Source organism: Mauremys mutica, chromosome 10 (assembly GCF_020497125.1).
Source record: "Mauremys mutica isolate MM-2020 ecotype Southern chromosome 10, ASM2049712v1, whole genome shotgun sequence".
NCBI classification, from domain to species: domain Eukaryota; kingdom Metazoa; phylum Chordata; order Testudines; family Geoemydidae; genus Mauremys; species Mauremys mutica.
In genome coordinates, this window is record NC_059081.1 from 86,583,039 (window position 1) to 86,653,792 (window position 70,754).

General features: G+C 52.5%; 1 protein-coding gene across 2 annotated transcripts; it reads right to left on the reverse strand.

Moving 5' to 3' along the window:
* Positions 1-5,491: 5,491 nt before the first annotated feature.
* Positions 5,492-55,807, reverse strand: COL6A2 (collagen type VI alpha 2 chain). 2 transcript variants are annotated; one of them, XM_045033032.1, is made up of 28 exons: positions 55,585-55,805; positions 51,174-51,317; positions 46,047-46,645; positions 42,221-42,241; positions 39,816-39,881; positions 39,022-39,075; positions 38,871-38,915; positions 37,715-37,741; positions 36,953-36,979; positions 36,817-36,861; positions 36,179-36,232; positions 35,763-35,825; positions 33,274-33,336; positions 32,094-32,183; positions 30,115-30,177; positions 29,409-29,471; positions 28,335-28,397; positions 27,742-27,804; positions 27,163-27,213; positions 25,972-26,007; positions 25,203-25,265; positions 24,599-24,661; positions 24,301-24,336; positions 23,950-23,995; positions 23,010-23,162; positions 21,397-21,849; positions 21,051-21,089; positions 5,492-7,305 (listed from the first exon to the last, which is right to left on the reverse strand). In XM_045033032.1, exons 2-28 carry the CDS (start codon positions 51,286-51,288, stop codon positions 6,698-6,700), a joined length of 3,069 nt encoding a protein of 1,022 aa, XP_044888967.1. In that variant the 5' UTR covers positions 51,289-51,317; positions 55,585-55,805; the 3' UTR covers positions 5,492-6,697. The 2 variants fall into 2 exon arrangements, with proteins under 2 accessions (XP_044888967.1, XP_044888969.1); XM_045033034.1 differs by lacking the exon at positions 5,492-7,305 and adding an exon at positions 10,717-11,737 and having other exon boundaries at positions 55,585-55,807.
* Positions 55,808-70,754: the final 14,947 nt, after the last annotated feature.

Sequence of the window (70,754 nt, forward strand, 5' to 3'; positions counted from 1 at the left end):
TAACTGCTGTGAATGCAGACAGCTGTGGGAGAGGGCTATTCTCACGGTATCTAATACACGTCAATCCTTGTCCCTTTCAGCATGGAAGTGGATCCAGCAGCAGTTCTGACTCGGATTAAGAAAGCGCCTCCCACTGGCCTGGCTCACATGTGTGGCACAGCAGCAGCAGAAGCCAAATACAATTTAAGAACGTCTATTAGTTCGCTCCAGTTCACTCTTCTGCTGCCCTTTGCTTCTTCTTCTAAATGAACCTCATGTAACCGTGTGGCTAGTGATTCTCTTCTGTTTGGTTTGTTCACTTTCTGACTGGAAGCATTTTAAGCTCATGACCTGGCTCGTTTCCCCTCTGTCATTGAAGAGATTTCCCCTCTTATGTAGCCCCTCTGCCAGGTGATAGCAGCAGTCACCAGGGCCAGCTTGGGGGGTTCCTCTTCACAATGCTCACCAGAACCGGCGTGAGCCCCGAGCCAGACAGCTGGGAAAACTGCACACCGCCCCGGTCACCTCTACAAGGCAGTTCTTCCCCATGCGCAAGCCCGAGTCTGGCACAACAAACAGTGATTTAAGCGGGGTGGGGGCCTCACTGCTGCTGTGTCTGCTCCCCAGTGCTCCCGCCCCTCCCAAGGTCTAAGGCTCAGTGATTTCAAGTCTAGTGGTCACTGAGAAGGGACAAGGACTCTCTGTTGGGTCTATGCAGCTTCATCTTTAATCGCTGGAGGGAGAGGGTCAAATGAAATCTAGGACCCTTAAACAAAGTCCTTCCTCCTCTTGCCCCAGAAACACCTGACTCCACCCTATCTGCCCATGACTTGGGAGTTACTTCACTACCCCTCGCTTAGCGAGGAGGGTGGCCTGTCAATCAGGCTTACTCCTGCCTGGGGGGATTCTGCACCAAAACATTAAAATGTCTGCACGATATCTTAAAGTTCTGCAAATTTTTATTTGTCAAAATAACTTTACATAATCACGCCAGTTTCTATTATTTTGGTAATTTATTTCAAAATACCTGTCTGCAAGTGTGTCTGTAACAATGCAGACACACACAAATATTCCTCAGGAGTAGAGAGTTAAAGAAACCCCAACAGCCCACTTCCTGTTTCTCCGCCCCCTTCCCCACCAGAGTCCAGCCACAGTCACTCTCCCTCCTTCCCAGAGCCCAGCCACAGCCCCCCGCCCCCAAGCCCAGACACTCCCCCCAATACCAGTCAGCTCTGTGTTCTTGGGGAACCAGGATGCAGTATCCAGCCTGACTCATGAAAGACACCCCTCCCCCACAGCCTCTGCTTAAATCAAAACCCATGGGAGGAAAAAACTTGCAGAGAGCAGTGAAGGGTGTTGGGAGACACACCTAGACCCCTCCTGACAAGGGTGACAAGATTAAGACATCCCCATTAGAATACAGAATGGAGAGCAGAGACGACTCCACTAGCCTCATCTGCATGAAAGATGGGACAGGGAGACATCTCAATTTGCATACAGAATGGAGAACAGACAGGGGCGGCTCTAGGTATTTTGCCGCCCCAAGCACGGCAGGCAGGCTGCCTTCTGCGGCTTGCCTGCGGGAGGTCCCTGGTCCCGCGAATTCAGCGGCAGCCTGAGGGAGGTCCGCCGAAGCCACGGGACCGGTGGACCCTCCGCAGGCAAGCCGCCGAAGGCAGCCTGCCTGCCACCCTGGCGGCGACTGGCAGAATGCCCCCCGTGGCTTGCCGCCCCAGGCATGCGCTTGGCGTGCTGGTGCCTGGAGCCGCCCCTGAGAACAGAGAACCGCACTGAACTCTAGGACCAGAAAAGCAGGGAAGCACTGCATCATGGGAATCTCTGCTCCAGATGTTAATGAACCTACACCTGCCCACACCCAGCTCAGCAGTTATCAGACCAATTCTAGTAATGAATCCTTGATTGATATCCAAAATACTGAAGCAACCTAGTTGTGTCATGAGCTCCCTGGAAGAAAACACCACCCATAGCCAAGAGTGATCAGCTCCTATTGTCTAGCCTAAAGAAAACCCTTGAGTCATCAGCTTACCTCTAAACAAATCTAATGTTCTCCCTTGAACACCATTGTATTTTCGCGACAAAAATCCCTACTCACCCTCCAGTCAGTTCTTCTGATGCTTAGATCCAAACTATGCATCTGTAACCCTTCTGCCCCTCTGAGTTGGCAGCAACAAGGGCCGGGTTCAGCATCCAGCGGCTCCGTTTCAACACCACAATGCAAAACCAGCTCGAGCCCCCACCCAGTGACCTGGGACAATTACATATCACCCCCTCCCCTCCCCCCCACCGGCACCTCTAGGAGGCAATACTTCCCCTCTCGCATACACGGAGTCTGAGTGTAGCAAAATTCTTTTAATAAAGGAGGGAAACAATGCGGCATCACGTTGGAGAGACACCACAAACAGGACTATACACAAACCATAAGCAAAAAAAATCCCCACCTCCAAGTACATTCGGCTCTGTCCTTTCCCCCTTAGGGTCTTAAGTCCAATCACCCCAAAGTCCAACAACCCAAAAGTCTCTGTCTCTGGTCAGTGCCATCCCAGAGTTCAAAATCTGCAGAGTTTTACCCCTCCAGCCTGGGTGGAAATGGGGGGGGCACACACAGGGTGTTAAGGGGCACCTTACATGGGCCAGGGCCAACTGCTCCGCCTCTCCGTGGAGTTCTGCTGCAGCCTTCACCACAACCGGCTCCAATACACCAGCTGTGCCGCTCCAGCCATCCCCGCAAACCACTCCACTCACTGCTCCATGGGCTGCTCCAACATGCTGCAAACTGCTCCACTCTGCCAGCTGCTTAGCAAGAGATCTTCAGGTTCCCACACTAGTTAACACAGCACTCAGTGATCTCAGCTCAGTAAGCTTAGCTCTTTTAGTGATTTCAGCTTGTAGTAGGGGAGCCCCGGTGCTGGTGCTCCATTAGCACAACACAAATTCAGCTCAGCAGCCTCTAGATGGATTCCTAATGGAATCAAAATTAGCTCTGCTCTTCAACAGTGGAGAGAGGAGGCCGTGCAATTGGTGTTCCAGGCCCTCAAAGGGGACCCCATACCAGGGGCAGACAAGCACACCAAACCCCAAGCTCTCTCATTTCACTGGGTTTTGGCGTCCATGTCCCTTGTCTAGCAAGTGCTACTTAATTGATGTTGAGACATCTCTGGCATAAAGCAGTCTCATAGTTCCTCATTCACATAATCAGGGTGACATCATTTTATTCCTCCTGCCCCAATAACAAAAAAATTGGGGATCCCAGAGCTGTCAAAATAACCATCCCAGGCTGCCGTGGGCAGGGTGGGTGTGCCAATGCAAATACCTGAAATTCCTTTCCACACTCTCCATAATTCACCACCAGATGTCAGGGTAGAGCTCATCCTGACTCTGCTTACACATCAGTTCCACTGGGACTCCATATTCTCCTGACTGATCGTGCTGGGGGCTTTGCCTGTCTCCTGCCCTCAGGACCCTGAGCTACCACCATCACGTGGGAACCCCAACTAGTTCAAGCTTCAGGGAACGGTGAGATCCCCCTTCTCTTTCTCTCTCTCTCTCTTTTCCTTTCTACCTTAGGTATTAACCTGTAATAATGTAGGTTATATTGGTCTAGCCCTCCTTATGTAGTTATCACTATTATTCAATAAATAACTTTTATGGTTAAGTTGGTTGCTTCTCTCTGTCTTGCTGAACTTTACTCTTTTGTGTTTTTATTTCCCCCCATTCACTCTGCAGCAACGCTTCTTTTACCTAAGCTACAGATCCCTGCAGCACCCACTATACTGTGGGGTTTGCTCACCAGGTAGGTTACTGCCAGTACAATTGTGATGTGAGATTGGGGATGGAGACGTGCTGAATCTGGGACACATAAGGGTAACAGCTTGAAAGTGCTGCTTGACCCAGTCCATGGAGCCCAGGGGCAGATAAGGAGATGTAGCTTGAAAGTGGTGCTTCATCCAGCCCAGTGAGTCCCCAGAGCTCAGCCACGGCCCCCATAGCCCAGACACTCACAACTCCCTTCCCCCTAGCCCAGCCGCGGCCCCCATAGCCCGCTGGCCTAGACACACACCAGAGCCCAGAGATCCACAGGGAGAAACAGCCTGAAGCTGGATTTCCTGTTCACCACCCTCTCCTTCCTTCAGGGCATGCTGGGAACTGCAGCTCCTGGGAACCCTCCAGTTCCCTCCCCATCCCCCCGGCTTTGTCCTGTATTTGTGAGATGGGCTCTGAGGGTCCAATGGCCCCTAGTGGCAGCCAACTTCTCTGCAGCCCATTTCTGTGGGGGGAAAAGGAAATTCTGCTCACCCAACATTGATTTCTGCAAAATTCTGCATGGCGCAGTGGCGCAGAATTCCCATAGAAGTAATCAGGATATGCTACGTTCTGCTGCACGTGACTCATACAATAAGGAGAACAACATTTCATCACCCCACCTCCAAGAATTACATGACATTTAACCCAAAACATCCAAACTTGATCACATTGACAAAGCAGGGCTGTCTGCTGAGCACACTGGAAAAATAGGCGTGTCTATGGAAATGTAGTCTGCTCCTCAGCTCCCCCAGTCTATACATAGGTGGCTGGGCATTCAGGGTCACTATGGAATGAGGTAGCCAATCCCCATGAGGTGCTGGGTGGGCAGAGTCATGGAATGACATAGACAGTCCCTTCAATTCTCTGCAAGTACAATAATCTCCTAGGTTGGTGGAGAGTGTCCCCAGTGAAATCCCTGCCCCTTTTGGCTCTGTCCAGCCAGGACTAACATGCTATAATGGCTAGGGAGGGGTCACTGACATTATCTTCCTTATTGGTCTCGCCACAGCACAAAGGTCCTATGGAACAGAGGCTTCTTAGAAAGTAAGTATGCCCAGTGGTCTGTGATGGGATGTTAGATGGGTTGGGATCTGAGTTGCTACAGAGAATTCTTTCCTGGGTGCTGGCTGGTGAGTCTTGCCCACATGCTCAGGGTTTAACTGATCGCCATATTTGGGGTCAGGAAGGAATTTTCCTCCAGGGCAGATTGGCAGAGGCATGCTGGGAACTGCAGCTCCTGGAAACCCTCCAGTTCCCTCCCCAGCCTTCCTCTGCAGCATGGGGCACAGGTCACTTGCTGGGGGATTCTCTGCAGCTTGAGGTCTTCAAATCACAATTTGAGGACTTCAATAACTCAGACATAGATTAGGGGTTTGTTACAGGAGTGGGTGGGTGAGATTCTGTGGCCTGCATTGTGCAGGAGGTCAGACTAGATGATCATAATGGTCCCTTCTGACCTTAAAGTCTATGAATCTATAACCCTTGCCCCCTAGTGCTGCTGGGACTCACTCAGGAGTTATAGGGCATGGGACTTCAGTTGTGTGACGGTGATTTGCATCAGCATGGGGGATCTGGCCCTTTGACTCCACTTGAGATGCCCCAATTGACACCAGGTGGAACCTGAGTTCATTTCCCAGGTGCACCATGCACACACACACACACACACACACACACACACACCACACAATAGTTTTAGGGTGGGGTAGTTTATTTATTGATTTATTTTGCAGAGCACAAGCTGAGTCCAGGGCTGGATGTCATTCAGGCGACCCCAGTCGCATGTGTGCTCTAAGCTGCAATTTCCTGGTTTCACATGCACACCCTTCGGTGCGCTCCAGCTCAGACTGCCCCGTCAGGAGCCTGGCTGGGTGCTGCCACCCAGCCTGCACGCTGGTCCTCCCCATGAGGTGATAAATGCACAGGCACTCAGGAGAGATGGGTGATGGTAGCAGAAAGAAGCAAGACAAGGAGAGTTGCACAACAGTCTGGATGCAGGAGGCCAGTGAAATGCAAGGCAGATGTAGTGGTGAATGGGTCATATGGGAGCATAAGGAATGGTTCAGAACTTGGGCTAACAGACCAACCCATCATTGCTAAGGAGGGGGACAGGTAACCCCTGGTATGAACAGGTAACAATGCAATGGAAGTGCACTTTGCTGGTCACATCGAGACATACCATGATGTACCAGAGGCAATGTACCCCCGAAGCCCCTCAGCAAGGGCAGGGGGAGAGGTGAGCGGGAAGAGAAGGTGCTCACCCATGGAACACGTCAAAGCCTGGGAATGCCACTAGGACAATGAAGGATCCAATTATTTTTCTTCTACTCTTTTTAACTATGAATAAACCTGAGGTCCAAGCTCAGTGCACAGGCCCACTTAGAAGCCATTGAGCTTGATCCTGTCAGCAACAGCAGTGGGGATGTACTGCCCCCAGCACGATGCAAGCTCCGCCTAGGAATGCTTGGGAAGGTGGGGGGAGAGGGGCTGTGGGGCGGGTGGCTGGACACGTTCTTGGATGCCAGAGATGATTCTTCTTCCTGCTGAATTGGAAAGTTTTGCTGCCCCGCTGTTTAGCACCCATAGGATCACAGCACACACCCTAACGGAGCGTTTAGTTTGCTTAGGGCATGACAAATGACATGGTATGGCTCTGAATACTTCTTTGATCTTGGTTATAATTAGCACCATTAACGTGAGTGACATTGTTGTTCATCATGAAAATAATAAAAAAAAAAATCAGCTTCAAACTTTGGTTAAAAAAGAGACAGTCCAGAGGGCAGTTTGTACCCACCGCTCTGGGCCTGCTTACAGCCATAGAGTGGCAAGAGAACAAAACAAACCAAGGAATATCATGGGTGTGTGTATTGGCGACGGAGAACGTGCGCATTCTCCTGAACTAACATATCCACCTAATGAACCTGTCGAAGAAGCCGGGTTGGGAGAGGCTGACATAGTCCTTCTCCCGGAAGATGGCAGCTCGGTCCCCTAGGCCAATCTTCAGCAGGACATCCATGTTCACATCACTCCCCAGGGCCACCACTGTGGGCATGACGTCCTGCTTCTTCATGGAGTTGATGGCCTCATTGAGATTCTTGCTGCCCGTGATGCCGTCGGTGATGAAGACGAAGGAGAGCTCGGCATTGCGCCGGGCAGCCCTCTGCTGGTTCTGCGGGTTGATGACGATGTTGTTGATGGCATGGATGATGGCCGAGCCGATGTTGGAGGAGGAGTCCAGGTACTTGATATTGGACAGGGCCTCTGAGATGTAGGTCATGTTGTATGTCAGGGGGAAGATCACCTCCTGCTCTCTTTCGCTGCCATACTGCAGGAGGGCGATCCGCGCATTCATGTTGTCGTTGTCACCCCTGGCCAGCGTGAGGCGGTTGGACACCTCCTCCACAAAGTGGTGGGCCCTGCGGAAGTTCACCTCGCCAGTTCGTTCCGAGCCATCCAGCAGGAAGACGATGTCGACAGGGCGCTGTGTGCACTGAGCCACCGCCAGCTCTGTGGGCAGAGGGAAAACAGTCACATCGAGCCTGGGGAAAAGGAGCCAGAGGAGGGCTCCACCATTTCCTCACACTGCCTAGGTTGGATGAGAGTAGTGTGTTTGTGGGGGCAACCCCCGCTGCTTCCCTGGAGCCCCAACCCTCTCCTCTGGGACTCCAATGCAATGGTGCAGTGGGAGGCCACTGGCTCTGCAGCCACCCCAGCCTCTCTGGTGGCAGCCCCTGGCGTGGGGGACAGGCCAGCACACAGGCTGGCAGACAAAGGCCAGGAAGCCCTCTCCTTGCCACGGTCCAGTGGAAGGAGAAGCCCCAATCAGTGTCAGAACAGGCGAAGAGGGGGCTGACTCTCTGCCCTTGCCCGGTCCGCTGCTCCCCGGCAGCTGTCTTGTGAACCCAGTGGTCTGGCCATTCCCTGGGGCACTGCGCTGCCTGGGGGAACAGCTGTTCTGCCGGGGGTGTCTTCGCTGAGCTCCTCTCAGAGCCCCAGCACCCTCAGGCCGGGGCTGTTGGAAGGGGGAGAGTATAACAAAGCCTTGTAGGGTTTCCCTGACCGCTCCCCCCTGCCAAGCCCCTCTGTCCCAGGGCTGAGAGCTGCCACCAGTCAGTTCCAGCAGGGATCCTGCCCCAGAGCAGTGAGACCAGGAGAGCTGCAGGCACCTACCGATCGTAGGCGCAAGGGATGAAGCCATGGGGGAAAAGGCTGTTTAGACTCTGCCTGGCCTGTCCTCAACAAGTGGATTTTCCATTGTGCCAGGCCAGGCCCCTGAGCCCAGCTGCTGGCTGAGCAGGGTGCAGAGCGCTCGGTCCCAGAGGTGGGGCTAGGGCCAGCGTCAGAAAGGGGCTCACCCGTCACTCACCTCAGCCCTGTGCTGTAGCCCGCAGCAGAGAGGTCAGCCTAAGCCTCCTGCCACCCCGTTCAATGGCCGGGCACCCTCAGAGCCGGTTGGAACATGGGCGTGCTCCCTGCCTGGCATGGAGGGGTGCATCTGCGGGCTTCAGGCCCATTCACATCACACCCCCACACCGGCTCCACTCTCAGGGCAGCCGTGGGTGCGGCTGCCCTTTCAGTCAGGGGGATCATGCACCTGCCTGTGTGGGGATGAGCTGCCTCCGAGATCCCTGCTTGGCATGGCCTGATTTCAGGTGAGGGAGGGAAGGGCCCCCCTAGGCAGGAGGCTCCCCCAAGGTGGGGCAGGGGAAGCAGATCTAGACAAGCCCCCCTCAGCGTTAGTAGTCCCTGGCGTCACGCTGCCACCCATCATTTGTCTTCCTAGCTGCCAGCCAGGCTGAGGGTGCAGCCAGAGGTCGGGCCGATGTTCCTCCTCCCCCGTGAAGGATGGGGGCTGCTACCATCCACTACCCCGCTGGGACTGACAGGAGGGCTGCCAATAAGCTCTGCAAATCTGCCACTCCCATACTGGGAAAGGAGCATCCCTGAGGCCTGCAATAGCCAGCCCCAGGCCGGCAGCCTGTGCTCTTCACAGCCTGCTGCAACTGCAGTACGGGTCCATCCCCTGCAGCGTACAGAGCGAGGAGGCTACGGCTGCTCCAGGAGCGAGGCGCTGGGCAGCGTGTGGTGCAGGTCGAAAGGAGACAATGGGTAAAGCAGATCAACTGAACAAGCACCACCAGTGCTTTGCTGCGGATAACCCGGCCTGTGCCATGCACACTGACACACCCCTAACACCTGATTTTACAGACGGGGAATTCTGAGCTCTGACAGAACCACCCACTGCCCAGTTCGCAATTCCATCCATGTCTTTTTATTGTTTCCCTTCAATGAAGAGCCCCCGCAGCCAGGGAATCCCTTTGCCATTTCAGGGTGGGCAATCTCACGGCAACCTCCTACCCTTCCCCCGCTTGCAACTCCCTCCCCACGAGATCATCTGTCCCCTCAATCCCCCCACCTGTCCGCTGTGCCGCGAGACAGAGGGAAAGACGTGGATTCCACGCCAGAGCCTGCCTGGGGGCTGCTAGGGTTCTCCAGGCTCCATCCCCACTCACTGGCTCAGAACTGCGCAGAGATCCTGAGACTGCCCTCGGAGATACTGTTCTCGTGTTCTGGGGACTTAGATTTCTGCTGATTTGTTTTAATCCTTTTCTGGGCGAGCTCTGCCAAGGAAACCAAACAACTAGCCGCAACCTGAGGGGGAGGAGGATAAACTCACCTGGCTAAAACAAACTAAACTGTATTGACTTAGGAGCCGGTTCAGCAAAACACGTCAGGCCTCAGGCAGCCCTGCAGAGCCAGACGGGATTCCTCCTGTGCCAACACTTATGTGTCGTTAGCTCAGGCCAAAGCAGCAACAATGCTCTGAGTTTAGTGCTTCTCAGCTGCACCCCAGCAAGCGAAAGCCACAGGCTATCTTTGCTGTCGCACACCAAAATGGTGGTGGTGTGTGTGAGGGGTTGTTCACTTCACCCCACCGTACCTATGGTGATTACAGCTAGAGACGAACAAATGGAGTCAGCTGCTGGTAGGACCTCGCCCTGCTCCCAACCCTTGCCCAAAGCTCAAGCCAAGCCAAGCCATTCGAAAGCCTGGCCGAGCGTTGTCAGCCCTTTGCTCAATGTTTGCCAGCCCTGGGATTCTCTGAGCTCCCTCCCACTGGGTAGGCTGGCAGCAAAAGCAGAACATTTCTGAGGTTTGCAGACTCCCAGTTCCAGCTCCTGGCCCAGTCTAGCGCTCTGGCAAATGTACCCGCTTCAGGCCCTCGAAAGCAGACAGCATTATAGCCCAAACATCATTGCACGATGGAAGGCTGAGTCCAGTTCTGTGTATTTTCATCTGCATAGTAACTAATGACATGCACAAGACAGCTGAAGTCATCGCAATGAAGCAAACTCAATGTCAGGGGGCTAGCAGAATTCACCCACCAGAACCTAATAAGTACGGAACCCCCGTACTCTTTGGTCTGCTCTTCTGTAGCTATGGGGGAGAGTTTTGGAAGCACAGGCAGCAGCATGGTGCCCAACTCTCTTTCAAAGTCAATGGGAGTTAGGTGCCTTTGAAACTCTCCCCATGTGGTCCCTTGGAGCGGGTTATAATGACCATGGCTCACATGATGGGACTGTAATGTCTCTGAATCGCATACAGAGCTGGTTAGAAACTTCCCAGGCACAGAACTACAGCATATTTACACCTATTGCCTTACACGTGTATGGTACATTATTATACTTCAGAACGGCGCGGGCACTGGGTAACAGCTTTTAGCTCCTTGTTCCGACATGTGCTGTATTTTCCTGCCTAGGACTATGCATGTGGCTTGTAGGACAGCGAGAAGAGCAAGTCCAGTATGACACGACATGCAGGCAGAATGACAATCAGACAAAGACACATGGCACGTGTTGAGACTAGGGCGTTTTCCAGCAAAGGCCAAGGGAGACACAAAGGGGGCCCACCCCGAACTGCTCGCACTGCTGTCTTTTCTTTAATAGCACAGGTTACAGCGCAAGTTGAGTGATTAAACATTGTGATTATAGCAAAGGGGGTAGCGTGCTGGGGCTTCTTGTTTGGGAGCCTGGCCTCTCTCGGGGCTGGCATAACCCCAGGAAAGCCCGGTTAGTTAACACAAAAAGAGAACACAGGCACAGGAGAAAATGAGGACAATCAGAACAAAAGGTACGTAGGAAAAGACACGTTAGCACACATCCCTACACCCATCGCTGAGAAAGGGCTCACTCTGGCCCTCAGGTACACATCAGCAAGCAGCTTCCCTGCTTCCGCCACGGAGCCCAGGGGAGCTATTTGACACGCTAGCCTGTCATTGCGGGCTTGGCATGTTTAGAAGGCCAGAATAAGAGTCTCTCTTCAGGACAGGACAGCTCCTCTGCAAGCACCCAATGTTCCCTTAAAAAGTGCTGCAGAGATAGTGGGTGAAGCAGGAGCATCTCTCCTGGTTTCTGGGAAGATGCACATGCTGCTCTGGCAGCCACGCTGGAGAGAATCACCCCTGCCACTGGCTGGGAGCCACCAAGCTTCTCTCGGCTCCTGCTAAGCTCAATGCGTCCATCATGGGACCCAGTCCTCCGGGGAATTCTCTAGAGGCACTGTTTACAGGGAACATTGCTTTTCCCAAGAGCGCCTGCTCCAGCTCAGCAGCCATTCCTTGTACAGTGTCCCTAGTGCAAAGCTCAGCAGAGCCCCAGCACGGTTTCTGGATCCCCCACAATTTCACTGTGCACTATTTTAAAAGTGTCAATGAACAGGTCAATCCACTCCTGCCGCTCATGTCCAGAGGCAAACTTGGCGTTCTCGGCGGTATAGGCCAAAGTGGCCACCAGCTGGCTGTACATGCCGGGGTCCTGGATTTCCCGCGTAGAGTTTAGGAACTGGGCGATTGACTCTTTGGTGTAGGGGAAATGTATCTTGACCTCCTCTTCCATGGGGCGGAAAATAAGTGGGTTTGCATTCCCAGGGTTCCTGCCATCTGCAAGTGAGCGTCAAAAGAATATTTTCAGCTCGCTAGCACCGCTGCTCAGTTCTCTTACGTACCCTGCACTGTAGGAACGACAGCCAGCACGGGAGGGAGAAGCAAAGACCAAAGCCTGGAAGCTCCGCTGCAGCCCTGTCTCACAAAGTGAAGGGAGAGCTGCTAGTTGCCTCCCATGGGGTTCGGATTGGGCCTTTAGACAGTACTCGCAAGAGGGTTTGCAGTAAATGTATGAAGCGTCTATACAGCTATTGATGCATGTCTCCTCCTTCCTCCTGCACCTCCCGCTATGGGGAGAGCTGCTGAAGAAGGAAACTGTCCGACCTCCCTCTGAGCAAGGGGTCAGCTGGCCAGGTTGTTTCTGGGCAGCTGTCAGAGCATTTCCAGGGCCAACCCATGCAGAACTCAACTGAGTGCACTGGGGCACAGCCACGGGCAGCTAACGAGGCTTCCATGAGAAACCACCCCATGAACACAGGCCACATTCCTGCACTGCACTGAGCCTGCTCCCTGAAACTTCAAGCAGCGCTCGTCTGAGGTGGCCGGTTGCCTGGGTTAGAAGGGGCCCCCCAGACCCACAGAGTTTAACATGGTTTCCACCCCAGCCTTTACCTCAGCTCAGGTGGGCTCTGTGCTCAGCCCCACATGCTGAGCATGGGCCCCAAAGCAATAAATACATTGTTCTCCAGCAAGCGCAGCCCTGTGCAGGGCCACCGGGGGTGGGGGGCAAGTGGGGCAATTTGCCCCAGGCCCTGGGCCCCGCAGGGGCCCCGCGAGCCACTCCGGGTTTTCAGCGGCACTTCGGTGGCGGGCACCACCCAGTGAGTACAAGCGCCACAGCTCTACTGCCACCACTTCATTCTTTGGCAGCAATTTGGCGGCGGGTCCTTCCCTCCGAGAGGGACCTGCTGCCGAAGACCCGGCCCTGCCCCAGACCCCCTGAATCCTCTGGGCGGCCCTGGCTGGCTCCATGGGCTGCCTCCTCTGGCTGATGTACCCTGAGGGCAGTATGTGGCTAGGCTCCTACAGGGCTGGCGCCGCCATGCCGAGGGGCTGTGCGCAGGCCGGCCTACCACTTTGGAGACCTGAGTGTAGAGACATGTTTGTGGAAGATTATAATTTTGAGACACTCCCTCATAGGGGACAGTAGGATGAATACAGGAATTTAGAGAGGTGCCCTGGAAGTGGGGGCGGAGAACCCAAGTGTAGGTGTGCCCAGACCTCTCCAGTTTGTTTGATTGAAAGTTTTATGCCTCTCTCATTCCCTGGCTGGTTGTTTAATGAACCCTAGGATCAGTACAGGGCGTGAGAAGTGCCCTCACTGCCAGGTTAACTCCTGTGTTTGAAACGGAAAGCAGAGGCAAGGGGAGCAGGTGGAGGAGCAAACAGTGAAGAACCAAGGCCTGTGTATGTATTTTATGAGCACAACAATAGCTCGACTAGCTTAAGAAGGGGATAAGAAGCCAGAAATGGATCTGTTGCAACCTCCATCTAGTCTGTCATTGTCCAGCAAAGTTGCAGAGAACTGGAAAAAATTCAGACAGAGATTCAGGCAGTTGAGAAAAGTGATAAAGTGAAATCATCAATCTTTCTGCATGTTGCTGGAGAGGAAGCGTTGGATAGTTATAACGACTTTAAGTTTGGAGACGGTGGAAGTATGAGGTTAAGTAAAATACTGACTACATTTGAGGAACGATGCAAGACAAAAAGGAATGAGACCTCTGAGAGAGACATTTTTACATGCATGCCAAAACACCCAAACGAAACCAAACCAAACCAACGAAAAAGCCCATGAGGACACTAATAGCCATATGTCACAGAATTAAGGAAACTTTGTTATCTCTGACCAGAGACTCTGTCCGCTCACCACATTGTCTTTAATGCCCCCAATGATTCTAAGAGAGAGACTTCTCTGTGAAGGAGACTTAACTTTGGAAAAACCTCTCCAGATATACAGGGCAGCAGAAACTGTGAAAGCACAAGCCAGAGAGCTGAATTCACCAGAAGGGGTTCCCCATGTACTAACCAGAAGGGGTTCCCCCATGTACTAAGTACAAAGGCAGCTAGCCAGAATAGGTCCAATCAAAGAGTGGAACCACTTGCTATGAAAACCACTTCTATCTGAAGGCTGGGTACAGACGGTCACGTGGAAGTTGTGGATCACAGAATGGCCCCAGACAGTTGGGAAACTGTCATAAATGTGGAGAAAATAATCATTTTGAAAAATGCTGCAGATCCCAACTGCACAAAAGTCAAGTGCATTCAGTTAAAGACAAGCTGGCTGAGGAGTTTTTCCACAGGCATGCTGGGATCTAGCAAGCCTGATGAGAGGGACTGGATACTGACTATGACAGTGAATGGAGCAATTGTTCCACTGAAACAGGACCCAGGAGCTCAGGTTAATATTCTGTCCGGACAAGATTATGAGAGACTAAAAATAAGACCAGAACTGGGACCAACAAAAATAAAAGTCACTGGTTTTTCTGGAACAAATATACCAGTGAAGGGGATGTGAACTGATAGCATCAACCATAAAAACAACATGTACAGGCTCCCTTTCATTGTAGTGCCAAAGGAGGAGACACCAACTTTAGGCCTGGCTGCATGTGAGAAACTCAGTCTGTAAAACTACCAGATCAGTAGTTCTCTCTCTACAAGATCACACTGAATTTGATGATGAGGCATTCGTTCGGGAATATTGTGACTTGTTTCAAGGGTTGGATTGCTTGCAAGGTGAACACAGAATCCCAGATAAACATGCAAATCTCTCCAGTTGTCCATCCACGCAGAAAGACGCCATTTGTACTCTGTGATAAACTCAAGGCTGAGCTTGCAAGGATGGAAGCAATGAAAGTAATACAAAAAATTGAGGAGCCAGCAGAATGGGTGAGCTCCCTAGTCATTGTGGAGAAAAAGTAACGGACTGTTCTGCATATGCTTAGATCCCAGAGACCTCAACAAGGCTATAAAAAGAGAACATGTCAAACTACCAACCAGAGAAGAGATTATGGCTCAATTTGCAAATGCTCAATATTTTAGTATATTGGATGCATCCTCGGGATTTTGGCAGCTAAAATTAACTAATAAAGCTCAAAACTATGCACATTAAATACCCCAGTTGGAAGATACAGATTCTTATGCTTACCCTTCGGCTTGGCTTCAGCACCAGAAGTGTACCACAAGACCATACAGATGATCTATGGAAACAATGTCGTTGACACCTCAATGGACGACATCATCTAGGACTCAACTAGGGAGGAACATGATTATAGACTTCAGGATGTCCTAGATGCAACTAGAGCTGCAAACCTCAAACTAAATAAGGAGAAATGTGTTCTAGGGGTTACAGAACTGACTTTTGTTGGGGATATTATTTCCAGTGAAGGTGTAAAAACTGATCAGAGGAAGATTTCAGCCATTGAAATGATGCCACGTCCCCACACAAAGAAAGATGTCCAATGGTTCCTGGGAATGGTTAATTGTCTTGGAAAATTCATACCTAATCTATCTCCCAAAGTAGCAGCTTTGAGAAAACTCCTAGAGAATAAAAATCAGGGTGCAGAACAGGAGGAATCATGGGAAGGTTTAAAAACAAACAAACAAACGATACAAAAGCCGGTGTTGAAGTTCTATGCACCAGGATGACCTATTAAAATTTGAGCAAACGCTTCATAGTCTGGGTTAGGTGCAGTGATTCTATAGAAGCATGAGGAATATTGTTGGCAACCAGCGGCATATCCAGCCAAATCACTGACTGAGGTAGAAACCAGATACACACAGATCCAGAAGGAGCTTTTAGAAATATTGTTTGCCGGTGAGAGATTCAATCAGTATATTTATGGCCAGGCAGCGGAAGTTGAAATGGACCACAAGCCCAGGACAGTGTTATTTAGCAAACTGTTAAATGACTGCACCTTAACGATTCAAAGCATGATGATAAAGCTGCAAAAGTATGATTTGGTTGTGACCTACACTCCCAGTAAATTCATGTTCACTGCAGATGCACTTTCCAGAGCAGTGGCTCCCGCGAAACCAGAGAAGACTTTAGAGATAGAAATGCAAGCCTATGTAGATTTGATTGTGAAGTCAATTCCAATGGCTATCAGGAAACTGCAACAAACAAGAGGGAAAATGGAGAAAGATGAATAATTGGGGATCCTTAAAGACGTGATAATTAAAGCATGGCCTGAAGAAATAAGCGGTTGCTGTCCAAGTATAAGAGACTATTGGAAGTGCAGACATGAACTTTCTGTGATAGATGGGGTGGTTTTCAAGGGCAGTAAGGCTGTAATTCCAGTGAGCTTCTGAAAAGAAATGCCGGAGAAGATCCACGAGTGTCATTTAGGAATTGAGAAGTGCAAACACTGAGCACGAGGGGTGCTGTATTGGCTGCGGATCAACCATGACATTACTAATGTGGTAGGAAGCTGCTTTTCATGCTTGAAGAAGCCAAGCCAACAGGCAGAGCCACTGAGACCTCACCCAGTTCCACAAAGGCCTCATGACTTATTTACCTGGCAATCAAAGGATTATTTAATAGTCACCAATTAGTCTCTATTGCCAGAAATGTGCATGCTGCACAGTACTAATAGTAAATCAGTGATAGCCGGCATGAAGGTATCACGGAGTCCCCGGGTGATGCTCTGGACCTGCTCCCCACAAAGCCAGTCAGAACTTTGGGGAGCCTCCTTTCCCTTGGAGCAGCCTGTCTTCAGGGCAAGAAGCTCATACGGCTTCACCTCCTGGGTCTCTCCTTGGAGCATTCAGCATCCTCTGCCCCTCCGTGCGCTTCCCACAGCGAGTCCGCCCAGGCGGGGTCCTGGGGAAGCCACAGGGTCCTGCCCCACAACTTCGCAGTCAGATGTGAGACTCAGCCAGCCAGTAAAACAGAGGTTTATTAGATGACAGGAACACGGTCTAAAACAGAGCTTGTAGGTACAGAGAATAGGACCTCTCAGCCAGGTCCATTCTGGGGCCCAGCGAGGCAGATAACCCCGTCTGCCCTCACTTCCCATCCCCAGCCAGCTCCAAACTGAAACCCCCTCCAGCCCCTCCTTTCTGGCCTTTGTCTCTTTCCCAAGTCAGGAGGTCACCTGATCTCTTTGTTCACCTTTAGCTATTCCCTTGCAGGGGGGGAAGGACCCAAGCATTTGTTGCCAGGATACAGAGTGTCGGCCATTTATGCACACTGGAGACTTAAGAAATGCATAGGGGAAACTGAGGCACCCACACAGTATTCGGAGGAAACATTAAGAACAGTCCCACTTCGTCACGAAGGGAATCTTCTCCAGACATGGAATTCCAGATGAAGTCTTTAGTGATAATGAGCTGCAGATTTTAGCCAATTTGCCCTAGATTAGGATTTTCATCACAAAACATCGAGTCCGAATTACCCCCAATCAAATGGACTTGTGGAAAAGTCTCTACAAACAGTAAAGGATCTTATGAAAAAGATTTTTGCCAGTGGGGTGATTGGTGTAAAGTGTTATTGGTTTACCGAAGTGCACCTCTGGAGAATGACTTTCCTCCAGCTGAGCTGTTAATGGGAAGAAGGCTAAGATCTAATGTACCAACCACTGATAACTTGCTAAAATCTCATATCAATGAAACCATATGAAAATGAAAGAAAAGCAGAAGTGGAAGCAGAAATCTAATTTTGACAAAAGGGCCAGTGATCTCCCATCTCTTAACCCAGGTGATAGCGTGTGCCTGAGGAATCACACCTCTGATACTTGGAGCCAAAGGAGTTCCATTAACGAACAACTGTGTCCAAGGTCTTATGTAGTCGGATAGCCAGGGGGACACATTTTGGCATAACTGAAGGGATCTATGAGTAATCCCAGAAAGTTCCACCACACTGACAGCTGAGGTGGACTCTGGCATTTCCCATCTGACTGATCCTTTATCATTAACAGAGAAAGGAGAAACTGTCAAGGAACAAGAGAACAACTCAGACTCTAATGAAAGAAAAGACTGATATTGAGAAGATTGGAGAGGGAGTCCTGAAAGACTCAGACATGCTAACCTGCCTGGAGAAGGGGTAGTTGAGAAAAGTGAGTGGTGAAGACTCACTCCAGAGTGGTGTGCTGGTAACCGCTCCTCTCTAGGGAGAGGACACACTGGATTTATGGAAACATACTAGATGGGTTGAGAATTTAATGCATGTGTTACTAGATAGTTGTTAGCTGTTAATAGATATGTATATAAAGAGTTAATTTTTGTTTTCCGTTAAGAGGGACGATATAGAGACATGTTTGTGGAAGATTATAATTTAGAGATGCTCCATCCTAAGGGACAGTATGATAAATACAGGAATTTAGAGAGGTGCCCGGGAGGCTGGGGTGGAGAACCCAGTGTAGCTGTGCCCAGTACATCACCTCAGATGCTCTTTAGTTTGTTTTATTACAAGTTTTATTTCTTTCTCATTCCCTGGCTGGATGTTTAATGAACCCCAAGATTGTTACACTGAGGCCAATTCCCACCCTGCCACAGACCTGCCTGTGTGACCCTGGGCAAAACACGCAGCCTCTCAGTGCCAGCACCCACCTGCCCAGGGTCTGCCAGCCCTGCCCTGCCCTGCCCTGGGGCAGGGGGGAAGCCATTAGAGAGTGGGAGTGGGTTGAGGCCTGCTGCTGACATGTGCTCTGTAAGACCCAGGGGTTGGTATTAGTGAGGCCCTGGGCCAGGCCTGTCTGCATTTGGCTCCAGGCCCTGGCTGGCCACTGACTCGTCCGAGGGGCGGGTGGCACATACACATCTCACATGCCCCAGGTAACATGCGGCTCCTCAGACCTCAGCACAGACACAGCTTTCAGCTACACGGCAGAGAGGTCAGAGGGGAGCAGAGCCCACTGCATCATTGCAGCCACGTACTACCAAGCCCTCAGCTCGCCTACGCTGCCCGTCGCTGGGCTCCTCTAGCACAGCCTGGCTCCTGCCAGCTTTGGCTACGGCCCAGCTTCCCAGGCCAAACCCGGCTGGACATTGCCAGATGTCACACGCAGCCTGGCAGTGAGCCAGCACAGTGCTGGGGGGCACCTGGGTTCCCCCTAAATCGCACTCACTCCCCAGCCCAGTGGGAATTCCACCCACCCAGAGCAAAGCGACGCCACTCGTCACTGCCAGGCCTACGCCTTCTCTGCCACCACTCCCGGGGGAAGTCGTTCTACAGCTGCCATGTTCTGTGGGTGCAGGCTGAGCCCTGCCTGGGCTAAGGCCTGGGGGGGGGGAATTCCGCTTTTAGAGTCCCCTGACTCCCCCCAGGCCTCCCCAGGGGGTTTCTGATCCAGCCCTATGCAGCGAAGGAAAAGGGAAGCGGTTCTAAGCGGTGCCGTACCTGGCATGGGCAATGAGAATGGCCGAGAGCTGCTGTGTGACGAAGGCCACGTTCGCCTGGGCCTGGGGTCTCCTGATGGACGCTTGGCAGAGACTGAGCAGAACCCGAACATGCTGCTGTTCCAAGCGCCAGTGATGCTGCCCTGCACGGTTCCTCTTTACAAATCAATCCTGCGCCCATGGCACTGCTCCCACCCCACTGCCAGTCTGACCTCGCAGCTAAGCACAAGCAGGGCTCTGAGCACAGACGCCTGGCGCAGCCTAAGACAAAGCAGTGGCTGGAAGAGCAGGCTGCTGCATCCTTTGAGATCTGTCCAGATCCAAATCCAAAGCAGCTGGGTACGACTGCATCAGACGTGGGGCTGGAGTGCATCGTCCAGAGCCCCTAATTCAGTGGGAAGGTGCCGCATTCGGGGCTAGCTGTGCAGCTCCGCAGTGCAGGGTTAAACCTGAGTCAGTGAAAGGAGTCAGTGGGGTTTGCACGGTCCCAACTGGATATTCGTGCACAACACACCGATTGACACGCCTGCCAGGTGCTGCTCAAGACAGGCGAGGCTGCAGCAGCCGGAGCCGTCAGCGCTGACGCACAGCAGCAGATCAGCAGGAGGGCAGGGTGCCCAGCTAGCCCCTTCTCTGGCCCGGGACAGCAGCTTGGCACTTTCACCACGAGGTGCAAAATTCCACTCTCGTCCCGGCTCGAGGCTTTGCCAGCTGCCACCTCTCCCTCCCCCTGGCCGTCCTTGGCCAGTCTGCCCCAGAGAGGGAGGCTGGGCAGACTGGAAGAGGGTTCTCTTTAAAGAAGCTTGCACAGTATTTCCCCCAGGGCAGTAGGGAAGGAGAGCTCCCTACACATGGCTTGTCATAGGGCACAGCACGGAGCTCCCTGCAATCCCTCCTCAGTCTTGCCTCCAGATTCACAAGTCAGGGCCCCTAATGTCATGAGACTGGCTGAAAAATCATGTGCTTTTAAAGAGATAAACCACTGGGATTCCTTTGCTTTTCTTCTGCTTCCTCGGCCTGCAGGGGTCCTGCTTTCCAACCTTGCTCTACAGATTGATTTTTAAACAAGTCACTTTCCAGTCCATGTAAGTTGAGATCCCCCAGTCACCTGACTTGTGGAGCTGGAGCTTTCGGAAAACAACATGGCGAGACTCACGACTAAATCGCAAGTATTGGCAACTCTGCGTGACCCGCAGTAACCTGCATGACTTGCCGATCGCCAAACACTGGGACTAGGATTAGGTCGACAGAGAGGGAGTGAGAGGTAATATCTGTTATTGGGCCAACTTCTGTTGGGGAAAGAGAAGCTTCCAAGCTGCCCAGGGCTCACTGGCAGGTCTGCAGACAGACACGTTGCACTTTCTGTGCTAGCAATAGTAGTTGAGGCTGGAGTTTTAACACTTCACAAGCAGAACGTGCTCCAAGTACTGGGATCCGCAGCAAGCAGCATCTGCCTCTCACCCCACAGGGTGGTCCCGCCCCATCACACGGCCTCTTTGCACCCTACTCTCCAGCTCGGTGTTACTAGTTCATTTCAGTACAGCCAGTGCGAGCCAAGTCTCCACGGGAAACCATACAGTTCTGCTGTGCTGCCCGCCCAGTCCCAGGGAATGCCCAGTGCCACAGGGCAGGATTTCTGAAGGGTGGGGAGTTTGGCTCTGGGGGGTCGGCTCGTGAGCAGTTAGTTCCTGGATTTGGATTCCAAGCCCTGCCAGGTCCCGTGGGGGTTTAGAATCCAGGGTTTAGGTTCAGTGCCATCTCCATTGGGATGAGGAGAAGGGAGAGAGGCTGAGCATGGCTGTACTGCACACACGTACCTGCCTGTGGAGAGCCCTCAGCCAGACAGGCAAAGTGCGGGGGGGGATGGAAATTGGGGCACAGCCCCTTTCTCTGCCCCCGCCGGGGTATTGCTGTTCCCCACCCACCTACTACCGTGCGGCGCGCAAGGTACAGAGCCGTTTGGTGTTATTTTTACCTGTTTGGCAGGGCAGTTCCGGGCAGACGATCTGTGGATCTGAAACGAGAACAAAGGAGCAGCTAGTGAGATGGTGCTGCCCCGACTCAGCAGCAGGCCAGGCCTCTTGCTCCGTGGTGGGCGAGGACACACACGGGGGTGGGTGCTGCCCATGGGGATCTGCTCTCCGGTTGGGGAAGAGCCAGCTGTGCTGATCTGCATTAGGGACATGTGCTCTTCACTGTAACTGACCCAACTACATGCATTGTCACCCGGTGGTACCGCACTGTGTGCTGCATACAACTGACCAACTCGCACCCCAGCCCCAGCCTAGCGCAGTGACTGAGCCAGGGTGGCAGGTGCAGACCTGGGCAGAGGACGTCCTCCATCTTGTCAATGAATTCCTCAGCCACCAGCTCTGAGAAGAGCTTCATTTTCTGGACGTGCTGCTGGTCGTTGCATGCAATGGAGTGCAGGGTCTCATCCTGGTCTGGCTGGTTGAACATGTCTCCGATGCCGATGGCGTTGACGATCACGTCTCCCTGGCAGAAGGCCCGGAGGTTGTTGTCATCGTCTCGCGGATCGTGGCGCCCGTCTGTGATCACCACGGCAAACACACGGGCTTTCTCTCGCTTACTCTCCTTGATGAGCTTGTTGTAGGCAAACTGCAGGGCGGAGGGTGTCCAGGTGCCCCCGGCGATCCACTCCAGACGCTTCACCGCCTCCTTGAAGTTGGACAGCGAGTTGATGCGCTCGTCGTTGAGCTGGATGGCCTCGAACGTCCCCTCGTGACTGTACTGCACCACCCCGACCCGGGCACCTGCAGGGAGACAGATGGTCACACCCCACCATCCTCACTCCTGTGGCACCCTCCACCAGCTAATTGGGGTGTGTTCCCTACACAGGGCACACATTGGCATCATACTATACATGCCAAACTGTCTGGGGAGGGCACCATCGCTCAGGACCGCTGCATGGCAGCATCACATGTGACATCATGACACTGCCACGCTGCATCATGCATGCCAATGACTTGCACCAGTGACAAGCACTGAAAGACAGAATCGTTTCACATGGTCAAAGTGCTGACACGGTGTTACAAAATAACACACAATTCCAGTTCTCTCAGGCTCTGAACAATAGAAAACAACCCGTTTTTTTGTATAGAACAATCCCTAATACAATAATAATCTAACCCCTCTATCCCTTATTGCTGTTCTAAAACACAAATCTCTAATACGAAGCTCAGAGCACCCCAAATCATATTGCCTTACAGACTGAAATGCTCCTAAGGAGCTGCGCTCTGTGACAGCTGACCCGTCTCTCCCAGGTTGCTGATCGCAAGTGGGAACACTTCCTTAAATCTTACATGTAAACATTCCCTTTACAATCAACACACACACATTCATCTTCATTAACCTACGCGGGCACACACACTCCCACCGCCCTCCGCGCCGTGCTAGTGTGGCCTGGCAGACTCACTCCACTTGCTGACTCGTTCTCTCTCTCTGCCTCCCTCTGCTGCTGATGTCAATGGGCCACCCAGCAAGCTTCTTGCTTCTCTCCTGTCAGCGCCCAGCCTCCCGACGCCTTTGGCTGCCCACTGCCACGCTGACTTTTCTACTCTCCTGTCAGAACTGTCTAGGCACCTTTGCCAATCTCCCTCCTGCGCGTGCCAACAGTCCCAGCAGTCCCACCAATTTCCATCACCTCAGAGTTAGGAGCTGCTGACCTTTCCCCACCGATTGTACTGTGACCTTTAACCTGCATGTCATGGTGGAGTGACTCCTGCTCATTTAACATGGGAGCCAGGGACACAGAATGGGGTGCCGCCCCTTGAAAAGGGCTGCCCCAAGCACATGCTTGGAACGCTGGTGCCTAGAGCCGGCCCTGCTTAGGGCAGGGGGTTAAGAGGTGGGGGTCCAAGGGCCCCATCTGTCTCTCCCTCAGCCCCCACCATTGCTCACCCGCACCCCTCACCTGTCTCTGACTTGGGGTCCTTGGCGATGGAGCCCAGGCGGCTGACCACGTTGATGACAAAGTTCTTCTCCAGGGAGAAGTTGGTGTAGCCGATGCTTTCGGAGCTGTCTATGACAAACACGATGTCCAGGGCACCACAGCGCTTCTCGCAGTCTGGGGATGGGAGAGAGGAGCGGATCACAGGGGGACAAGGCCAGCAGGGCCTGCCCAGGCCGCAGGGAGGGTCTCCACCACATGCCATCCCACCCGAAGGAAAGTGAAGCCATCCACAGGCAGCTGGGCACCTCTGGGAGGAAACTAAGCTGATGCTCTGTGGCACGTGGCTGGATGCTCATTAGCCTTATCTGAGTTTGCAGAGCTGAGTGATTTATCCAGCCCTTTACCCACCCAGCTCAGCAGGGACTCAGTCCCTGTCCCTGGCAGGGGAAGGCTGTGACTGGCTGCGACCCACCATTCCCTGATGTCTGTCTGTGGCACCTCTGCTGGGCTGTCTCACACCACCTGGGCAGCTTCGCCGCCGCGATGGCGGAGCATGCAGGGCAGCGAGCAGCGGAGGCTCAGGCCCAGCAGGGGCGTGGTTATTTCCCTGGGTCTGAGCAGTGGGTTCTGTGTTCTGCTGGCAATTCCATCGCCCCAACGGGCAGGGCACGCTCAGCACAGACGGTGCCAACGGGCAGCAGCTGTGCGTGCGGACGATACTGTCTGAGCAAACCCATGAGAGTCCTGCTCTGCCCCAACCCTGAGGCCGTCAGTGGCACCCGGGGGAGAGCTGGCCCTCTCCTCGGGGCAAGGGCTTCCACGTACGACTTCCTGCTACCACCACAGGCGCGGAGGGGGATGACTGGGGAGGGACCCCCAAGGGACACGCAACATGCTCCGGGTTCAGAGCCGAGCTGCTCAGCACTGACCGAGCCCCCAAAGAGAAGAGCATTGGACTGACCGCAGCAGCCGCAGGTTTCTCTCACGTAGGTCATCACATCGCATTCCTGCCAGCAAAACACACGGAGCAGAGCGCTGGTGAGTGCCAGCCTGCCTGGAGGGTGGGAGTGCCCTCACCATTCCCGGCCTGCGACACAGCTTCCCTTCCGCATTCCCTCCCTCAGACCCACACCGCTCTCCTGCTGCTCTGTGCTATGGGGTGAGTCTAGCCAGAGCCGCACCCTGGCACCAAGAGCAGGATCTGCCTCAGTCCCACTCAGCATGCTGCAGGGGAACCCTCCCTGGGTGGGCGTCCTCCCCCCGCCCCCCAGCTGTATCCGTGGGAGGTAATTAGGAGCCTGTTTCTACTTACGGTCAGGCCAGGATCTCCGGGTGGGCCCGGGTCCCCCTGTAAGAAGAACACAGCTGTGTCATGCCCTTTCCTGGACTCACCTTTGGGATCTCGTCACAGCTGCCTGCTGGGGCTGGCCTCACGCAGGCGCTGGCAGGCAGGGGAATGGTAACAGCCCCAGAGCGGGCCCACAAGGGAGCAGGTGAGGAGGGGAGGCCCTACCAGGGCTTCCTCAGCCTAGCTGTGCAAGCACGCGTAAGATGGAGGGAGAAAGGGAGCAGCTGGGCGCAACCGATCTGACAGTGCCGCGGTACGGTACCTCGTCGCCCTTTTTCCCTGATTCACCTCTGGGGCCGGGTTGGCCGGGTGGGGGGAGGTCGCCCTGGCAGGAAGAGAAAAGGAATGAGTTTGACAGGCATGACATGGGTGATACTGCTGAAGTAAGAGCCCCCCTCCCCCCTGCCCTGGCCAGCAACACCCCAGCTGAGTCCCCCAAGGGCATTGCCTCTCCTGCTGGACACTAGCTCCTAGCCACAGGAGCGGCTGTGCTGTACTCAGGCAGATCTCACTGCAAATACTGTGTTCCTGGTATGGGGGCCACGTAGGCAACCCGTCCAGCATCCAGCCACATGCAGGATGTGCTCTGGTCTTGCAAGTGGCATGGCCCATAAGCTTCCAGTTTATCCCCCAGCCAGAAATCTGAACCAGACTGTGATCCCAGCTACACTCCCAGTGTAAAGAGACTGGCATTGCCCCGGCTGGGGAGCAGTAGCAATGCCAGGTGGGAGCTCTCTGGACCTTTAACCTGGCTCTCACACCCAGGCGCTCAGAGGCTAGACGTGCAGAACAGCAGGGTCCGTATGTCGGCCCCACGGCAGGAAAGCAGGGCCTGGATATGGGAGCGGCACTGACAGTGTACTTACAACTTCCCCTTTGTCTCCTTTCCTCCCGGGATCGCCTTTCGGTCCCGGGTCACCCCGTCCACCCTGTTCAAAGGAGGGAGAGAGATGTGATGGCAGCCCAGAGCGTGTGCCGGGAAAGCTGCCCTGCCCTTAGACAGGCTGATCGCCTGTCCCAGAAACACAGTCTGCGCACAGGTCGCCTGTCGTCAAGGAGCCCCGGGCGTGGGGAAGAGGAAATGGGATTTCTGCAGCCGTCTGGCTTTCCCAGCCATTCATTTCAGAGCGGGGAGGCTTTATGAAACATCAGGTTACTACTCTGAAAACACGTGCCTGGAAGAGCTCCAGGGCCAGGTGTGTCAACGGGAGAGCTTGGTGATCCTGTGCACGGGACTAACTACTACTGGAAGTTAGACAGGTTTGTGCCAGGGCAATGCTAGGGTTGGAAGACAGTTATTTCTCACCATCCTCCCTGGACTGCGTGTGCTGAGAGAGGGCAGCGCCCTATGTCTGTGGGTACACACATCGCTAAATCCAACCAAATGGACCAGGGTCCTGCACAGCCTCCCCTGGGACCAATGGGGCTGCTTGTAGGACACAGGTCACCAGACCCCCAGGTTAGTGCCCCCTGGGATCAACAGAGCTGCTGGCGGGTCACAGGTCGGCCATGCCCATCAGTGCAGGGTTCCTCTGTCACTCATTGACAGGCCAGGAACTAACTGCTTAGCTCAGTGGTTAATACGATAACCTCATAAATACAGCGCCCCCCACCCCCCACACACACACCCCGTACCTCTGGACCAGGAGGCCCCTTCTCGCCTTTGTCGCCCTGGGAACAGACAGGAGTTAGCTTCAGTTTTGTGCTGGACTGAAATTTACTGCACATGTGCCCAGAGACAACGGTGATGGGCACATTTCAAAATAATACCCCAATATACTTGTGGCCTGGTTTTAGGAGGGGGTTGAGCCCCTGCAACTCCCCTGGACTTCTGTGGGGACTGCAGGGCCCCAGCACCTCTGACAGCCCAGCCAGAAGAGCCCACTGGAGTCAGTGGGAGGCTTTCCACAGTCGCAGGGGCTCTGGCTCTGGCCCTGACGCCCCACAAAACGAGTGGCTGGCTGCTGTAAGCAGAGGGTAAGATTGCCCGGCCGAATTGTGGTGGGAACACATATCACTGCACTGCTCCACACCCCGCACAGCTGGCTCAGGCTGGGATAATCCGCAGGCAGCTATTTAACACACAGACCAGTCAGTCTCCTATTCAATGCAGCGGGGGTGTTCAGAGCAGGCGGCTCTGGTACCAGACCTGCATTCCTCACACCACCTTTATCCATCAGGGAGGCGTGGATACGTAGCACGCAAACCCTGGTTTATCACACTGAATTCGAAGGGGTGTGAGGGAACCTGACCCTCCAACAGGACTATTCTGCTCCTACTTATTCAGGGGAGCAAGAATGCTTCATCCTGACAATGGAACCCTCCTGCCAGCCTCTCACCGCTCCTTCCGTGCCTGCCCCTCTGCTGCAGGGGAACGATTCCCCACTGGTTTCATCTGTGCTATCGCTGGGACAGCAGCTTTTCCCTTTCTCCGGATCTGGCTCCAACAAGGCTTCCTCCCAAAACCTCCCTCCTCTGCTTCTCTCCAACGGCTCAGCCGGGAGAGCTGGGATTTCCCCTGCACAGCCGGCTGTAGCCATAGCAGCTAGTGTGCCGGGCATGAATGTGCTTAGCCACTGGGCCAATAGGGCCCATAGCCAGGGGTCCTGGCCAATTGGGGGCCCCCAGAAAAATGGGCGCTCCTGTGCCCGGCGCTCCTGCCAGACAGCTGGGGAAGCCCCTGCGACCCAACCTCGTTTCCCCAGCAGGAGTGCGGAGGGGAGCCTGGGAGGGACTGCAAGCAGAAGGGGTGGGGAGGGCCCCCCCACTTGCTCTGAACCAGGGCCCCACAAAAGCTTAATTTGCCTCTGCCTGAGCCATACGTACCCCAAGTCCTCTGGGGCCAGGGTAGCTGAAGCCAGGTCTGCCTCGGTCTCCCTTTGGGGGAAGAGAGAACGGTTCAGTGAAGCCGGAACGTTAAAACGCAGCGCGTGCTGAGCTAGCGACGTCAGTGAGGCGGCGAGTTTCTCTTCTCTAGAAGACATACCCGCAATCTCTGCGTTTGGGTCACTGGCTTAGCTAGCTGCTGCTGGGCGCTGGAGCACTCCAGAAGGAGCATCCTGGCTTGTAAGGCAGAGGAATGGGGCTAAGAGAAACCATGGACAGCAATGACTTCAGCACAGGACTCTGCACCAACAGCACCAGCCTTCCAGAAACAGCAGGGCTGCCTGACGGGAGGACAGTTTGGACAGGGAGGCGGCGTGGGCCTGGACACTTCCCCCAGGTGTGACCAGCGTGGCTTTGGCCAGGGGAAGGACTAAGCTGCCACGGCTGGAGGGGGCAGGTGAGAACTCAGACTGGGTCGTAGAGGTGCAGACTGAGGTGGGGGCATTCACTGCCCCCATGGAGTACACAGGTGAAGCCGCTGGTCCTTTCTATTGCACTGGACGTACGTCTAGACTTTACCTTTGGTCCTGGGGGCCCTGAGTTTCCCCTTGGGCCCATGTCGCCTGGGTCCCCACGAGATCCCTGCAAGACAGTGTAGGAGAGAGCAGGATAAGCAGAGGACACTGATCGCACACTGGGCCAGGGGATGGTGCTGTGGACGGCTTGGGGGATACGGGGGGTTAAAGTAACACAGAACAATTCCACATTTCAATTGCTGCTCGCGTCCCCGCAGGGCCCATGCGCCTAACTCTTCTGGCATTAATGGGCTCCAGGGGGAAACCACCCCTGCCACCAAGTGACGCTGGGATTAACCACAAACTAAACCAGGGCACAAAGGGGCAGCTCTGGCCAAGTGACCAGAAAGTCAGGCCTGAGAGAGGCAGTGCAGCCTAGTGGACCGAGCAGAGCAGCAGGAGCCACTGAACGGGCCCTGGATTCTGACCCTGGCTTTGACACCAATTTGCGGGGCAAGTCCCTGTGCCCATCTGTAAAACATGCTGGCCCCACTGCTGGGAGGTGGGAAGGGTGAGCAGACGTTCGTATCATTCTTTGTAAATCCTGGGGGCTGTTATCAAAGTCACTCACTAGTCCGCAATCACCGGGAAACTTACAGGCCTGCCTGGCTCTCCCACGACACCCTGCGGGCCTCGGGGCCCCGGCAGTCCTCGGTCGCCCTTGGGGAACAAAGCAAGGAGACAGGTCACCACACTGTGAGCAGACAGGCACACACCAGCTCTCAGCATCTAATGGGCAGTGCAGAGCGTACGCAGCACCGTCAGGGCAGGTGCCACTGGCAGCAGGGCACTGGATGGGTGGGGGGTCAACCAGGGCACCCGGGCAGTCCTAGGCTCCCATCTGGGCACCTCGGAGTGGGGAACCCTTTGCTGTTAGGATCCCCTCTCCCAGGGGAAGCCTCTTGCTGGTGCAGATTGCCCGAGAGATGCTCTCCTGGCACTGGACTATCTCACGGCAGAGCCATCTGCCTGAGCACTCAGTGCGATGTTCCCTTCCCCGGCCCACACTGCAGGAGCGGGACAAAGTGCTCAGCATTCGAACTCTGCTCCCCGGGCAGGGCTATGCTACCGGGGAAGGCCTAGCTCAGCGTTCCTGCCAGGTGCGGTGCCAGTGGGCCTCTTCCCCACTTCCTCTGCTTCGGGCCACCCCCTGGCTGGCTCTCTGGGGGCTCCTTCCCAGCTGACCCCTCCCGGGCAGCCACAAGCACAGGAGGGGCAGCAGGTGGCCAGGCGTTCTCATGTTTGTGGCATCGTGGAAAGGGAGAGAAGGTTTAAAGAAACCTCTCTCCAGCACCCAGATTACAGGGACGTGGCTGTGGGTATGGGGGAGAGGGAAATGTGGCTTCCCACACCAGACTCTGATCTCCTCAGGGCTGGGAGACCTGCCTGCATGACTGTGCAGGGCATCTGGACGGATTCCAGCCCTCCTGTGTGATGGAGGTCGGCACGAGGGGACACGTAGCAGGCAGGCTCGGCTCTCGCACAGCCATGGGGTTGGCGAGAGGGGCCGGCCGGGGGCTCGGAGGAAGGGCACATGCGCTGCAGTCGGAACTGGGGGGGCGGATATTCCTCACGCTTCGTGGAGACAGCTCAGGGGGCGATCCGGGGCTGGGGAGAGCGACAATGGCCATTCCCTCTGCTGCCTGCCTCGAGCCTGTAATCCGTGCTTACCCTTGCTCCTTTGCTGCCGACTTCTCCAGCCAGGCCCCGGGGGCCTTCGGGGCCGGGGTCTCCCTGTTGGCGGAAAAAGGTCGTAAGATACACTCGCCGTCCGGCGCTGCCCTTGGGCCGTGTCTCAGCTGCCGAGGGCCCCCAGCCTCAGGCGCCACCTCAGGAGAGGCCCACGCCCAGTCCCTTTCTTTGGGGTGGGTGTTGCAAGGGCAAGGTGTCCTCAGCCACCCTCACAGCCTGGAGCGTCCATCACTGCCCTCTCTCCGTCCCCTCAGCCCTGGGTCAGGCCCCCAGACTCCAGGTGGAGCAGGACCCCCTCGCCAGCTGCTCCTGCGTCTGCTAGCGGGGTCGCTAGAATGGTTTGGGCATTCCTCTACCAGAGCCCACCACAGACCCCCTCCACGACTGTGTGGGGGTGGACGGACGGCTCTGTCTCTCAGGGTATGGATCCGAAAGCAGCCCACGCCCACGCCTCCCTCCGGAGCTGCCCCTTTCTCTGAGCTGAGCTTGGCGAGCCCGGCTCAGCCCCTGCACTCAGCACCCTCGCCTCCTGACTGTCCGACTGGCAGGAGCAAGCGTGTCCCAGCCAAGCCCGGCCTGCCTTGGCTGCCCCCCGGGGCCGCAGGAGGGGAGACTGGGGCCATAGGTGGCTTGGTAGCATCTCGCTCTCAGCCCGGCTGCTGTGCACGTCATCCCCTGCACTCACCTTCTCCCCCTTGGTCCCAGTGGATCCTGGGCTGCCTTTTGTCCCGGGGTCCCCGCGACGACCCTGCGCACACAGACACCAAGCAGAGAGACGGGACTCAGTTAACCTGCTGCGGCTTTGTCCCCCCTGCGATTCACTCCTCCTTCCTCTCCCTGGGCAGCGCGTGGCCCCGGGACGGGAGCACAGAGCACTCAAGGCCTCCTTGTGCTGCGCTGCCCCGTGGGGTGAAGCGCTTGGGTGTGTTGCTAAGCAAGAGCCGAACATTTTCTTAGGAGAGTCATCACAACGCAGCTCCCACCGGGATACAAATGGTTAATTCCCTTCTGCTAAACACAGGGCTTTAGTTCAAGCTTGACTTTGTCTAGCGTCAGCTTCCAGCCGTTGGAACTCGTCTACTGACTCCACCAGATCGACTCCGATTTACCTCCCGCCGGGGAGCCGGCCTGGCATCTCCAAAGGGAGCTGTGCCGATTTACCCCCCGCTGGGGAGCCGGCCTGGCGGCCCCAAAGGGAGCTGTGCCGATTTACCCCCCGCTGGGGAGCCGGCCTGGCGTCCCCAAAGGGAGCTGTGCCAATTTACCCCCCCGCCGGGGAGCCGGCCTGGCGTCCCCAAAGGGAGCTGTGCCGATTTACCCCCCCGCCGGGGAGCCGGCCTGGCGTCCCCAAAGGGAGCTGTGCCGATTTACCCCCCCGTCGGGGAGCCGGCCTGGCGGCCCCAAAGGGAGCTGTGCCGATTTACCCCCCGCCGGGGAGCCGGCCTGGCGGCCCCAAAGGGAGCTGTGCCGATTTACCCCCCGCGCCGGGGAGCCGGCCTGGCGTCCCCAAAGGAGCTGTGCCGATTTACCCCCCGCTGGGGAGCCGGCCTGGCGGCCCCAAAGGGAGCTGTGCCGATTTACCCCCCGCTGGGGAGCCGGCCTGGCGTCTCCAAAGGGAGCTGTGCCGATTTACCCCCGACCGGGGAGCCGGCCTGGCGTCTCCAAAGGGAGCTGTGCCAATTTACCCCCCCGCCGGGGAGCCGGCCTGGCGTCTCCAAAGGGAGCTGTGCCAATTTACGCCCCCGCCGGGGAGCCGGCCTGGCGTCCCCAAAGGAGCTGTGCCGATTTACCCCCCGCCGGGGAGCCGGCCTGGCGGCCCCAAAGGAGCTGTGCCGATTTACCCCCCGCCGGGGAGCCGGCCTGGCGTCTCCAAAGGGAGCTGTGCCGATTTACCCCCCACCGGGGAGCCGGCCTGGCGTCTCCAAAGGGAGCTGTGCCGATTTACCCCCCACCGGGGAGCCGGCCTGGCATCTCCAAAGGGAGCTGTGCCGATTTACCCCCCACCGGGGAGCCGGCCTGGCGGCCCCAAAGGGAGCTGTGCCGATTTACCCCCCGCCGGGGAGCCGGCCTGGCGGCCCCAAAGGGAGCTGTGCCGATTTACCCCCGACCGGGGAGCCGGCCCACAGTCTTGCACAGTCCATTTCTGCTCTTAGTATTGTGTCGCCTGCAAGCACAGCTTTCGGGGAGCTGGGGAGGGGGCAGCTGAGGAGAGAGGTGATTTGGGCCTGGGGGTAGCACACTAGCTGGGTGTTTCTGTTAAAATGATCAGAAGGAATTAGTTAACAATGTGGACTTTAACTGGGTTTGCAGAATCAATGCAGGTGAATGCGGCCAGTCCCACCTCCCTCTGACCTATTGTTTCAGGCTGGCTGCAGACTCAGGCAGACCTCTCTCTTCAGGTTTCCAAGGTTTCCTTTGCAATCAAGATGGCTAAAGAAAGTGTCTTCCATCCCAGTTCTCACTGCGACAGACAAGGGCCTGTGGGGGCCCCTAGGCGTGCTGCGAGCGGGGCCGGCAGGGGATGCCAGGCCTTGCCAGCTCACTGCAGGAATGCGGCTTTGCTGCCTTTCCTGTGGGGACAGTCAGGGAGCCTGCCGGGTGCCGGGATCACCCGCTGCCAGGTGTGTACAGCGTGCAGGGATGGGGAGCCCCTCAGGATCTCACCGGCTCTCCTTTGGGTCCAACAGGTCCCGGGCTGCCTTTGCCTCCCTTGGCACCAGGGCTCCCGGGGGCTCCGTTGTTTCCTGTAGATCCCTTTGCAAAGAAAGGAAATAGTCAGCAGGGGTCACCCTGCCTCCCTGCTCCGCCCACACATCCCCCAGCCACCCCCTCCCCACCCAGCCACCCACACGCTGCCCAGCCCTCCCCCTGCCCCCGGCTCCAGCCTCAGCACAGTGCAGTGCAGGGGGCTTGGGCTCCTAGGGGCTTGGCTCCCCCTCCTGCCAGACCCTCCTGTCCCTGACCCTGACCAGGGAGCCCAGGGACTGTGACCGGCCACTGGGGAGGAGCTCCTGGCCCTTTGCCCCCCAGCCCAGGCACCCCTGCAGCAGCTGCGCCCTGTGCAATCTGAGTCATTTACTGGAGGAACACTGAGGCACTGACCTGAGCGAGGGGGCAGGACCTCAGCTACTGCTGTGAGCTGTTAGTCCCTACGGTTTGTGAGGCAAAAGCTCCTGCCACAGCTGCCAGTGCCAACCAGTGGTGAGCAGTGGGGTTACTGCTGGGAAGGCTGCATCGGGGGCTGGGAATGAGGAGGACGGATGCAAAGCAAGGGGTTTTCTGGAGAGGCGGATCCTGCATGGTCGCCTGTGCCAGGAAGCAGAGATTCCAGCCCCCCGGCCCATGCCTGGCCACAGGGGCGCAGCCCCCACCTCCCCCAGCTCTGCCATGCACCTGGCCCCAGGCACTCTTTGAAATCCCACCACTCCCCGCTGTAACTTCCAATTCGTTTGTCTAGGGGTTGTGCAGCACAGTCCAGATTTCCCTTTCCACTACAGCAGCGCTGCTACCATATCTCCCAGTGACTCGACTAGCCACTGCCACTGCTCCTGCTCCAAGCCCCCCGGTGAGTGCAGGAGGTGTCGCCCTCGGGGTCACCTGGGGCACTGGCAGGCACGTGCATGTCCCCTGCAGTGGTACAGCTCACACCTGCCATGGGGCAGACAGCAGCTCCCGGAGTGGCTGGGCCTGGCCCGTGTGTTTGAGCTGCAGCCATGGCAGCAGTGCTGTACGCTGCAGTTGTCCCATGACCACTGGGTCTGTGAGTGTTTTTATCTGTGGCCCCAGAGTATCGCAGATGGGTTCCAGAGGGAGGGGCCTGTTCCCAGCTTGGCGGGGAACCTACCTTGTTTCCCTTTTCTCCTGGAGGTCCTGGAGGTCCATTGCGGCCGGGGCGGCCAAGTTCTCCCTGAAACAGCAAGAGAACAATGGTCACAAGCGACAGCACCGCCCTGTTCCCCAGGGGTCCCGGCCGCGGCTCGGGGCTGATCTGTGCCAGTGGGGGGGGGGGTGAGTAACCTGAACTCCACCCTCCCCGAGAGTGAAGTGGGAAGCGCCATCCACCTGCACTTACCCTGGACTGTGGGGCCATCACACTCCCGGCTCTGGGAGGAGTGCAGCCTCCCCGTGGGCACCAGCTCGGTGTGCTCACATGAGAGCCTCGGTCAGGGCATCTCTTCTGACCAGTTAATCACTTTAAACAATGGTCAGGATAGGGATCAACATTTGGGGAAAGAGATTACATGCTCTCCTGATGAAGAATACGTCCTAAGTACAATTACTGATGCATTGCAATCCTTAAGATTGGGAAAAGTTCCTGACCTACTTAAAGATGAGCAATTGTTAAACTGGTACTGTCCCAAGTGTTTTCAAAAGCTGGAAAAGGAACGGTCCATTTGTTTGGAGTCGTGCCAGCTTTTGTCCTTATTTTAGGTGGCCTGCAGTATAAATGCAACAAACCCAAGCCAAAACCTAGACAGACACCTCGACAGGCACCGCGTGGTGAGGAACATGAATACGTATACATGGTGCCCATTCTAGGTACATACCAAAATCTGCCCAGGTATGAAACTGGCGTTGAAACTGTCCCCACAAATACTAAATCCTATCTATGTGAAGGGGTTCATTGGTGCAAACCACCCCGTCAAAGGGGGAGGTGTAGCCCCAAGGATTAACCTGCTTGCTTGCAGAGATCTGTCTTTTCTTATAAGTTTAATATTTGATGTATTGTAATAGGTTTATAGATTTATATTAAAAATAAGTTTGGCTGTAATGCAAGAGACCCACAGACCAAAAACCTGTATGTTAAGTTAAGGCAAAGTTAGCATATCTATATCCTGTGGCCTACGTTTATTACCCAACCAGACAAAGCACCCACGCCTATGGCTAAGGCCTTTACCTGAAGGATGGCAGAGGGGGATTTTCAAAGTTGTACCCACAGACTTAACAAGGACACCACACGTGCGCACGTACCTGTCAGCTATACGCACATACATACTAGCCTATGGGGTAAGTGTACTCTGACATTTCTGTGGGGGAGGAATGAAATTTGGGTATAAGAGGAAGGATTTCCGGCATTTATGCCTCTAAAAAGGCAATCCACCTCGCTATTGGGGTCGATCTATCTACTCTGCATTGTCTCCATCTTCAACTACGTACCAATGCGACCCATCTACGATGGCTATTAACTAGTAATAGGCCGCACTTAGTTTCTTTTCAAACTTTAAGGGGGCTAGACTAAGCTCGGTTTCCCTAAAGCTTTATTTTCCGTTTAGTTTTTATTTAGTTAAGTTAGAGAGTAAACAGCTTTGACAGCTCTTCGCATTCATTTCCTCTGCACAGCCCTGCAAGAGGTGGGAGATCGGAACCGCCAGAGGTGAGGTCCTGTGTCTTCCAACACCAGGTTATCAAAACAGGGTGTGAGTATTGACCAAAGGTTGTAGCACATAATATTGTATTACCATATGTAGGTCTTAAATAACTGTGATACAGTTAGAATTTTGTAATTCTGTTTGACCATTTCATTAATTTTAATAAAAAGTCTTTATGACTATATCTGTCTCAGTGTGAGCTTCCTGTCACACCCCGAGGGTCCCTTTATAAACTCTGTGAAGCCTGATTCGGGACAAGAAATTTATCGTCTGATCAAACAGATTGGCAAGCCACAAACCCCTACTATTAATATTTGTAATTAATCAATATTATTAATTACAAATAATTAAATAAAATGAAATTAAGTTGATACATTACATCAGCATTAACACACCCCAAATCAGGCTACAGACCTGAGCTAGGCCAGCTCAGAACAGGGGGTGTGTGTGTGTCTGGGGGGGCGGGTGTTTCTTACCACCTCACAGGGAGACAGGCAGGACTCCAAACAAGCCACCCCCGCCTGTCCTCTCCAGCTCAGCTGGAGTCTCTCCCATGCGCCATCTAGTGGCTGTGTCACACAACTGCTGCAGCAGCGCCGCACTCTCCAACGGCCTTCGGAAACTCGCCATCGATCGCCACAGTTGTACTGCTGTGAACTCCACACTCACACACACACGCAACCTCCTATTCGGACAGTTACCCAGAGGGGACAAACAAGGGCTGGGGGAGCACAGGTGCCTTTCACACAGGGTAAAGGAAGCAGTGAAACTGAGCAGCACATTCTCAGGGGAAGTTTCCCACTTTCTCTGCGCTGCTCCATTCCCCACTGGGCTGTGTTCACCACGGGCAGAACTGGGCACTGCTCCGCTGATGGATACAGCTGGGACCCGGGGGGTTTAGCTCTCCCGCTTGGTGCTCGGCCCAGACTCTGCCACTCTGCTCTCTGCTTTGGACTTCACGTACCTTTACGCCTTCGTCTCCTGGTTCTCCTTGATTTCCTGCATCTCCTGGGTAACCATCAGGGCCCTGGGGAGGGAGAGGACAAAGACCTGTCTGCCTGCAGCCATAACAGCGCGTCGCTCTCCGCCTCCCCTAGAAAATCACTGTGCAGTGAGAGCAGCTTCAGATACAAGAATGGCCTCAACTTGCTGCTAGTGGGAACAAAACAGAGGCCAGCTCTCATCTCCTTGCTGCTCCCTTTGTGCGCTGGCAGGAGACCGTGGCGTGCGATCCACGCTGCGCTCTCGGGCACGGCCCAGCACTGGGCAGCGTGACAGCTGGGCAGGGAGACTCACTGCTCCCAATGCAGCTCCGCGGCTACAGGTAAGGCCAGGCTAAGCTGCCCTGCTATGGCGAACCGCACCTTGGCTGATTCCTACCTTGTCCCCAGGGTCTCCCTTGCAGCCAGGGGCTCCAATCCGTCCCAGCCGGCCCTGCAGAGGTTACAACAGAAAGAGGGGAGAGAAAACCTGAGAGTCAGGGGGAAAGAATTAGGAGTTTCTGGTCTAGCGCAGTAAAGAATTGAACCCCGAAGCTAATCACAAGGCTCTGGCCCAAGGAGGCCAGATAGAGAGGGACTGCAAATATCAACCTTAAACAAAAAGCAGAGCACAGCCCGGGGCGTGTTTGGTGAAACGCCTGGCAGGCGGCAGTGACGCCCTGCAGGTGGTGCGGGGAGGCAGCTTCAGCACCCTGGAGGGGGCACGGGAACGATGCCCTGCCTATGTATCAAGGCCCTTTTCCGCGCTGGGCTCTGTGGGTGCTGAGGTCCCCGCAGTGCCCAGAGGAGGTATAGAAGGGAGGGCTGAAGGCTGGTCTGGTCTGTGGAAGCAATGAAGGTGTTTTGGCAGGTACGGGAGAGGGACGGATCCTGCCCACCCCCAGGAAAGAATTCTCTGATATTTTCCTGTATTTCACTTTCATCCATGGCAACAGCTTCTCTCCAGCCTCAGGCATCGGGAGCCGACCAGAACACTGGAGCTGGGCTGGGCACGGCTTGTCCCTTGCGTGGCGTTACCTTCTGTCCATCGGTGCCGTTCCTTCCTGCCAAACCAGTTGCCCCCTGGGACCAAAGGAAAAGAAGTAATTATCTTGCTAGAGACTCTCTGAGGCTCTAAGCTGGGATAGGTGCCACATGAAAGGTGCCTTCTTACCTTCCGGCCGTCGCCTCCAAACTCGCCCTGCGGAGAAAGGGGACAAAGCGTAATCAGCTCTGGGTACACTGCACCGCTCACCCTTCCCTGTGTCCTAGCTGCCCCCTCCCGGCACCTTTCTGCTCATGAAGGGTTTGCAAGCAGATCACCAAGTTCTCAGATTTGTTCATTACGGGGAAGGATTCCGTTACATCCTCGCAGCACCCCCTCCTCGCTCCTGCAGGCACAGACACGGGGCACTTTGTTGTCAATGTGCCACGCGCTGGGCCAGATCCTCAGCTGGCGAAAACTGGCATATCTGCATTGACTTTGTGGGAACTACCCTGGCCTACACCAGTACTGGTCTGGCCACCTGATGCTTAGTTGCATAAATCACATGATACTGTTTCTGCTCCCACATAGGATGATTTATGTAATTTACCAACATACTTCAGTTTCAAATACTGCCTTTGAATATACAACTCTGAGTGCATTGTGGATGAGCATTCAGTGGTGGGAGTCTGAAATGCGCCTTCCATGTAGTAAAGGTAGCACAGTTAAAGCACAGCCCTGTGGGGGAGAGGCCACAAACATGGAGAGACGCCCACAGTCAAGCTCCACTATGAACAAAACCCTTGTAGAATATTCCTCCTCATTTTCCCAGCTACTGCTACCATTGTTCCCAGACCCGCCTCTAAACATGCGCTAGAAACACGCTCCTGTGGAAATGCCTCGCTGGCCCATTGCACGGTGCTCAGACCAGGAGCAGGGGCTCTTTCTTACCTTCTCTCCTTTCAGACCAGGAATACCCTAGGGCAAGAAAAAACACAAAAACCTTTGTTAGTGTCTGTGGGTGGGGGAAGTGAAGGGCTCTGGGCAGGCAGGCAAGGGGACTCAGAGATGCAGAAGGTAGGAGAGGGCCAGCTAGAGTGAGAGAGAGACAGGCCGAGATCCCCAGCACTCCACACTGCTTGGTGCAGACACAGAACAGCAGTGTCTGGACCCTGATAGAGCTTGCAGCCCGTGGGTGCTGAGGGCCAGCAGCCATCAGACCCGGCCCCTTTGGACACATGTTCATTCCCACCCAACGAACACGCAGTGCCCTCCAGGAACACGGAGACTCTGCCTGTTTTGTAACGCTCTGCGCTGACAGGCAGTGTCACTCTCCAGGCTGGTCCCTGCCATGCCCCTCCTCGGGGCTAACCTGCAGCACCACTCAAGCATCGCCTGGCGCAGTGGTGGGCGGGACGGACCTGACTGCTGAGTGGAATGGGGGCCAGGAGCACGTAACACTCCTGATGTGCTCCAGGAGCTGCCCTGGCTCCCCATCTGCTTCCAGGTTCCATGCCGGGTGACTGTTCCCCAAGCTCTTCCGGGGTCTTAGGGACCTCCCTTAGGGACCATCCACTGGCTCGAGCGTCCTCAAGCGGCACGGCGCTGATGTGCAGTGGCTAGAGCCTGGCCTATCTGGCAAAGGGCCCTGGCGGAGGAACGCTCTCTGGCTGGGAGCCTGCCTGCTTGCTGACCTGCAGGAGGCAGTGCAAGGGGCACCCGTTTGGCCAAGCAGCTACTTGAGGCTGCAGCCTCCCTGCATGTCTGCGGTGGGCTGGGGTAGTGCAAGGGCAGGGGCCGTCTGTCCTGCCCACGGCAGACAGCCGACAGGAAGCCTTGTTATAACAGTGTCTTGCACCCAGCTGTCACGATGCTGCAGGCCAAAATTCAGCTGAATAGATTCCCTTCAGCAAAAGCCTCCTCTCTCGTGGACGGATCCAGAGTCCCGGGGAGCCGTGTGCCCTCCCCCAGCCCCATGGCCTCACAGCGGCGCTGGAAGTCGCGCACCAGGCTGGCAGCTGCACAGCACACACGTGCACACGCACCACTGCTGAATCCGAACCAGAATGCAGGCAGACAGCTCAGCCACCGGCGCAGGATTCGTTACCTTGGGACCAGGGTATCCGATGGGACCTTCAATACCTGGGTCACCCTTCAAGAAAGAAGATATGCGAGTTAGTCCAAAGTCAGTCCGTCTCCAGCTGACCCCGCATGGGGCTGCTCGCCAGCAGGCAGAAGGGGGATTTGGCACCACTCACCCGTCGCCCTTTGAGCCCAGGACCTCCTGGTTCACCCATGTTCCCCTTTGCACCCTGCAAATAAAGCACACAAAGGAAACCGTGACTTTTCATTCGGGGTCAGCCGAAGGCACCATGTCCTGGCCCCTCTCCCTCGGCAGAGCAGGCCCAGAGTGGAGTGGGCTATGCTCAGCGCTGAGGAGTGCAGGAGATGGACAACCAGAGGGACTGACACACAGTATGGACTCAGAGCTCTGCTTTGTGGGGAGGAGACTAAGCAGCCCAGCTGGGCGTGTGACAGCTGCCCGTCACTGAGTGTCCTAGCCTAGCTGGCTGGGGCTGCCCTGCCCTGTCCTGGGGAGAACAGCGTGCAGAGGGAGGGGCACTGGCCAGGCACCCCGGCAGTGGGGGAGGGGAAGATGAAAGGGGCACCCGGGGAGAGAGGGAGAATCCGGGTCACCACGGGAGCCGGGCCTGGGGCAGCCTGTGGCTGTGGTTAGGAGTGAGGCTAGAGCCCGGGTGGCAGGCGTGGTTACTGGGATTGGGGAGAGGTCCCCGGTTCCTTTGGTCTCCAGCATAGCAAGAGTGGGGTGGTGCTGGGTTTGCGACGCCGCAGGGGACGGGTTTTCCTGCACCTCGCTCTGCTCCAGGCTGTGCATCTGTGTGAGGTGAGGGGAGCCCGGCTGCAGCTGTGGGGTTTGCAGCCTGCAGGTCAGCAAAGGCAATGACAGCCTGGGTCATCGCCCAGTTCCCAAGCCCAGCCCAGGCTAAGGACTCAACCAGCCCCTCCTCCCCACCAGGCATGTGTCACTCACCTTCTGCCCCCGGTAGCCCTTGGGCCCAGGTGGGCCTGTGATCTCCAGGCAGCTCATCTTGTAGCACTGAAATAAACCAGATTAAACATGAGGCACGTGGCACGACGCGTGGGGAAAGCCAGGTGGAGAACCAGGCCAGGACAACAGAGGTAATGGAAACAACCGGCAGCCTTTAGGGACCTTCAGAAGCCTCATTCTCAGTGCCCAGGAGCTGATCTCGCTGTGCCCACTGGCTCCCCAACCCTGATATTCTATGATTCTACGATTCTAAGGCTGAGACTGCGCTGCTCTGTGTATGGACCCTGCCCTCTGCAGCCAGCCTGGAGTTTCAGGCTTGAATCATAGAAGATCAGGGTTGGAAGGGACCTCAGGAGGTCATCTAGTCCAACCCCCTGCTCAAAGAAGGACCAACCCCAACTAAATTATCCCAGCCAGGGCTTTGTCAAACCTTAAAAACCTCTAAGGTAACCTATTCCAGTGCTTCACCACCCTCCTAGTGAAATAGTTTTTCCTAATATCTAACCTAAACCTCCCACACTGCAACTTGAGACCATTGCTCCTTGTTCTGTCATCTGCTACCACTGAGAACAGTCTAGATCCACCCTCTTTGGAACCCCCTTTCAGGTAGTTGAAGGCAGCTATCAAATCCCCCCTCATCCTTCTCTTCTGCAGACTAAACAATCCCAGTTCCCTCAGCCTCTCCTCATAAGTCATGTGCCCCAGCCCCCTAATCATTTTTGTTGCCCTCTGCTGGACTCTTTTCAATTTTTCCACATTTTTCTTGTAGTGTGGGGCCCAAAACTGGACACCGTACTCCAGATGAGGCCTCACCAATGTCGAATAGAGGGGAATGATCACATCCCTCGATCTGCTGGCAATGCTCCTACTTATACAGCCCAAAATGCCGTTAGCCTTCTTGGTAACAAGGGGCTGGGCTGGGCACACACTGCGGGAACATTGAGGCTGGGATGCGGACACTGCCCAGTGTCGGTCTAGCTCCCCTCCCATAGGCCTTGGGGGAATACCCCCATTTGCTCTGATGGGATCAGAGTGGGGCCACCAGGCAGCGTGGTGGAAAATCCCACCCTAGACTTCAGAAGGGGAACCGGCCAGGAGCCCCCAAATCCTGGTCTGGCTGGGGGCAGCCCCGGGGAGCAGGGGCGGTTACCGCTTAGCCTTAACGGCGCTCTGGCCTGGTTGGGTTTAAAGAGCATCTCCGTGCAGTTCTTTGGGGCCTAGTGCACCTGGAGCTCTCCTGCCCGTCTGTGTGGGCGGATAAACGGACAACAGGCGTGCAGGTGAGGCTAGACACCAACTGAAACATTCGCTTCCCTCCGAAGTACAGGACGCCGCCGAGACCCCTTTGCACATTTTTGCTCCTTTCTCCTCAGCAGGCCTGGGGACTAATCAACCAACGCTGTAATGGCCGTTGCTGGTGTCTATGGTCTGGGTCTGCTGCTGCCCTCTGCTCTGGGCAGAATATTTGGGGCTATGGTCTCAGCCAGCTCTTCTCATGAAAAACTGCCACAAAGGGCCTGGGGATTTTGCCTGAGGAAGGTGGGCAGGAAAACGCCATGTTCTCCCCTAGAGGTCCAAGGTGACACGAAGTGAATTAATGGAGGGGCTGCACAGCCTGTGTTATTGGAACAAAGATCTCCATGTGCGCAGTTCCAGCTGAGAGCTGGGCTGTCTCTACAGCATGGATGCAGCCACCGATTTGCTCCAGTAGGCCGAAGGGGTCTTTATGAGAGGCATAAAAGCCAGCTAAGGTACTTAAATACTATCCACACCCACAGAGCTGAGCCCCTCGAGAGTTTGATATTAAAGAAGTTGAACAAATAAAGAAGTGAGAAAGATCTTGGTTCGAGTTGGCCTGGGCATTGAATCATTAAGTTCTTTCGCTCCCCAAAGCAGATCAATAAAACAAACTATTACGGTGGAATAAATGGCCTCATGGGAGCAGTGTCTGCCTCTTCCGTCTGATGGCGATTTTGCAGCCTCCAGGGCAGTGATGCAGGCTGCTAGGTTCTGCTGCTGTTTTCTAACCCAGAATTTCATATCTGTGTATATTTCCTTCCAGCCTGAAGGAGCCAGAAACACTTCACAAAACTTTATATAGGCAGAAATCACTATGCCTAGCACTGTAATGCAGCCACCTCTGGGGACACAGCAGCTGTTTATTTATACTTAGCAAAACTAACCTGGGATTTAGGGCAGGAACTCAGGATCCTGCTGTTTCATCTTAACTAAAAGGCAACATGACCTCGTCCCTGACCCCACACTGAGTTCCACATGGGTGCAGGGTCCAGCTGCCTGGAGCTCAGTGCAGGATCGGGGTTACTCATCTGCGGTACAATCCAATTTCATTGGAGTGAGCAAGCTGCGTGAAGGTGCTGTTCACTCACCTCTCCATAGGCTTCATGTTTCTGTGAGAGAGAGAGAGAGAGAGATCAGATCATTTAGATAAAAAAGCATGAGGAGACCTCCGCACCTCCCCCTCCCGGAGCTGGGCAGTCCTGGCCCTCCCCACTGGGAGCAAGGAAAGCGGGAGACAGGAGTTATATGGTTTCAAAGCAACATACAATAACCCAAGCCTGGTGACTTTCAGTCCCAGGTGTGAGATATGGAGATGAGACCACTCCGATCTCTGACACATAGGTTGGGTATCCTGTTGTCCCAGGACAAAGGCCCTGATTCTGCGTATTGTTCTGTATGAGCCCAGGCCTCTGGGTGGGAGCCCAGGCCTGTTGGATGGACTAGCCTGCAGACTGGGGCCAGAGACTGCAGAACTAACTCGCTCTGTCTCCTTTCAGTTTACATGGAGGGTAGCACTGATCACTGGTACACCCTTTAAATCACAGAGAATACAAGAGCGCAGTCCATTTGCCTGCCCCAGCTGGGACCGTAGGGCAGAGACGTGCCCTTGGGTGCAATGTTACGCACTGTGCGTAGCGCTGCTATGGTCCCAGGAATGGCACACGCTGCCCAAAGCTGAGCACGGGTGTGAGCTTTGCTGAGGCAGGGCCGGGAACTGGATTCTATTGAAAGCTCTGCTCAAGTTTTGCCCCTGTGATTTCAGTGAGTGACAGTGAAAGACAAGGTCTTGGCCCCTTTTCCCAGTTATCGGTGGTTAGGAACAGAGAGTGTTTGTCACAGCAGTTTCGTCCTTTGAGATGCTCTAGCCCCCGTCACCCCAGGGTCTGGGCACCTCACAAGTGGTACTGGATGTCCCCCCCGTGAGCAGGGCAGGGCTCTTTTCCTTATTGTACAGATGGGATCTGAGGCACAGAGAGGGGAAATTACTTGCCCAGGGTCACACAGCAAATCTATACCAGAGCCAGGAATTGACCTCCCAGCTCTCCTACATCCTGGGCTAGTTCCCTCACCACGGGGCCATCCTTCCCCTCCGTTGCAGTGTGTGATTTCGATGGAGCGACTCCCATGCTGAGCGTTCAGCACGTACATGAGCGTTTGCAGGACAGGCCTTCGAGTGCTATTACGCCGACAAGGCTTTAAAGGATGGACTTATGTCAGACAATACTTGGATAGAACAGAACATCCGTGAACTTAATTATGTCATGTTGTGGCAGCCATGTTGGTCCCAGGATATTAGAGAGACAAGGTGGGTGAGGGAATAGCTTTTATTGGACCAACTTCTGGTGGCGAGAGACAAGCTTCTGAACGCAATATTACCTCACCCACCTTCTCTCTCTCAGAGACTTTGTTTGCCAAGATTTTTTTTAACGTGGTCCTAAACTTTGGCTCCCAATTCATTATGTGGGCATTTGAATAGGTTACCTGATTCTCATCAGTGTCAAGTACCCAGGAGTTTCCACTGAAAATAAGGGCTGTTGGTTTTGTTAGTTATGAGCTGAAGTGGACTGTAAGACTGTAGTTTTAAATGCTAGACTGCACACACTGATCAATCACACCTAGTGCAGTATGCAGCGGCGGCTCCATGGTTTTTGCCGCCCCAAGCAGCACAGTCAGGCAGCCTCGGCGGCATTTCTGTGGGTGATCTGCCGGCCCCGCGCCTTTCCCATACCCACCGCCGAATTGCCGCCGAAGCTGTGGGACCAGCGGACCTCCCGCAGGCATGCCGCTGAAAGCTGCCTGACTGCTGCCCTCACGGCAACCGGCAGGCTGCCCCCCGCAGCTTCCTGCCCCCGGCACGCGCTTGCTGCGCTGGTGCCTGGAGCCGCCCCTGGCAGTATGGTGCAAAGAGGGAAGAAGAGCTTAACATTTGGGGGAACACTGATTTTGTGCAAATTTGAGCCCAGAACCTTTCAAGTCTGTAGCCTTCCTAGTAAAGTACAAGCGTGTTTGCTGGGTTGGAGAATCGGACACTTCAAACAAAGAAAGAATTAACTAAGCCTTGAACATGAAACCAGTAAGAATCCTAAGGAAGTTTATCAATAATTTTTTTTAGTCAGACCCTGAGCCTGCAGACACGCATGCACGTTCTTAACTGCATGCATCTGAGTAGGGGGCCCACTGAACACTCCTTGTGGGTCCATCAGCTGCTGCCATAGCGAAGCTTTCATTGTAAAGACATGCTCCGGTTGTCAAAGATGCTGAGTATCTGCTGTTGTCACTGAAGTCAGATCTGGAGGGAACTCAGCACCTGAACGTTTCTATCCCTTTATGGCTTTGGAGGAAACCTAACTGTAAATGCTTACAGTGCTCTACCTATCTTGATATTGAGAGTTTGCCTTGCACAAGGTGAGCATGCAGAGACACCGACAGCATCTATCCTCCTCAGCTCGGTGTGAACTGACCTTCTCACCCCAAGGGGGCAAGAACTCAGTGAAGCCTGGCTAACTACTCCATTTCACTCCAGCAGAGACATCCTGCTCCCAGAGGTTGTGGGAGGGATTTAGGATTGGGGGTGGAGCTTCTTTTCACCCTGACTCCTATTCCGAATAGAGGGAAACTGACAGCAGTGGAGACTCCATCGTTCCCAGAGTGACAAAATGCAGGTTTCAGGAGCTAACCTTCCTCACCCAGGAGAGCTACTGGTGAACTGCAGATTGACCGTTTACATCCCCTCCTCCCACAAAAAGGTATTGGCACCAATTCTAACATTATGAAGTAAAGTAATTCGCCATAAAACTGGTGGCTCAAGTCTGGCTTACGGGGGTTCTAGGATATATGGAGGGAACACAGACACGGCGATGATAAAAGGCAATGACTTGGCCCATCATAATCTCTCTCCTTGAGATGAGCTGTCAGGGAGGAGGGGGCTCTGACACAAATTTCCCCCCTAAATATTTACTTACCAGCTTATTAAACTGTGTGCACCAGCTGCTTCAACAGTGCCCAACTTCCGGGCCAGGCCTGGGCTGCACATGCCTTTTGTACTGATTTACCCATTCTGCTAACAGGTGGGAGGGTTAGAGTGGTACAACTGCTTAGTGTGGACACACTTCTACTGGTATAAAGGTGCTTATACCACAATAGCAGCAAAGAGTCTTGTAGCACCTTATAGACTAACAGACGTTTTGGAGCATGAGCTTTCGTGGGTGAATACCCACTTCTTCGGATGCATGCATCCGACAAAGTGGGTATTCACCCACGAAAGCTCATGCTCCAAAACGTCTGTTAGTCTATAAGGTGCCACAAGACTCTTTGCTGCTTTTACAGATCCAGACTAACACGGCTACCCCTCTGATACTTTATACCACAATAGCTTATTCTCCTCATTCCCTGTGGAGTAAGGCTTGGTCTGCAATTAAAAGCCATGTCAGCATAGCTACAGGTGTGAAAAACACACCCCGACAGCTGTAGCTATGCCGACAGTGCAGACACAACCATGTTGACGGAATAGTGCTTCTCTCGACGCAGCCAATGTTGTTTGGGGAGGTGGCATTCCTGCACTGACAGAAAAGCTCCTTCTGTTGGTGTAGGTTGTGTCTACACGAGGAGGCTATGCTGGTATGGGCCCCATAGTGTACACCTAGACTAAGCAGTACTGGCATAAGCACTTTAATCCTGGTATAACTGCATCCACTAGGGGTTTTGCTGGCTTATCTGTACCAGTGCAGTCAGAGCAGTACAACTTTTGTGTATAGACAAGCCCCTGGATCGCCTGTCCTTAGTCCCCAGTGCCTCTGTCCCAGCAGCCCAGTCCAACAAAATCTCTATTGCATCCCTACCTGTGTCACAACGGCCTGACCCTGCACCCTCTGGCTGCAGCGTTAGGCTGGAGTGGTGTGCACCAATGTCCCTTACCATGACTTGGATAATCCGGTCAATGGTGTTCTCGTCCACCTCAATGGCACCTCTCCTGGTGGTGGCATAGTTGTTGCGGTACAGCTCATGGGGGAGGTTGGCGATCTCCCGGAGACCCTGCTCGAAGATGTTCTGGCTGGGGGCCACTGCAAAGAGCTTGATACCTGCATCCCGGGCCTTCTCGGCCTGCATCTTCATCCCGCCACAAGGGCTGCCCGTCACATGGCCGTCTGTGATGACTACAGCAAAGTTTACGGCAGGGACTGCGTGGGTCAGGATCTGATTGGTCATGTTGGAGATCGCGCAGTCTGTGAACGTGCCTCGGCCAATGTACTCGATGCCATTCAGCCTGGTGATGTACACGTCCTTGCTGTTGGTCAAGGTGCTGTAAATCTTCACCACGTCTGAGAAGTGAAGTCCCCCGAAATTCCATGTGATGGAGACTTGGTTCTGGTAGGCCTCGGTCTCCAGTTTATTGATGAAGGCTGGGATGAACTGCTTCATGTGTTCCACCAGGCTCTGGATGGGCACAGTCTGCAGGGCAATGCTCTCCGAGGTGTCAATGACAAAGTACACATTGATGGGGCAGTCTATCTTCTCTGTGTGGAGACAACGGGGCAGATAACATCAGGATGGGACTGAGACGGGGCAGGAACAAACCCCACAGAGCAGTGAGCACACAGTGTGCAGGAGCACACGACACAGACCTACCCTTTCTGCACATGGAACACCCCTGGAGGTGCTTATGGTGATGGCTCATGGAAATGGCTATTGGTTAGAAACCACATCATAAGAACATAAGAATGGCCATACTGGGGCAGAACAAAGGTCCATCTAGCCCAGTATCCTGTCTTCTGGCAGTGGCCAATGCCAGGTGCCCCAGAGGGAATGAACAGAAGAGGTAATCATCAAGTGATCCATCCCCTGTCACCCATTCCCAGCTTCTGGCAAACAGAGGCTATGGACACCATCCTGGCTAACAGCCATTGATGGACCTATCCTCCATGAATTTATCTAGTCCTTTTTTTAACCCTGTTATAGTCTTTACCAGAGGATCTTCTGAAGGTCAAGTGTTCCACAGGTTGACTGTGTGTTGTGTGAAGAAATACTTCCTTTTGTTTATTTTAAACCTGCTGCCTATTAATTTCATTTCATGACCCCTAGTTCTTGTGTTATGAGAAGGAGTAAACAACACTTCCTTATTAACTTTCTTCACACCAGTCATGAATTTATAGACCTCTATCATATCCCCCCTTAGTCATCTCTTTTCTAAGCTGAAAAGTCCCAGTCTTATTAATCTCCCCTCATATGGAAGCTGTTCCAGACCCCTAATCATTTTTGTTGCTTTTTCTGAAACTTTTCTAATTCCAGTATATCTTTTTTGAGATGGGGCGACCACATCTGCATTCAGTGTTCAAGATGTGGGTGTACCATGGATTTATATAGAGGCAATATTATATTTTCTGTCTGATTATCTATCCCTTTCTTAATGATTCCCAACATTCTGTTCACTTTTTTGACTGCCGCTGCACAGTGAGCAGATGGTTTCAGAGAGCTATCCACAATGACTCCAAGATCGCTTTCTTGAGTGGTAAAAGTCGACAGGTGTGGAGGAGCACGTGGTTTGGACAGAGACACCCCTTAGGGGAGGACCTATTAATGGAGATTCTCTAGTAAGGAGGAGAGCATGGAAGATGATAAAATACAGGTAGGATCTGATGAGAAACAGTCAAATGAAAAAAGGTCCTATTCAATTACATCATGTAATGACAGACAGCTAAAAAGTGACAAGTTTTTAAAGTGCTTCTCTACAAATGCTAGAAGTCTAAATAATAAGATGGGTGAACTAGAGTGCCTCGTATTAAATGAGGATATTGATATAATAGGATCACAGAAACTTGGTGGAATGAGGCTAATCAATGGGATACAGTAATACCAGGGTACAAAAATATATCGGAAGGACAGAACAGGTCATGCTGGTGTGGGAGTGACACTGTATGTGAAAGAAATCGTAGAATCAAATGAAGTGAAAATCTTAAATGAACCAAACTGTACCATGGAGTCTCTCTGGATAGTAATTCCATGCTCGAAAAATAAGAATATAGCAGTAGGGATATATTACAGACCATCCGACCAGGTTGGTGATAGTGACTGTGAAATGCTCAGGGAGAGTAGAGAGGCTATTACAATTAAAAATTCAATAATAATGGGGGATTTCAACTATCCCCATATTGACTGGGTACATGTCACCTCAGGGATGCAGAGATAAAGTTTCTTGACACCTTAAACGACTGCTTCTTGGAGCAGCTAGTCCTGCAACCCACAAGAGGAGAGGCAATTTTTGATTTAGTCCTAAGTGGAGCACAGGATCAGGTCCAAGAGGTGAATATAGCTGGACCACTTGGTAATAGAGACCACGATATAATTAAATTTAACATCCCTGTGGTGGGGAAAACACCACAGCAGCCCAACACTGTAGCATTTAATTTCAGAAAGGGGGACTACAGAAAAATGAGGAAGTTAGTTAAACAGAAATTAAAAGATACAGCACATAAAATGAAATCCCTGCAAGCTGCATGGAAACTTTTTAAAGACACCATAACAGAGGCACAACTTCAATGTACACCCCAAATTCAACATAGTAAGAGAACCAAAAAAGGCTAAACAAAGTAAAAGAAGCAGCGAGAGGCAAAATGGCATCCTTTAAAACGTGGAAGTTAGAACCTAGTGAGGAAACTAGAAAGGAGCATAAACTCTGGCAAATGAAGTGTACAAATATAATTAGGAAAGCCAAAAAAGCCTTTGAAGTAAGAGCAAAATTTTTTAAAGTACATGAGAAGCAGGAAGCCTGCTAAACAACCAGTGGGACCACTGGACAATGGAGATGCTAAAGGAGCACTCAAGGACGATAAGGCCATTGTAGAAAAACTAAATGAATTCTTTGCATCGGTCTTCATGGCTGAGGACATGAGGGAAATTCCCAAACCTGAGCCGTTCTATTTAGGTGACAAATCTGAGGAACTGTCCCAGATTGAGGTGTCATTACAGGAGCTTTTGGGGAAAAAATGATAATCTAAACAGTAATAAGTCACGGGAACCAGATGGGATTCACCCAAGAGTTCTGAAGGAACTCAAATATGAAATTGCAGAATTACTACCTGCAGCCTGTAACCCATCATTTAAATCAGCTTCTGTACCAGATGACTGGAGGATAGCTAATGTGACCCCATTTTTTAAAAAAAGGCTCCAGAGGCTATGCCAGCAAATACAGGCCGGTAAGCCTGACTTCAGTACAGGGCAATCTGGTAGAAACTATAGTAAAGAACAAAATTGTCAGACACGTAGATGAACATAATTTGTTGGGGAAGAGTCAATGTGGTTTTTGTAAAGGGAAATCACGCCTCACCAATCTACTAGAATTCTTTGAGGGGGTCAACAGACATGTGGACAAGGCGATCAAAGCAGACTGCAAAGCAGACAGACAAAGGGGGATCAAAGCAGACTGCAAAGAGCTACAAAAGGAGCTCACAAAGCTGGGTGGCTGGGCAACAAAATTGCAGACAAAATTCAGTGCTGATAAATGCAAAGTGATGCACATTGAAAAACATACATATAAAATGATGGGGTTTAAATTAGCTGTTACCATTCAAGAAAGATCTTGGAGTCATTGTGGACATAGGCACCAACTTTTCCAGGCTCCGGTGGGTGCTCGCGCCCCCCTGCCCCCGGTCCTGCCCCGATTCCACCCCTGCCCTGCTCCCTCCCGCCCCCATTCCAACTCCTTCCCCAAATCCCTGTCCTGGCTCCGCTTCTTCCTCACCTCCTCCCCTGAGTGCGCCACATTCCTGCTCCTCCCCGCTGTTTCGCGGCGGCAAGCGCTGGTAGGAGAAGCGGGGATGGTGTGCTCAGAGGAGGAGGTGGAGGAGGAGGTGAGGCGGGGCGGAGTGGGGACCTGCTGGTGGGTGCAGAACACACACCAATTTGTCCCCGTGGGTGCTCCAGCCCTGGAGCACCCACGGAGTCGGCGCCTATGATTGTGGGTAGTTCTCTGAAAACATCTGCTCGCTGTGCAGTGGCAGTCAGAAAAGCAAACAGAATGTTGGGAATCATTAAGAAAGGGATAGATAATCAGACAGAAAATATCATACCTCTAGATACATCCATGATACGCCCACATCTTGAATACTGCGTGCAGATGTGGTAACCCCTTCTCAAAAAAGATATATTGGAATTGGAAAGGGTTTTAAAAAGGGCAACAAAAATTATTAGTGATATGGAACAGCTTCTGTATGAGAAGAGATTAATAAGACCGGGACTTTTCAGCTTGTAAAAGACACGACTAAAGGGGGATCTGACAGAGGTCCATACAATCACGCCTGGTGTGGAGAAAGGAAGTGTTATTTACTCCTTCTCGTAACACAGGATGGGCAGGGATGGTGTCCCTAGTCTCTGTTTGCCAGAAGCTGGGAATGGGTGACAGGGGATGGGATCACTTGATGATTCCCTGTTCAGTTCATTCCCTCTGCAGCTCCTGGCAGTGGCCACTGTCAGCAGACAGGATGCTGGGCTAGATGGACCTTTGGTCTGTGCCAGTCTGGCCGTTCTTATGCTCTTAACAGCTAATTTAGACCCATTTTTATATGTATAGTTGGGATTATGTTTCCCAGTGTGCATTACTTTGTACTTAACATTGAATTTCATCTGCCATTTTGTTGCCCAATCACCCAGCTTTGTCTACACTGACTTCTTAGAATGGGTGTGGGAGGGAGGTGCGGGGAGGGTAAGGAATGGTGACACACAACGTACACACAAACTGGGCCCACTGTGCTATCTACAATGACATCCCGCCTCCCCCAGACTGAGCTCCTCATGCCCGGACATCCGCACCCCAGCTCATCTCTCAGGCATGGGAGCTGCACGTGTGCCCTGCCCCGCCCCGCCCCCCCCACAGGGCAAGGAAGCTCCTCGGGGCTTAGTACTGTGCAGCCAGTGCAAAGGAGCCGTGAGCTCTGGCCTGCCATGGAGGGGCCCCTCTGAGCAGCCTTTAGAACTGAACCCAGGGGAGTTGTCAGTGTTAATGCTGAATACAGAGGACCGAGGCGGAGAGACAAGTTATCCTGTTGGTACCTGGGCAGGCAGCTGAGCGAGGACTGAAGGCTATGGACTCGTCCTCATCATACTGAGCCTGGAGGGGAGCCAGCGTCATGCAAAGAAGAACGGCAAAAAAGGCTGGTTGGGACATTGTAGCCACCTCGCTTCACATTCAGCTTCCTGCAGGAGAACAAACCAGACCCAGGAGTCAGTCAGGGTAAGTAGCCACCGGAACAACACGGGCTGGAGTCTCCTGACTGGACATTTTAAAATCAGGAGCAGATGTTTCTCTAACAGTGCCCTCGTCCCCTGGCCTGCGCTATGCAGGAGGGCAGACTGGCTGATCGCAGTGCTCCCGTCGGGGCCTGGAACCTACAATCCACAGCACACTGCAGCCAGGGCAATGCTAGTAGCGACCCACCAAGCAAAGTGCTCGCTGCGCAGGCCGGAGCGTGGCTCCACCCTCGTTCAGCACAGAGCGGCTGTACCTTGGGGACTTGCAGTTAGGTTTCAGGTCTAACTAATCCAGCGAAGTTATTTTAAACACCCCTCTTCTTGGAGTGTGGCTGGAAGTTGTTTTTAAGCAGCTTTTACCTCATGCCAGATGGGTGGTTGCTTCCCCAGCCCGTGTTGCTCCAAGGGAAGGGGTCTAGTGGCCAGTGCAGCAACGCGAGAGTCAGGCTGTCCTGACTGGTTCCACCAGTGTCACTCCACTAGGTCCAACAAGGCCATTTCGGATTTACAGGGATGTGAGATTAGCACCAGAGCCATTGTCTGGCCTCGTGCCAGCCACTTAACCGCTCTGCCTTTGTTTCCTCCTCTGGGAATCGGGATACCATGCCCATAGCTCCCAACCTGCCAGCAGGGTGCTGATAAAACACGGCCATGTCTGCAAAGTGCTTGAGGGGCTCGGATGAGAGTTGTGCCAAGCATTCCAGGACCCCCCATTCCTCAGCCCTGTGGGCCCCGTCCTGAGCCCCAGGACTGTAGCCAGCATTCAGAGGGCATCTGCCTATTAACGAAATACTTCAGGGGTGCTCGCAAAGCGCAATCAGCACCTGTTTGTTTAGCTTGCGGGGAAGCGCGTGGAGGACGATGTTGCTGGGCAGTCTGGGGCCAGTCACTGGAGCACAGGCTGGCTCAGGAATTAGCTGATTATCCCTGCCCGCCCCCCCAGCTGGCCAGAGACCGCCTCTGTGTGACCTATGTGCAATGAGAAGGATCCTGAGTCCAGCTGACAGCAGACAGGGGCTCGCAACAGCAAAGACAGGCATCAGCCCACGTGGCAATTTGCTGCCCCTATTGGAGAAGTGGATGGGCATGGTGAGAGATTTCCTCTCAGCCTTCCAGCGGAGAGCTGGGGTGCACTAGCAGCGTGGGGCGGGGAAGCTTTCCCCAGGGACTGGCCTGCTCCCATCAGAGTCACTGTCTGAGCAGCAGTTAAAGCAGCCGGGGTCCTCACCCCATCTCAGCTCCCACCCCCCACCCCACCTCAGTGCACCCCTGCCCCACCTCAGGTGGTACCATTACATCTGCTTCCCCCAGCCTCCCCTGGGGGCAGCGTGTTCACCAGGCCCACATGCCAAAAGGACCGCGAGTCACTGGCTGGGCGCTGTCCCCTGCCGTCCCCCTGGATACCGTGGAGGGTTCTCTGCTGAGTCCAGGACCCACGTGGAGGTAGTGAGCAGGTTGGGGAGGCGTGGGTGAGCGGGGTGGGGGACACGCACTGACCCTTCCCAGGCAGCCCCGCAGAGAGGTGCCCAGGGAAGGTCATATCGCCTGGGCTGTATTACCTACTCTGGCCCACATAGGGCGCCCGGACAGTCTGGCCTGATGGGGAGTGGCCCCCACTGATCTCATGGGCCTGCAGGGGCTGAGGGAGTGATTTGGCAGAGTCCATCAGGGGACCGTCTCAGAGCTTCCCCCAACCTCTCCTCCTCCAAAGTCTGGGAGTCAGAGGTGAGACATCCCTGCCAGTGATAGAGACTGGAGGGAGCAGCCCTGGGACTCGCCAGCCCTGGCTTCATGTCCACGGAGCGGATGTGGAAGGCCCCAGCCTGTGCTGTGACCCTCTCCCTGCATGTGGTTCAGGCCTCACCTCAAGCAACCTATGGAGACTTGAGGGGGCACATGAAGGCGCAGTGCACTGTACAGTGCTGCATGCGAGCCCAGGAGCTCACCCATCCACACCTGTCCTAGGTTGCCCTGTTTGTTTGCAGCGTTCCCTAATGGCCAAGCAGTGGCCTGGCAAGGACGGTGGCCGTGCAGGAGACTGCCGGGTCTGCACTTGCAGGCAGAATGGAAAGACACCTCTCCCTCTCCTGAACTCCTCATGGCAAGAAAGCAGCTCCACCCACCATTTTGAGATGATCCCCAACAAGTCTTGTTGCACACGATCACATCATTCAATCATTTGTCCCCACTGCCCTTCCCTACAACAGTGGGGAGACCCTGGTTGGTGGAGCGTGGAGTCCTGTGAAATGTGGCAGTAATTTCACAATGAGGGATACAGATTCCCTCTGCTCACAGACCAGCGGGACACCAGCTAGCAGACATGACAGACCTTCTGTCCCATCCTTGAGAGTGGAGACAGCTGGCAGATCCCTTAGCATGCCAGAAGGGCCAGCTCAGTGCCCCAGAACCTCCATGCATAGCCAGGGTCCCCCATACCACTCTGGTCCACTCACCCAACTGTGAGAGCTGAGAGCATCAGCAGGTGAGAATCCCTATCTTGTGTGCCTCCTACACTGAAGATCTACTTGGCATCCCTGAGAGAGGCCTGAGCATCTCACTTGCCTGAGGTGCCCCTAGCAAACCAGTCCTAGCCCCAGTGTCTGGGCTGACACTGTATGGAAGCAGCTGAGTTAATGCCACCAGAGGGGTTTCGCTCACAGGAAGAGAACTATTCCCATGTGCATCACCCCACCAATGGCAAATGTACAATAACGTTTCACACGCCGTATTCCTGCTTGAAGAACCATCCAGGCCCATGGTTTTCATGGCAGTGGCTATGGGTTGTGTTGAGTGTGTGGAGAAGCAGGATATGTGCACTGGAATATGTGATCTCGGGGCACAACCCTGACACCTGTGGGCTGTGCCTAGGTCTGCAGTCACATAGGCACCCTCTGTTCTAGCTCTGTCCAAGGCACTAGGTTTCTTCTGAAAATCAAGTAAGATAAAACTAGGAGAAATCTGTGCCCTCGTCTGTAACAAATGCCCAGGCAAATGCCTTCCTCCTGCCCTCACGCACACACAGGCTGGGCTCACTCAGTGCGGGTGCCGGTAGTTTCAGTGTGTGTCAAACAATCTGCTTAGATCTTTCCCTTAGTGCTCAGTTGTCGGTTCCCAGGCAGATCCCCTCCATTGCCTGGCACCCAGCTCTACCTCGTCTATCAAACACCACAGGACTTCAAACAGCACAGATAGCCTGGGAAGGAGGCAGCAAGAGGCCTGGGAATGTCATTTTGTGAGGGAGGAACAATCTCAGTCTGGGTGCCCTTTTCACTTATGCAGAAACAGCACCTCTTCCAGGGGATGGTTTATACTGCCGTGTTAACCACACCCATCAGCAAACCGCTGGAATTGCAGTACTAGTGAACCAGCCACATGCACATTTCACTGTGCACAGCAAAAGCAGTGTGCATGAAATCAGAGTACACTCCTTAAACCCATCAGCCCAAACAAAGCAAGTTACGCGTACCCTAGCAATAACACTGAGCCCTGTTCAAACCCTGCCGGTTACCTCTTTGCAGAAAATCAACACGCTTGTGAAATTCAACAGACCAAAACGCCCGATTTCTGTGAGGAGCAAAGAGAATCTTGTACTTGTGTGTTATTGAAAGTCAAAGAGACGCCCTTGGGTCTAATAATTCAGGCTTTGTAGCAGCATCAACATGCTGGTACTGCTTCAGTGGGCCAAATCTGTCCCTCAGGTAATGCCACTGGCTTCAATGGAGTTACACAAGGGATTAATTTGGCCCAACAAGTTTTATCGTGACTGACTAGCCCCTTGGCCATAATGCCTGAAACTTGAGTTCATATACAAGGGACTGAACTTTCCTTGGGTCTTGTGAGGAGCAGAAGCTGCAGAATCTCTCCCAAAAAGGGTTCCATCAGAAAGTGGCCTCATTAACAATTATTCTAAACCCAAGAGAGTTTGTTGCCCAAAATATCCACACATGTAAATCTCTGAACTATTGAGCAGCTCAGAGAGATAAGTGAAATATACAGCTGTTTACTGTGTCTAGTCTCTAAAAGCAACATGCCGAGAAAGTCTACTGTATCAACTTGATCAAGAGTTCACAAACAGCAGCACTGGATGAGTTATAGGCACAAACACAACCTGAAGATAAAAAGGTTAGTTTCCCTTTTCACATCTGCAGCAGCTTCAAAAGAAGCAGGAAGGTTTATGGAGATATTAAATGGTGAAGCAAGAGTCTTTGCCTACCTGAAAACAAGATCGAAGTTTCCTCCAGAAAGTCAAGTCAGGAAAAGAAGAGAAAAGTCTTGGAATCTTTTTGTCAATAGGGCTTCTGCATCTTCAGTTGGAAGGGTTGGATTTCTTTTCTTAGAGTTTTTGGGGTCTATTTTTGATGAAGAGAAGGGATCAGTTGGGAGTGGCAGAGGCTTCTCCAGCCGAGAGCCTCTGTTCTCTGGCAAAAAAGAAACTGCCTACTTTATAATTCTCCTCCTTCAACTCTGTCTGTGACAGAGGCCAAAGATGTCCTTACTCCAAGTATCCACAGGGTGTCACTGCGGATCCATCGAAGCCCCACTAGGCTAGCCTGGGGAGTGGGAATCACCCTCCAATCACTCCTTTTCCTGGGGGTGTCTGGAGTGGGGCGGGGGGATGCTGTAATGTTGCAGTTAGGAGATTATCTGAAACAAAACGGAAGAGGAAATCATGTTTTTCCAAGCACAGGACCTCTCTCTGTGCCTGCCACATGGATTTCCACCACTCACTCATATTACTCCTCTTCCCCGCATTTGTAACCTATTTTGAGGAGAATGCATAAAATGGACTGGCACATTTCAAAACAGGAAGGCCTCAGACTTCAGCTTCCCGCAGCCTTCACAAATATTCACCTCTTACTCAGGGACCCTTGCAACCTCCTGGCCAGGAAAATTCAACCCCCATTAATGTCACTAATGCAAAGACAAACACAATAGGGTGAATGGCAGCGCCAGCATCCCCACATCGTCCTATGCCCTCCCTGCCCATGGACACTGCCCTGAACTGACCTCTCAAGCTAGGTGTGGGGGAGCAGGCCACTCTCCAAACCCATTCAGCCCTTGGCCTCTCGGAGGGACCTGCCAGTCGTGGTGCTGGGTTTGTAACCTGTGCATAGCTCTCACAGGCCGAGCCCTGTTGGGTTCCAAGTACAAGCCAGACCCATCATTTTAATGAATACCCATGTTACTATTTGTTTTCCTAATCTGATTTTTGCTGCTTCCCTGCTATTGTAACTGCCGCATGCCCAGTGTGCCCCATGCATTTCAGTTCATAGCAGTCCTGATTTACTGATGAGTCATTCACTCCGCAGTACTGTACATGGAAAAGCCCCACATGGAAAAAGAGCCCCTGCATGTAATATTCCAATTATTTTCCATATACTTATGTGGTTTTCAAACTGTGATGTAGGGACTACCAAAGGTCACAGAGCCCTTCGTGGTGGTCCACGGAATGGAATATTTGAGAACCAAGCAGTGAGGTGGGCTGCTGGCTCATGATAAGGTCTTTCTTTCCCTGAATGCTCTGCAGAGTGGAAAACTTGGAGAACCCTGGAGGCAGGACTTAGGGTACAGTCATATACAGAGGCGGCTCTAGGAATCCCGCCGCCCCAAGCTCTGGTGGTCGCCGGTCCCGCGGCTCCAGGGGACCTCTGGCAGACATGCCTGCGGAGGTTCCGCTGGTCCCGTGGCTCCGGTGGAGCATCCGCTGGCATGCCTGCGGGAGGTCCACCCGAGCCGCGGGACCAGCGCACCCTCCGCAGTCATGCCTGCGGGAGGTCCACTGGTCCCGCGGCTCCGGTGGACCTCCCGCAGGCATGACTGCGGAAGGTCCGCCGGAGCCGGCTGCCGCCCTGCCAGCAAAATGCTGCCCCAAGCGCGCGCTTGGCGCGCTGGGGTCTGGAGCTGGCCCTGGTCATATATGGGCAGTTTCCTTTTGTGAAACACATATGGTATGAACCTAAGTATGCTTGAAATAATAATAAAAATAAACAACCAACAACCAACAAACAACAACAAGGAATGTGAATTTAGAATATAAACGTGCTACTCTAGCTTTTCCAAAGCTGTAGAAATCTTGAGAAATTACAGAGTCGAAAAAGGGAGGAAAGAAGAAAAGAAAACAAGCAAACCCTAAGATATAATTCGTTCTATGGCGTTCAGTGGTGGAAAACAGAAAGAAGAAAACATAAACATCCAAAATTTTCAAAGTTTTCAGTTTTTGAAAATTGCATCAAAATAAAAACTGTTTCAAACTTTTCCAGCAAAAATTGAAAGTTTAAGCCAAAACATTTCATATGAATGAATCTTTCAACCAACTCTAAGATAATAGATTTTGATGATTCCCTTCCCATCTGGTATTTGACTCATTACATACCATGAAAAATATACTCAATCCACGCGTGTACAATGTAGGCCAAATTCTACTCTTGGGGTATGTCATCAGGATCCTAGCAATGATAGTTGGGACCAAGGGTTAGAGCAGGGTCAAACCTGAGGCTGGGAGTGGCAGAGAAGTTCATAGTCAGGTTCCAGGCCAGGGTCAATACCAAGGATCAATACCAACATACAGTCAACCTGTGAAACTCTTTGCCAGAGGATGTTGTGAAGGCCAAAAGTATAACAGGGGTAAAAAAAGAACTAGATAAGTTCATGGAGAAGAGGTCGATCAATGGCTATTAATCAGGTTGGGCAGGGATGGTGTCCCTAGCCTTTGTTTGGAGAAGCTGAGAATGGGTGACAGGGGATGAATCACTTAATGAATACCTGTTCTGTTCATTCCCTCTGAAGCACCTGACATTGGCCACTGTTGGAAGATGGGATACTGGATTAGATTGACCTTCAGTCTGACCCAGTATGGCCATTCTTATCAGAGGTCAAGTCAGGTTTCAGGGTCCATCTTAGGAGGCAAAGTCCAAATCAAGCCAAAGTCGAAGCCTCGCACTCAGGAGCAGGAAAGGTCAAGGCAGCTATAGGAGTGCTGTACTGATGTTTGAACACTTCCTGGAACACCCCTTGGGTTTATATAGGGCAGGGAGCCAATGAGGAGACATGAGGCTGCTGCCTGTTAGACCCCTTGAGGCAGGACTTCCTATGGTCTGTGTCCACAGCAGGTCATAGGCAGTGGAGCACAAGCTAGTTACAGCTACTGCAGGGTGGCATCATGGACATGTCTACTATCTGGCAGCTCTGCAGGCCTAGGTTCTAGACCTGCTGGCCCTTCCATTACCTTACCTACACAGAAGACTACCATCAGGTTAGGACATGGGCTCCTAAGATTCCCCTTTCTAGGACATTGTCCTCCCAGAAGCTGTGACTGATTTTTGATTCCAGTCTCTCCTGGACCTCATACTCATCATGTCCTTGGACCTGTACCAGAGATGGGGGTGGTTGAGCCCAGTGAGCAAAGCCATTGTCAATGTAGGGTTAGCAAGAATACATGAAACACTGGGTGTATTTTGAGGGATATGGGTAACTCAAGTTTCATGGTCACTCGGCTGATTACTTGGCTGACAAAACACATGCTGAGGTATGGAAGGTCCATATTACAACATGGGCTATTTGGTGTCGAGGTTTTGGGCTGAGAATCACCCTTTTTGCCCGATGCTGCAAGCCTGGCCTTCCCAGTGCTGTTGGCCATATATACCAGGTGGAGATGGGGGTGGAAGTCACAACTGGCACAGAACATTCTCTGCCTGGTGGACACATGGTCGGTGTTGTTCTAAGCAAACTCTGTTTGGGATAGAAGGTTTGACCAGTTGCCCTTGTGAAGCAGCACAAGTACTGTTCTAACTCTTGATTCACCTGTTCGGAGTGACTGTCAGTTGAGACATCTGTATATTACCTTAATACAAATAATATATGATATTATAATCATCTATTGAGTTTATAGCTGCTGAAAAATGCAAATTTGAGATATGAATTGGGGCCTCATGTGAGGGTCCATGTATACCTGTACTGGGTACCAAGCACCCTCCAGATAGTGGCACCACTCTTCGAAGGTCACTTTGATGGCTAGAAGCTCCTTATTTAGAATTTCATAATTCTGTTCACCTAGAATGAGCTTCCAAGAACAGTAGGTGCAAGGGTGAAGGTGCTGTGTCTTTGAACGAGTATGATCCCAATTGCCACACTGGAGGCATCTGTCTCAGTGATTAAGGGTCATGTCAGGGCAGGGTGGACTAGGATCAGGGCCCTGATAAAGGGCATCTTGAGCTGGTTGAAAGCTTGTTGGGCCTCCAGAGATCAAGTGAAAGTGATGCTTTCGCGCAGATGTGCTGTCAATGGGGTGATTTGGCTTGAAAACCAAGAGATGAAGTGCCTATAACAATTAGTGAACCCCAAGAAGCATTGTTGTTCCTTGATGTTTGGGCGGGGACGGACGCCCAGGTCTGTACTGCCTCCATCTTCTTCGGGTCCATTCAGAGACCATCGGGGGACAGGATGTAGCCCAGGAACTCCATGGAGTGCTGGTCAAAGCTGCACTTTTCCAGTTATGCATCCAGACTGGATGTGTTGAGTGTGTAGCATGAAACCCTCAGAAAACATGAAGATACCATCTAGGTAGAGTACCATGTATCGGTCTTGGATGTCATGGAAGGCCTTGTTTATGAAGTATTGGAATGTTGCAGAGGCATTTGTAAAGCTAAATGGCATTACCAGGTATTCATAATTGCCATAACACATTCGAAAAGCTGTCTTCCACTCATCCCTGCTTCAGAGTCAAACCAGGTTGTAGGCCCCCCCATAGGTCAAGTTTTGTGAATACACGGGCCAATTGTACATGGTCCACTAGTTCCAGGATGAGTGGAAGGTGGTATATATTCCTGATGGTAACCTGATTGAGGGCCCAGTAATCCATGCATAGACTCAAGCTTCCATCTTTCTTTTTAACAGCAGAACTGGGGCCCTGGCGGGAGAGGTAGGTGGCCATATGAAGCCCTTGGCCAGATTATCCTGGAGACAGGAATGCAGGGCAGCCAGCTCAGGTTCTGACATTGCGCAGATACAGCCAAACGGCACCTTGGCACCTGATTGCACTCGACTGGGCAATCATAATCCTGGTGTGGAGGTAGGGTGTCAGCATCCTTTTTCTTGAAGACATCACCATAGTCACTGTACTTGTGGGGCAGTGCTGGAGTCAACTCTGATGGTGTTCCCACCTGACCCACAGCCAGGTCCTGGTGGTGCACATCTTGTTTCTGGGGCTCATCAGATGGTGCGTGTAGACAGACTTGCTGGCAGAACTTGGAGAAAAAGCTAACTTGGTGCTCATGCCAAAGGATGTGTGGATCATAAACCACCAGTCATGAAATTACAAAGATTATGGGGAAGTGCATGGAACGATCTGCTCACAACTAAAAGATATCCTGATGGTCCCAAATGGCAACTTCCAGAGGTGGTATATCCTGTGTTCCTGGCACCAATGAAATCTATAGTTTCCGCTAGGTTGGGACCCATTTTTGGTTGAATACCCAGAGGTTGTGCATTATTGACATTAATGAAGTTGTCCACTGTCCTGTAATCCACCAGTGCCCGCTGTGGTGGAATTCGTTAAGGCTCCCCTGGAACACAGAGGCAGACCTGGACTTTAAGATGGAGGGAACATGCCTGGGGCATGCCTTGGTGTGGAGTAGGGGGACATCCCTGGGCTGCTTGAAATTGTATTGGCTCCTAATGGCCCCCAGGGAGCTTCACCCACCCAGTGCTTCACCTGTCAGGATTCCTGCCTGCAGAAAAACTATGCAGCTGCCCATATAGGGAACCCTCTGGCCCTCAGGGAGTGCAGGGACAGTCTCAGGCCTGGTCTACACTAAGAAGGGGGTTCAAATTAGGGTACGCAAATTCAGCTACGTGAATAGCGTAGCTGAATTCGAAGTACCCTAATTCGAACAACTCACCCATCCAGACGCGGCGGGGTCGAACTCCGCGGCTCCCCCGTCGACTCCGCCAACTCCTTCTGCCGAGGTGGAGTACCGGAGTCGACCGCGGCGCTTCCGGAGTTCGAACTATCGCGTCTAGATCAGACGCGATAGTTCGAACTCCAAAAAGTCGAACTCTCCGCGTCGAACCGGCAGGTAAGTGTAGACGTACCCTCAGGCATACAGTCATGTGGCTTTGCATGGGAGCAGTGAGATAACTTCGATGCAGACTGTATATTTAAGTGTAGGATAGTATGCAAGTATGCTCACACTGACCCTAGGGGCATAGAATCATAGCACTGGAAGGGACCTCGAGAGGTCATCTAGTCCACTCATGGCAGGATTAACTATTATCAGACCATCCCTGACAGGCGTTTGTCTAGCCTGCTCTTAAAAATCTCCAATGATGGAGATGCCACAAACTCCCTAGGCAATTTATTCCAGTGCCTAACCACCCTGACAGTTAGGAAGTTTTTCCTAATGTCCAACCTAAACCGCCCTTGCTGCAATTTAAGCCCATTGCTTCTTGTCCTATCCTCAGAGGTTAAGAAGAACAATTTTTCTCCCTCCTCCTTGTAACAACCTTTTATGTACTTGAAAATTGTTATCATGTCCCCTCTCAGTCGTCTCTTTTTCAGACTAAACAAACCCAGTTTTTTCAATCTTCCCTCATAGCTCATGTTTTCTAGACCTTTAATCATTTTTGTTGCTCTTCTCTGGACTTTCTCCAATTTGTCCACATCTTTCCTGAAATGTGATGCCCAGAACTGGACACAGTACTCCAGCTGAGGCCTAATCAGCAAAGAGCTGAGCGGAATTACTTCTCATGTCTTGCTTACAATACTCCTGCTAATACATCCCAGAATTATGTTTGGTTTTTTGGTAACAGTGTTGACTCATGTTGACTTGTGATCCACTATGACAACCAGATCCCTTTCCGCAGTACTCCTTCCTAGGCAGTCATTTCCCATTTTGTATGCGTGGAACTGAATGAAGTACTTCGCATTTTTACTTATTGAATTTCATCCTATTTACTTCAGACCATTTCTCCAGTTTATCCAGATCATTTTGAATTACATTCCTATCCTCCAAAGCACTTGCAACCCCTCCTAGCTTGGTATCAACCACAAACTTTATAAGTGTGCTCTCTATGCCATTCTCTAAGATACTGAAGATATTGAACAGAAATGGACCCAGAATGGATCTCTGAGGGACCCCACTCGATATGCCTTTGCAGCATGAGTGTGAACCACTGATAACTACTCTCTAGGAATGGTTTTCCAACCAGTTTTGCACCCATCTTATAGTAGCTCCGTCTAGGTTGCATTTCCCTAGTTTGTTTATGAGAGAGTCATGTGAGACAGTATCGAAAGCTTTACTAAAATCAAGATATACCACATCTACCGATTCCCCCTATCCACAAGGCTTGTTACCTTGTCAAAGAAAGCTATCTGATTGCTTTGCCACGATTTGTTCTTGACAAATCCATGCTGACTGTTACTTATCACCTTATTATCTTCTAGATGTTTGCAAACTGACTGCTTAAAAATCCATCAGCCAAATAACTAGAATTAGTCATGGTCCATTTTCTAAACATTGAAATTCCGGATAAAGACAAAAATGATGCCAGCTGTCTCATCGTCGTAAATCCAATGTGTCATTTGTTGCAATACCCTGCTCAGTGCCAATTCCCTGGGTCATAGAATATATCCCCGATAGATTAACATTGCAGTATAAACTCCAGCTGTGCAGCACAAACAAAACTTTTACAGTCTGGACTGCAGCAGAACAGTTTTCAGTTTACATAGATTGTTTTCTCTAAATATTATCTTAAAAGCAAATTAATTGGGACCAGGAAGATAGAGAGGGATGAAAAAAGGTTGCAGAGAAAACCTTTTTGTTATCTCTGTGCTGCGTATGGAAGGGACATAAACTCCTGAGCCAAACAGACTGCTTCTGAGGTTCTGAAATCTCATTATTGTGGTGGTGCTCCCAGACCCCCATATGGGACCAGGCCCCTGTTGTGCCAGGCATGGCTCAAACAGATGCTCCCTGCCCCAAAGAGCTCACAGTCTGAGAAATACCTGCCAAAGGGCTGCACCGGGCCCAACTGCAGCTGCCTCCCTGAAGCCTCTACAAGAGCGGTGGAGCACAGCGACCATTGCACCTCCCTCACCCACGTTCAGGGTTGAGAGAGAAGGAGCAAGGGGTGATCCAGCTGGCAGAGTCCCAAAAGGTTCAGAAGGAGCATCCAGACATGTGGGGCCTGGCTCCTTGTGTAACCCTTCTGCCAGGTGGAGCCGGCAGCAACCAGATTTGGGTTCAGTATCTAGGGGTTCCTTTTCATTGATACAACACAGAACCAGCTTGAACCCTGACCCAGTAACCTAGGAAAATTATATACCACCCCAGGTGCCTGAGAGGCAATCCTTCCCCACTCACAAGCACAGAGTCTGAGTGTAGCAAAGAAACTTTTAATAAAAGTAGGGAAATCACCCGACATTAATTAGGGAAAATACCGCAAGCAGGATTCATAAATCTAAAACTTTGACCAGGACACTCACCCCAGAGTGCGTGGGGCAGTGCCTTCCACCTCATGTTCTTGAGTTCTACAACCAAAAGTTCCTTTACCGTGCCGCCCTGTGCTCCCTCACCAGACTCCACTCACAGTGGCTGTCCTTGATCAGTGAGGACCCAGGATTCAGAGGTGCATCTGTGTGACTTCAACTCCAACCCGGGAAAGAAGGCACCTGGCTTGCTCCACCATCTGAGTACTTGCTTTGGATGGTTGTTCTCGCCGCTCCCATCAGGTGACCTCTGCAGGTCAGTTTCTTAGTGATTGTCAGCTCCTAGTGATGTAAGCTGGGCAGAAATGCTGTCCCACCACAAGTATTTTAAAGAAGCCTTATTGAGGACGCAGGAACAAACCATCCCAAAGTGCAGAAAGAATAGCAAATATGGCAGGCGACCAGCTTGGCTTAACAGTGAAATCTTCGGTGAGCTTAAACTCAAAAAGGAAGCTTACAAGAAGTGCAAATTTGGACAGATGACTAGGGAGGAGTATAAAAATATTGCTACAGCATGCAGGGCTGTAATCAGGAAGGCCAAGGAACAATTGGAGTTACAGCTAGCAAGGGATGTGAAGAGTAACAAGAAGGGTTTCTTCAGGTATGTTAGCAACAAGAAGGAGGTCAGGGAAACTGTGGGCCCCTTGCTGAATGGGGGAGGCAACCTAGTGACAGCGGATGTGGAAAAAGCTGAAGTACTCAATGCTTTTTTTGCCTCGGTCTTCACAGACAAGGTCAGCTTCCAGACTGCTGCACTGGGTAACACAGTATGGGGAGGAGGTGAGCAGCCCTCGGTGATGAAAGAACAGGTTAAGGACTATTTAGAAAAGCTGGACGTGCACAAGTCCATAGGTCCATATCTAATGCATCCAAGGGTGCTGAGGGAGTTGGCCAATGTGATTGCAGAGCCATTGGCCATTGAAAACAATTGCTTAAAAATCCATCAGCCAAATAACTAGAATTAATCATGGTCCATTTTCTAAACACTGAAATTCCAGATAAAGACAAAAATGATGCCAGCTGTCTCATCATCGTAAATCCAGTGTGTCATTTGTTGCAACACTCTGCTCAGTGCAGAAAATTTGAAAATTCGTGGTGATTGGAGGAGGTCCTGGATGATTGGAAAAAGGCAAATATAGTGCCCACATATAAAAAAGGGAAGAAACAGAACCCGGGAAGTACAGACCGGTCAGCCTCACTTCAGTCCCTGGCAAAATCATGGAGCAGGTCCTCAAGGAATCCATTATGAAGCACTTGGAGGAGAGGAAGGTGATCAGGAGCAGTCAACATGGATTCACCAAGGGCAAGTCATGCCTGACCAACCTGATTGCCTTCTATGATGAGATAACTGGATCTGTGGATATGGGGAAAGCGGTGGACATGATATACCTTGACTTTAGCAAAGCTTTTGATATGGTCTCCCACAGTATTCTTCCCAGCAAGTTAAAAAGTATGGATTAGATGAATGCACTATAAGGTGGATAGAAAGCTGGCTAGATTGTCTGGCTCAATGGGTAGTGATCAACAGTTCGATGTCTAGTTGGCAGCCAGTATCAAGCAAAGTGCCCCAAGGGTTGGTCCTGGGGCCAGTTTTGTTCAACATCTTTATTAATGATCTGGATGATGGGATGGATGGCACCCTCAGCAAGTTCACAGATGACACTAAACTGGTGGGAGAGGTAGACATGCTGGAGGGTTGGGAAAGGGTCCAGAGTGACCTAGATAAATTGGAAGATTGAACCAAAAGAAATCTGATGAAGTTCAACAAGGACAAGTGCAAAGGCCTGCACTTAGGAAGAAAGAATCCCATGCATCGCTACAGGCTGGGGACTGACTGACTAAGCAGCAGTTCTGCAGAAAAGGACCTGGGGATTACATTGGATGAGAAGCTGGATATGAGTCAGCAGTGTGCCCTCATTGCCAATGGCATATTGGGCTGTATTAGTAGGGGCATTGCCAGCAGATCGAGGGAAGTGATTATTCCCCTCTATTTGACACTGGTGAAGCCACACCTTGAGTATTGCATCCAGTTTTGGGGCCCCCACTACAGAAAGGATGTGGACAAATTGGAGAGAGTCCGGCAGAGGGCAAGTAAAATGATTAGGGGGCTGGAGCACATGACTTATGAGGAGAGGCTGAGGGAACTGGGGTTATTTAGTCTGCAGAAGGGAAGAGTGAGGTGGGATTTGATAACAGCCTTCAACTACCTGAAGGGGGTTCCAAAGAGGATGGATCTCGGCTGGTCTCAGTGGTGGCAGATGACAGAACAGGCAGCAGTGGTCTCAAGTTACAGTGGGGGAGGTCTAGGCTGGGGAGGTCTATTTAGCTCTATCTTTGAATAGTGGGGAGGAACAAGCTAAACCAGACCAAGGGCTGTTAGGGAGAGTCCATATCTCTTGATTAGTACACCTGTCCCAACCCTCTTACTTTCACAGGGGTCTGGCATTCAAGCCCCTCGCTTAATTAGGTCCTTTCAGCTGAGGGTAACCCCCTCATTTGGGACAGGTTAAGCACAAATCTGCTCCCCTTTATTCATACAATAAAGACAACATTGCTAACAGCATTTCACTACCCCTGCATTCAGTACTAAAGTGATTTGTAACCCAACACCCACCAAAGTTGGTTACTTTGAGCAACAGCTAAGTATGAGTCAACAGTGTGATGCTGTTGCAAAAAAAGCAAACGTGATTCTGGGATGCATTAACAGGTATGTTGTGAGCAAGACACGAGAAGTCATTCTTCTGCTTTACTCTGCACTGGTCAGGCCTCAGCTGGAGTATTGTGTCCAGTTCTGGGCACCGCATTTCAAGAAAGATGTGGAGAAATTGGAGAGGGTCCAGAGAAGAGCAACAAGAATGATAAAAGGTCTAGAGAACATGACCTAGGAAGGAGGCTGAAAGAATTGGGTTTGTTTAGTTTGGAAAAGAGAAGACTGAGAGGGGACATGAGAGCAGTTTTCAGGTATCTAAAAAGGTGTCATAAGGAGGAGGGAGAAAACTTGTTCACCTTCGCCTCTAAGGATAGAACAAGAAGCAATGGGCTTAAACTGCAGCAAGGGAGGTTTAGGTTGGACATTAGGAAAAAGTTCCTAACTGTCAGGGTGGTTAAGCACTGGAATAAATTGCCTAGGGAGGTTGTGGAATCTCCATCTCTGGGGATATTTAAGAGTAGGTTAGATAAATGTCTATCCGGGATGGACTAGACAGTATTTGGTCCTGCCATGAGAGCAGGGGACTGGACTCGATGACCTCTCGAGATCCCTTCCAGTCCTAGGGTCTATGAATCTGCTAGATTTCTAGGCAGAGTAGGTGTGTTCATGTAAATACAGTTTGCTCCTGAAGTCTCTCCCCCTCCCAGATAGCTGCCAGGGGAGAGGTCGTTCATACCCTGCCTACACTTACATTGGCATGCCCCTCATCTTGCTTTCTGACACAGGCAGACAGCTGGCAGTGTCATCTTGGGAGGATGCTGCAGCCAATCTGCTTTTGGAGTCAGAACAGGGCTGTAAAGTCTAAACCAGAACTCCACTAGTCACATGACAAGAGGCCCTGGCAGTCCCTGAGCATGCAGACCTTGAATGTGCCCACCTCATAGGTGAGACCCTCAGGGTGTGAGACCCCCTGGGGATTATGCATGGCTAATTTTAAAGAGAAAGCACCATGATGTACTACACCCTTTAAAGAGAGTGACTGCAAATGACTACACCGGTTAGAAATTCATGCCCTTGGATTTACATCCAAACCTGGCCTCTGCCCCTTTCTCTATTGTTCCATGCATGGCGTGCTGGGCCAGAACAGGCGAGGCCTCCCTTCTTATTAACCTAAACTGGCTCTTTAGTCAACCAGCTATTCCTGGAGCTGCTCCAGTGATTCCTTAGCACTCCAGCCATGTGCACACAGACTGACCTCCGCATGCCTCCTCCATCCCTGTCCCTAACCCTCCCCCCCCAGGTTTCTGATTCTAACATGGCAGGTGCATAGAATATCAGGGTTGGGAGGGACCTCAGGAGGTCATTGAGTCCAACCCCCTGCTCAAAGCAGGACCAATCCCCAGACAGATTTTTTACTCCAGTTCCCTAAATGCCCCCCTCAAGGATTGAACGCACAACCCTGGGTTTAGCAGGCCAAGCTCAAACTACTGAGCTATTATCAGTGTGTATCCAGGAACCCACAGTGCACCTGGTGTTTCCCAGCCCACGAGGCAGACATGTCGCCTGTCTATCTCTGGAACTTACATGGCCCCCATTGCCACCGGATCTGAGCCCCTCCTAGTGTCTAAAGCACTGGGCCTGACACAACCCCAGGCAGGAGGGCAAGGCTATTTCCCCATTTCACAAACGGGAGCTGAGGCACCCAGGGGCTGGCGCAAAGTCACCCAAGCAGTCTGTGGCAGAGCAGAGACTTGAATTCAGTTCTCCCAAGTCGCAGGCTAGTGCCAGAACCCCTGGGCCTGTGGTGTCACCATCGCTCCTTGCCCAGAAGTGATGTCATGGAGGCCCCCTGCTCTTTATGATAATGTGCTGCATCTCCCTTGGGGATGTTGCCAGCCGCCAGGTATGACATCATCAGCACACACCCATATCAGCTTATGATGATGTCATCATGCTGGGGTGTGATGGTGGGTTCTGCCTCAGGATCCTCCTGGGGTCTCACCTGCCTATGGCTCCAAGTCTCTTGGATTCCAGCCTCCCCTGCCCCAAAGGCCTTGCCATCCAAAGTTAGACACACCAAACCAAGGCACGGGAGGGGCGGGTGAGAGAAAGGAAGGGGGAGGGATACACAGTCAAAACACGCAGCTGCTGCATTTACCTATGCATGAGTCTGCGAGTGCTTCCCCTCTCCTCTCTCCTGCATCCCTGGGCAGTCCCCTGTGCCCAGCATTCCTTCCACGGGTGCCCTCTGCTGGGCCAGGGAGATGCAGCTCGCAGCCAGCGTGGTCACCCCCAAGCCAGCTGTGGCTCACTACAGCTCTCCAGTGCCCCAGTGTTGTGCATTTTAGTGTGTGCTCTGTCCAGATCTCTCTGGACTTTCTGAGGTCCCTTTGTATAGCAGATTTTGAGTTTAGACCATGTTCCCTTGGAAGATGTCCCCTGGGGCTAGTCATATGGCATTACTTTTTTATTCTTTCTATTCCAGTACAGGTTCCAACTGAGATCATAGCCCCGTTGTGCCAGGCACTGTACAGACACAATGAAAAGTAGGTTCTGGCCCTGCTTATGGTTCCAGCCAATCAACAAATCCTGGGCAGCTACAAGCAACTCCATTAAACCTGAGCCTCGGCCCCTGGCTCACAACGAGGTCTCACCATGGGTGAACAGAATTCTTTCCACCCAAACCCTGTGGAATTTCAGGGCCTAGAAGAAACCAGCCCTTCTGACACTAAGCACTAGAGAAGCACCTGAGGCCCTATCTGAAATCAGGGCCCTATTGTGCTGAGTGCTATACAGATCTGGGTTACATCTACTCTTGGAGCCGGGGTTGTGTGTGTACTCAGCATTGTAGGTACACATACAATACATACACATCATTGCAGGAGCAGCTCATACATACATACATAAGGTCATTGGGCTGCTCCTGAACCTATGCCCGTTCTTATGTATATGTACAATACAATATACAACAGCCATACTAGGTCAGATCAATGGTCCATTTAGCCCAGTATTCTACTGACACTGGCCAATGCCAGGGGCTTCAAAGGGAATGAACAGAACAGGGCAACTGTCGAGTGATCCATCCCCTGTCACCAATTCCCAGCTTCTGGCAAACAGAAGTTTAGGGACACCAAGAGCATGGGGTCTCGTCCCTGACCATCTTTGCTAATAGCCATCGATAGGCCTATTCTCCATGAACTTCTCATTCTTTTTGAATCCAGTTATAGTCTTGGCCTTCACAAGATCCCCTGGCAACTAGTTCCACAGGTTGACTGTGCATTGTGTGAAGAAATACTTCCTTTTGTTTGTTTTAAACCTGCTGCCTATTAATTTTATTGGGTGACCCCTCGTTCTTGTGTTATGAGAAGGAGTAAATAACACTTCCTTATTTACTTTCTCCACACCAGTCATGATTTTATAGACCTCTATAATATCCCTTCTTAGTTGCTTCTTTTCCAAGTTGAACAGTCCCTGCCTTTTTAATCTCTGCTCCTATGGAAGTTGTTCCATACCCTTTATCATTTTTTTTGCCCTTCCCTGTACCTTTTCCATTTCTAATATATTTTTTCTTGAGATGGGGTGACCACATCTGCACGCAATATTCAAGAAGAGGGTGTACCATGAATTGGGTGGGAGAGGGAGCTCAGTGGTTTGAGCATTGGCCTGCTAAATCCAGCGTTGTGAGTTCAATCCTTGGAGGGGCCACTTAGAAATCTGGGGCAAAATTAGTACTTGGTCCTGCTAGTGAAGGCAGGGGGCTGGACTCAATGACCTTTCAAGGACCCTTCCAGTTCTAGGAGATTTGTATATCTCCATTTATTTAGTTTATATAGCAGCATTATAATATTTACTATCTTTTTATCTATCCCTTTCTTAATTATTCCCAGCATTCTGTTCACTTTTTTGACTGCCGCTGCACAGTGAGTGGATGTTTCCAGAGAACTAGCCACAATGACTCCACGATCTTTCCTTTGAGTGGTAACAGCTAATTTAGACCCCGTCATTTTGTATGTTTAGTTAGGATTATGTTTTCCAATGTGCATTATTTGCATTTATCAACATTGAATTTCCTCTGCCATTTTGTTGCTCAGTCACCCAATTTTGTGAGATCTCTTTGTAACTCTTCGCAGTCTGCTTTGGACTTAACTATCTTGAGTAGTTTAGTATCATCTGCAAACCTTGCCAGCTTACTGTTTTCCTTTTTCCAGATCATTCATGAATATGTTGAATAGTACTGGTCTCAGTACAG

Excerpts from the sequence above, each read along its gene's own strand:
- COL6A2 (XM_045033032.1), bottom strand. The coding sequence starts at position 51,288 with ATGTCCCAACCAGCCTTTTTTGCCGTTCTTCTTTGCATGACGCTGGCT. Across the intron at positions 36,980-37,714 it reads CTGGTCTGAAAGGAGAGAAG|GGCGAGTTTGGAGGCGACGG; the intron begins GTAAGAAAGAGC and ends CTTTCTCCGCAG. Across the intron at positions 28,398-29,408 it reads TCGGCAGCAAAGGAGCAAGG|GGCGACCGAGGACTGCCGGG; the intron begins GTAAGCACGGAT and ends TTGTTCCCCAAG.